The 60,948-nt window shown below is 39.1% G+C and overlaps 1 protein-coding gene and 1 non-coding gene across 2 annotated transcripts; one reads left to right on the top strand and one right to left on the bottom strand.

Moving 5' to 3' along the window:
- Positions 1-12,862: 12,862 nt before the first annotated feature.
- On the top strand, positions 12,863-23,074 carry LOC133059160 (placental prolactin-related protein 1-like). Its single transcript, XM_061146193.1, has 5 exons — positions 12,863-13,031; positions 18,994-19,166; positions 20,120-20,227; positions 22,073-22,252; positions 22,883-23,074. The coding sequence occupies exons 1-5, from the start codon at positions 12,977-12,979 to the stop codon at positions 23,072-23,074; spliced, it is 708 nt and encodes a 235-aa protein (XP_061002176.1). The 5' UTR covers positions 12,863-12,976.
- On the bottom strand, positions 16,902-17,010 carry LOC133060092 (U6 spliceosomal RNA). Its single transcript, XR_009693754.1, has one exon. It is a non-coding gene; the product is annotated as a U6 spliceosomal RNA (small nuclear RNA).
- Positions 23,075-60,948: the final 37,874 nt, after the last annotated feature.

The following is a 60,948-nucleotide window of genomic DNA, read 5'->3' as shown; positions in this document are numbered from 1 at the left end:
AGGGAACTGATCAGATCTGGTGTAGCTGGACTGGAGAGAGGAGAGGACAGGGCAGGAGTGAAGCTGAAACCCAGGCAAGGGCCAGATCTAGGAGAGACCCAGGAGAGTGGGAAGATGCCACCCAACCATCTCATCCTCGGTCGCCCCTTCTCCTGCCTTCACCTTTCCCGCAATATGGTCTTTTCAAATGAGTCAGCTCTTCACATGAGATGGTCAAAGTATTGGAGTTTCAGCTTCAACATCAGTCCTTCCAATGAACACCCAGGACTGATCTCCTTTAAGATGGACTGGTTGGATCTCCTTGCAGTCCAAGGGACTCTCAGGAGATTTCTCCAACACCACAGTTCAAAAGCATCAATTCTTCAGCACTCAGCTTTCTTTATTGTCCAACTCTCACATCCATATATGACCACTGGAAAAATCATAGCCTTGACTAGTTGGACCTTTGTTGGCAAACTAATGCTTCTGCTTTTTAATATGCTGTCTATGTTGGTCATAACTTTCCTTCCAAGGAGTAAGCGTCTTTTAATTTCATGGCTGCAATCACCATCTGCAGCAATCTTGGAGCCCAGGAAAATATAGTCAGCCACTGTTTCTAGTGTTTCCCCATCTATTTGCCATGAGGTGATGGGACCAGATGCCATGATCTTAGTTTTCTGAATGTTGAGCCTTAGGCCAACTTTTTCACTCTCCTCTTTCATGTTCATCAAGAGGCACTTTAGTTCTTCTTCACTTTTTGCCATAAGGATGGTGTCATCTCTATATCTGAGGTTATTAATTTTTCTCTCCTCATTCTTGATTCCAGCTTGTGCTTCTTCCAGCCCAACGTTTCTCATGATATACTCTGCATATAACCTAAATAAGCAAGGTGACAATATACAGCCTTGACATATTGCTTTTCCCATTTGGAACCAGTCTGTTGTTCCATGTCCAGTTCTAACTGTTGCATCCTGACCTGCATACAGGTTTCTCAAGAGGTAGCTTAGGTGGTCTAGCATTCCCATCTCTTTCAGAATTTTCTGTAGTTTATTGTGATCCATAAGTCAAAGGCTTTGGCATAGTCAATAAAGCAGAAATAGATGTTTTTCTGGAACTCTCTTGCGTTTTCAATGATCCAGCAGATGTTGGCAATTTGATCTCTGGTTCCTCTGCCTTTCCTAAAACCAGCTTTAACATCTGGAAGTTCACTTTTCACATACTGCTGAAGCCTGACTTAGAGAATTTTAAGCATTACTTTACTAGAGTGTGAGATGAGTGCAATTGTGTGGAAGTTTGAGCATTCTTTGGCATTGCCCTTCTTTGGGCCTGGAATCAAAACTGACCTTTTCTAGTCCTGTGGCCACTGCTGAGTTTCCAAATTTGCTGGCATATTGAGTGCAGCAGTTTCACAGCGTCATCTTTCAGGATTTGAAATAGCTCAACTGGAATTCCATCACCTCCACTAGCTTGGTTCATAGTGATGCTTCCTAAGGCTCACTTGGCTTCACATTCAGGCCTCCTCAGACAGCCATTTTGCTTTTTTCCGTTACTTTTTCTTGGTGATGGTCTTTATCCCTGTCTCCTGTACAATGTCACGTACCTTCATCCATAGTTCATGAGGCTCTCTGTCTATCAAATCTAGTCCCTTAAATCTATTTCTCACTTCCACTGTATTCTCATAAGGGATTTGATTTAGGTCATACCTAAATGGTCTAGTGCTTTTCCTTACTTTCTTCAATTTAAGAATGAATTTGGCCATAAGGAGTTCATGATCTGAGCCACAGTCAGCTCCATGGCTTGTTTTTACTGACTGTATAGAGCTTTTCCATCCTTGGCCTCAAAGAACATAATCAATCTGATTTCGGTCTCAACCATCTGGTGATGTCCATGTGTAGAGTCTTCTCTTGTGTTGTTGGAAGAGGGTCTTTGCTATGACCAGTGTGTTCTCTTGGCAGAACTCTATTAGCCTTTGCCCTGCTCCATTCTGTACTCCAAGGCCAAATTTGCATTTTACTCCAGGTGTCTCTTGACTTCCTACTTTTGCATTCCAGTCCCCTATAATGAAAAGGACATCTTTTGTAGGTTAGGCATCCAGCGCCCTTTACTTTTCTACTGACTACAAAAGAGTAGGCAAGAAAACAGCCCATGTCATCCTGATTTCTTACACCGGTCAGTCACTGAGCAATACAAGAAGTAGCCATTTTAGGGGTTGCCATTTCATTCTGCAAAGTGTTGGGAGTTTCCCCTTGGTCTATAAACTGAGTCCAAGGGGATTGCTGCTGCTGCTGCTAAATGACTTCATTTGTGTCCAACTCTGTGCATCCCTATAGATGGTCGCCCACAAGACTCCGCCATCCCTGGGATTCTCCAGGCAAGAACACTGGAGTGGGCTGCCATTTCCTTCTCCAGTGCATGAAAGTGAAAAGTGAAAGTGAAGTCGCTCAGTCCTTTCCGACTCTTTGCAACCCCATGGACTGCAGCCCACCAGGTTCCTCTGCCCATAGGATTTTCCAGGTAAGAGTACTGGAGTGAGTTGCCATTGCCTTCTCTGCTAAGGGGATTAACTAAAAATAAAGTCAAAAGAACCTGATCAAAATCTCTGAAGCACTTTTCGGAGTTTAAGTAGAAATGAAATGCAGGTCTGGTAACAAAGATTCAGTCACAGATGAGTCAGATCCAGAACCAGTTTAAACAAATATCTGTGTATCATATCTGCTCAATCAGAAGTCTTCCCATTTTCCAAACAAATGACTCTGTAGTATCATAAGATTCAGCATTCAGTTTTCCTCTCAGTCTACAGATGAATTTTGACATGTTAGCACTCTGTTGGGAAGAGGATGCAAACAAGTAGATGTATCAGAGGTTGAGAAGCAAAATAAGAGCTACTGTTGTGGAAGGAAAAATATCGCCTTGCCTAACTGCTGACATAATGTGTAACGGGTTAAGGCAAAGTTAAGGAACTGATCAGACCTCAAGATTCAATCTCTGAGCCTCATGTTTTGAGCTGTACATTCTGAATATAGACTTCCACAATATTATAGTTCACCATCATCATTTCAGGAAAGAATATGGGGAAAGAAAGAGTTGTCAGGAGTGTTCATTTTCATCACAATATGGTTAATATTTAGTTTCTGGCAAATCAGATAATGTATGCAAGGTACATATGTCAAGTAAGTACTGATATAATATGCTAAAATGTTTGCATGCATAGGTGCACACAGAAGACTTTTTCTAATGTTATCATAAAGCATGTTGAACATGCAAAGAAAAAAATAAAGAGCCATATGCCTAAAATGTTGTGTAATCTAAAGATACAATTACACTGTACCTAGGAGAATGGCAGACACCCATAAGATGGGTACTCAACAAATACTATAACAACAGAAACAGATCCTATGAACACAACTGATTTCTGGGGAATAAAGATATCTAACAGGCTAATCCACATTATCTCTGTTTCTCATTTTAAATTCTTCCCTAAAATGCTATTCTTTCAAAAAAGTGCAACTAATCTGCATTCAAAAAGAGTGAGGTAGATAAAAGTTTGTCGCCCTTGTAAACTAAGTGTACAAGATTATCACAGGTACAGGCAATTAATAAGCAGATTGCCCTACACCCAGAGTCCTTGGGGACCCGTCACTAGCAGTAAAGGGATAGTCGAGATTTCATCTCAGTTACAAACAGAATTAGGCAGAGAAAACTTATACACCCTGTTCTCATGTTCTCCATTTTCATTTGAAATTGAGAATACACTTGAGATACTTTGAAGTGATATTATTGACTTGCATAACATTTTCTTTTTGTTCTCCAATGTAATGTGCATTTTTCAAATAGCAAGCCTTTGATCTGAGTTGCTCCACCAGAACACTCTATAGAGACTGGAAACCATTTCTATATAAGGGTTTGCTATGCTGAGAAGAAGACTACTCTAGCTTGGAAGAGGTTGGAAATATCCCATCTTGAACCTTCTTTCAGTCCTCCTCAGCCTAAACACGTTACTGAGAGGGGTCAAAGTCACCAACTGCTCAAACAAAACCCAAATTATGCAGTGCTTCCATAAGGAAGCTAAGCTAAATGGAAACTCAGAGGTCACCAACTGGACTCCTAAATGCAGCAAGGGACAAACAGAAAAAATGCCTTTAAAAAGCAATAGATACCTTCTTCTAAGTTCTACTGATTTTTACAAGTTGTCCAATAAGTTTAAACGACTAGCCTCTTAGGTATCAATGTAGAAACTAAATTGAACTATTAAAGAAGGAGGAGGGAGTGGTAGAAGGAGTGGTGTGGTCAGTCCAAACTTTGAACTCTCAAAGCAACCAGCCTGCCAACTATGAAGCGCCAAATGGTTTCATAAACCTGAGCGTCCATAAATCTTCCCTTAAATTTTCCAAAAAAAAAAAAAGGTTGTTTTCTTTGTGGGATTGGGGAAAATTTTTGCCATTGGGTATCTGAGCCCCCCGAAATCCTAATAGATTTTTAAGTTTTCCTGCTCCGCATGCAGGAGACATGCGGGACAGAGGCCAAGAGAACAAGCTCAGAGCACAGCATCATCTGGCAACTGTCTTGCTGGGGAGAGAAGACTGAGCTTCTATTTCTCAACCTTGACTGTCTCACTGTAGTCATCACAACTTAATGAAGTTCTAAGATTTTAAGCATTCATGGACTGAGTTTAGAGATTCCTCCCTCAATTGGAAAATTAGTATATATTTCTGATTTTCAATTACAACTCCAAATCTCCAGTTTTTAAATCATATTCAGCAGTGGCCAGAAAGAGGGAATGATGGGGGAAAGACTTCCCTGATTTTGTTATTTATTCACTGGTTTGTTCCTGATTCTTTTTGCGACCCCATGGACGGTCACCAACCAGGCTCCTCTGTCCGTGGGATTTCCCTGGCATGAATACTGGAATCGCTGGCATTTCCTTGTCCAGGGGATCTTCACGACTCAGGAAACCGACCCCGGGTCTCCTGCTTTGGCAGCTGGGTTCTTTACTGCTGAGCCAGCAGTGTACCTTTAATTTGTAACGGAGTCAACTTTATCCCTACAACTTTTAATGTGTGTGTTTGAGCTACCCATTTCCCACATCCTACCGGGAAGAACATGCAGGAAGAGTAGAGAAAATTGGAGGGAAAGAGGGGCAGACCAAAGAGCGATTGGTGGCCACAATGCAAATCGGCTCATTTCACTTGTCAAGGTCTGTGTACACACCTGTGTGCGGAGCATCTGTGTGCCAACTTTGTCAGGATGGGAATCAATCAGGCAAGAGTCTGCAAAAAATATGAGGCTTTGATTTTGCTTCAAAAATTAGTGAATCAGAAAAGGGCAACTGTTCTTGGCAGATGCATCTATATTACATAGTTTGGCCAATTAAATTTGTAAGCATCCCATTATTTCATGTTCTTACATCCATTTCCTGCTCTATTCAACCCTTCATTACACATCACCTTAACTTCCTTCCTTTCTTCCCAGATTTCTTTCTTCCCTAAGTGCATGAAACCCTTATCTCTTTGTTTATCACAATGAGACTAAGACCAGCATGGATATAAAAATTGCTTTGTAAATAATGAAGTTTTGAAACAATCTCAATCATGATTATTTATTCATATGCCCCAATATACAAAAGATAGAGTGCAAAGGAAGACATGAGAAATGCTAAATGCTTAAGATGGCTTACCTTTAGAATATTATGTTCAAGATCATGTAATAATCACATCAAAGTGTATTAGGAATTGTTAGACTAGAGAGGTTTCAAATTCCATAGAAAATGGAAAACAAAACATGGAATGACTTCAAGCTTCAAGGTATATATAACAAGAAATTTCAACAATCTGAGCTGTTGAGTCCTGGGGTGGATGGATCATTAAAGGAGACTGTGGACTGACTTCCCAGGAATTGTATAAGGAGCAGAATGGTCACCATCTGATGTGGATTCCACTCTGTAACCAAAAGGGCTGAGAAAAATCAGGTCACCTCGGTCCTATTTTCTAGTTCCAAAATTTGATCAAAGCATTAAGCTCTATACTGTTATGCAAAGTTCCTATAACTTTAACACAAACCCTCAGATTTAAAAATGGAAAACTTCCTACAGAATGGAAAAGTAGTGAAAATTCCAGCTGTTATAATAACAAATAATACAAATATATTTTCAAAGGCAACAGATGGACATTTTAACAGAAGCCATTTCAGATGAGACTTCTGTTTATAAGACACCCCCAGAAGTTAAAAAATCTGAGGTGGTGATAGGAAAACAAGAGCAAGTTTCTCAGTTTTTGCGTGTAGCCCCACAAAGGCTGTATCATCTGAAGTGTCCAGAAAAAAATATATTTCAGCCACATGAAAAATGTCAAATATCAGGGACTGGTCATCATAAACACTGTTACAGACCGTTCACACCAAAGTTAATGACATCCTTGTTAGAAGATCTTTCAGCTACCCTTTATGTATATCTATATGAATATACTGATGTCTAATTATTTATATTTATTTGAATATTTTTATTTTAAGAAAATGAAGGAGGAATGTTAAATTTCTCTTCTGATTTGAAGGTTTTGTGTGGGATTTTCACTTTTTTCATTCATATATTACTCTGAAGATAAGAGAATTAGGGCAGCAAGTTAAGGCCAAATTTTTTGTCTTCAGTCACTGGAAAATGGGAACATGACTTTCTTTGCATGCCAGTCATTTATTATGTGGGGAGTGAGTGTGTGTGTGTATCTGTGTGTGATAGGCATATGTATACAAGCATAAGACAGCCATTGCTGCTCAAGCAGCTTGAAAAAATTCATATACCACCAATCTAGTCCTGACAAGAGGAGTCCAGCCTGGAAAACAAAATCTCTCCCACAGTGATACCTACCCTCAGCCTTTTGGATCTACTTTAAAAACACAATGATACAGGGGGAGGCTTGATTCTTTTTGCGATTCATTTCACACAAGAAGCATCAAGTGATAAGGGACTTTGTCACCTCTGGGGACTAAGCACCCAGTTATAACATTTGTATGGAAGCTGACTTGTTAAATTTGCCCTCAAAGATAAGGATCCTACCAAAGCACTAGAAAGAGGAGAAACAGGGTCCAGTTAAAAGTGAGGCCAGAGGCTGAGGGGCTAATCATCCACTGATAACAACTTAATTATTAATCCTTTTCCTTAAGTGATATTTAAGTATCGAAAAAGTCTCCATTTTGCCTTTCTCAGTAGATAGTACAAAGTTCTTCATTTTCCTTTGGAGACACCAACACATATAAATCAAATGCCATGATTAGTGACTAGCAAGCAGAGTATTGTTTGAGACAGAATTGGCAAATAAAACTGTAAGATACTTAAATATATTCTATAAGAATTTGACAGATGTATATATTATTTTTTAAATTGACTTTTAACTGGAGTACAATTTCTTTCCAATGTGTTGGTTTCTGCTTTACAACAATGTGAGTCAGCCATAAGTGTACATATACCCCCTCCTCCTTGAGTCCCCCACTCCCACCCTGTCCCACTTCTCCAGGTGGTCACACAGACGGGGTGAGCTTCCTGTGTCATACAGCCACTGCCCACCAGCTGTCTGTTAATATTTTACAGATGGTAATGTACTGTGTTTCATTGCTACTCTCAATTCAACTTGCCCTCTCCTTCCCGCATTGTATCCACAAACCTGTTCTCTGTCTGTTTCTCTCTTCCTACCCTGAAAATAGGTTAATCAGTGCCATTTTTCTAGATTCCATATATACTCATTAATATACAACATTTGGTTTTCTCTTTCTGACTTATTTCACTCTCCATAACAGGTTGTAGGTTCATCTACCTCAGCTCATGACCCAAATTCAGTTCTCTTTAAGGTAAATTAAAATTCTCTTGTATAGATGCACCACAACTTCTTTATCCATTCCTCTCTCAGTGCACATCTAGAGTGTTTCCATGTCCTGGCTATTGTAAACACTTTTGCAATGAATTTTGGGGTACATGTGTCTATTTAAATTATGGTTTTCTCAGGGTATATGCCCAATAGTAGAATTTCTAGGACATATGTTAGTTTTGTTAGGACTTTCCTGATGACTCAGCAGCTAAAGACTCTGCCTGCAATGAGGGAGACACAGACGATGGTTTAATCCCTGAGTTGGGAAGCTTTGCTGGAGGAGGAAATGGCAACCCACTCCAGTATACTTGCCATTTCCACCTACCCCTCTGCCATAATGCTGACCCACATTTACATATGTATTAGAAAGATTTTCCCTTTCTATTAACTTAAGTAACATACCTATCATCTGACATGTTTACTTTTTACTTTTTGAAGAGAACACAGGCAAGTTCCACTCTCTTAGACAGCATCAATTATACAACACAATTTTATCAGTTATAGTCATCATGCTATATATTAGATCCTCAGACTTTCTAATTTTAATATGTTAAAATATATAACTTTTTACAAACCCGTCCCTATTTCCCCCACCCTCCAAGCCTTGGCAATCACTTTCCTACTCTGTTTCTGAGTTCCATTTTTTTTTTTAATTCTTTACAACTGACATCATACAGTATCCGTCTTTCGCTAACTTATTTCACTTAGAATAAGACCCTCCAATTTCATCCATGCTGCCAAATATGGAAGAATTTCTTTCTTCCTTAATGGTCAAATAAAATTCACATATATATATCACATCACATTGTTTTACTCTCTCCACCTGCTGACAGATACTTAGATTGTTCCTGTAATAGTTTGTTTCTAGGCTACTGTGAATATAGATGCAATGAATATGGGAGTACGGATTTCTCTTTGGGATAATTATTTCATTTCCTTTCAATATATATTCAGAGGTGAATATATATCCAGAAGTGGAATTAATGGCCACATAACAGTTCTTTTTGAAATTTCGTGAGAAACTTCCAGAAGGTTTTCCATGAAAGTTGCACCATTATACATTCCTACCAATAATGCATTAAGACCCCTATTTTCTACACATCATCATTCACACTTATTTCTTACTTTTGGGTGAAAGCCATTTAAACAGGAATGATCTGGTATATGTTGTACTTTTGATTGGCACTTCCCTGATACTGATGTTGAGCATCTTGTCATATAATTCTTGGGCGTTATGTATGTGTTATTGGTGGCGGGGGGGGGGGGGGCGAATTGTCTACTCTGTAAAAATAGCATGCATTTTGTGTACTGTATTTGAATATATAAAACTCAGTTACCTATCCATACACAAAAACAAATTACAGAAATACAAATAATCTCATTTACAATTGCATCAAAAAATACATAGAAATAAATTTAAGCAAGGTGTTGAAAGAACTATGTATGAAAACATTCAAGAGATGCATGAAAGAAATGTTTATAAGACACAAAAGGAAACATATTTCATATTTATTGACTGGAAGAATTAATATTGTGAATACATCCATACTACCCAAATCTATATACATATTCATTGCAATCTCTTTCAAAATTCCAAGGCAATTTTCACAAAACAGAAAAAAAATTCTACAACATGTATAAAAATGTATTTGTTGCTGTTCAATTGCCAGGTCATGTCTGACTCTTTGTGACTCCAGGGACTGCAGTATGCCAGACTTCCCGGTCCCTTACATTCTCTTAGAATTTGCCCAAGTTGATGCCCATTGAATTGGTGATGCCAGCCAACCATCTCATCCTCTGTCAGCCTCTTTTTCTTCTGCCTTCAATCTTTCCCAGCATCAGGGTCTTTTCCAGTGAGTCAGCTATTCACATTAGGTGGCCAAAGTATTGGAGCTTCAGCTTCAGCATCAGTCCTTCCGAAGAGTATTCAGGGCTGATTTCCTTTAAGGTTGACTGGTTTGATCTTGCTATCCAAGGGACTCTCAAGAGTCTTCTACAGAACCACAGTGCATAAACATAAGTTCTTCAGTACTCTTCCTTCTTTATTGTCTGTCCAGCTCTTACATGCACACACGACTACTGGAAAGAGTATAGCCTTGACTGTACAGACTTCTGTCGGCAAAGTGATGTTTTTGCTTTTAACACACTGTCTAGGTTTCTCATAGCTTTCCTGCCAAGAAGGAATCGTCTTCTAATTTCATGGCTGCAGTCACAATCCACAGTGATTTTAGAGGCCAAGAAGAGGAAATCTGTCACTGCTTCCATCTTTTCCCCTTCAATTTGCCGTGGAAGTGATGGGACCAGATGCCATGATCTTCACTTTTTTGATATAGAGTTTTAAGCCGGCTTTTTCACTCTCCTCTTTCATCCCATCAAGAGGCTCTTTAGCTCCTCTTCCCTTTCTGCCATTAGAGTGGTATCATTCACATATCTGAGGCTGTTGATATTTCTCCCAGCAATCTTGATTCCAGCCTTTAGGACTCATCTAGTCCAGCATTTCGCATATGCTCTGCATATAAGCTAAATCAGCAGGGTGACAATATACAGCATTGACGAACTCCTTCACCAATTTAGAACCAATTTATTGTTCCTTGTCTGCTTCTAACTGTTACTTTTTGAACTGCATACAGGTTTCTCAGAAGACAGGTAAGTTTGGTCTGGTATTCCCATCTCCTTAAGAGTTTTCCACTTTGTTGTGATCCACACACTTTGGTGAGGTCAATGAAGCAGATGCTTTTCTGGATCCCTTGCTTTTTCTATGTTCCAGCAAATGTTGGCAATTTGATCTCTGGGTCCTCTCCCTTTGCTAAACCAAGCTTGAACATCTGGAATTTCTATGTTCATACAATGTGGAAGCCTAGCCTGGAGGAATTTAACATAACCTTACTAGGATGGGAGATGAGTAAAACTGTTCAGCGGCTTGAACATTCTTTAGTACTGCCCTTCTTGAGAACTGGGATGAGGATTGACCTCTTCCTGTCCTCTGGTCCCTACTGGCTTTTCCAAATTTTCTGACATAATGAGTGGAGCACTTTACTAGCATCGTCTTTTAGGATTTTAAATAGCTTTGCTGGCATTCTATCACCTCCACTAGCTTTATGGGCAACAGTGCTTCTTAAGAACCACTTGACTTCACATTCCAGAACGTCTGGCTCTGAGTGAGAAAATACACCACTGTGATTATCTGGGTCATTAAGATTTATTTATTTATTTATTTTGTATAGTTCTTCTGTGTACTTTTTCCATCTTTTTGTGGTCTATTCTGCTATATTAAATCACAAAATACCAAAGAGTCAAAGTGATGTTGGGAAAGAACAACAACGTTCGAGACTAGGGTTGCTGATTTCAAATTGTATTAGATTTGCTTCTGGCACGAAAGCAGACACATAGATCAACAGAGCAGAACAGAGAAGCAAGAAAGAAACACACACACATATATTGTCGGTTAGCTTATGAAAAAGCAGCCAAGATTATCAAGTGGGAGAAGGAGAAGCTTTTCAAATATTGCACTGGGAAAACTGGATAATGCTATGAAAAAAATGAAACTGTGCCCCTGTCTTTTACCATACACAAAAAATCAACTAAACAGGGATTAAAAAGATGAACATAAGACTTGAAGCGATTAAACCCCTAGAAGAAAACATTGAGGCAATCTTATTGCCTTCTGTCTTTTAAATGAGATTTTGGGTTTCACACCAAAAGCCAAGGCAACAAGGCAACCACTGCAAAAACAAACAAGTGACACCACATCAAACTTCAAACAAAGGAACGTCAACAAAATCAAATGGCAATTTACAGATTGACAGAAGGTATTGCCAAATCATATATTTCAGTTCAGTTCAATTCAGTCGCTCAGTCGTGTCCGACTCTTTGCGACCCCATGAATCGCAGCTGCCAGGCCTCCCTGTCCATCACCAGCTCTCCGAGTTTACTCAAACTCATGTCCATTGAGTCGGTGATGCCATCCAGCCATCTCATCTTTTGTCTCCCCTTCTCCTCCTGCCCCCATATATTTGATAAGAGCTTAATATCCAAAAATACATGAGACATACCACTCAAGGGCAAAAAACACCAAATAATACAAAATTTTAATGGAGCTTAAGAAAATTAAGAGTTTCAATAAACCTGAAGATTAGACTGCAGATGAGAGACACAGCAAGGTTTTCCATTTAGAACAACAAAAGCCTGTGCCTTCTTGGTATTACTTTATTCATCTCCACTCATTTGTTTGACAATTACAGTTCAAAGTGTATATTCTTGTCAATAGAAATCACCCCACACTGAGCTATAATATGTACTAAGAACTGCCACACTGTGAAAAAAACAAACTAATATTTGCATACCTACTGAGACATATAAAAAACAAGGTAATCTCCAGAGTCGACCACTCCATTGTTTTCTATATTTCATTTCAAAATTGAGCCACTAGTAAGGAAAATGAGTTAAGAGACCTCAATGATATATATAGAGAAAATCAGTTTCAAATGGGAGTATCAATGGATTATAATTTGGAGGTACTTTATTACTAGTGTTGTAACTGTAGTCCTTTTGATTCTCTACTGCATCAGGGTAATACTTCATTATAAATATTAATACCAACATAGGGACACATACCACTAAAGTGATAGTGAATAGAGAAAAACATAGAATATAGTAGGCAAGAAGTGAAAGTATGGGAAGTCAGCAATGGTAGTAAAGTAAGGGGCAGTATTGCCTTGAGGGGAAGGAAGGTTCTCAGAGTTTCTTGAAACACCAAGAATGAGCCAGATGTGAGGAATTAGCTTAATTTGAAACCCAGAAACTCTGCCAGAAGAAATTTAAGTTCATAAAAATATTTGATTCTAAGAACCACAATTTAGACAGAGAATAGGGTAGGGTAGGATATATAGACATTCAAAACTCTCCATTGCTTAGTGCATCAGGCACTCAAGGACCACCCTCACTGAAGTCTCTCTATAGCTCAACCTACAGGTACCAGCATGGAGAAAGAGATAGCTCTACTCCACAGGCAGTTGAACCCTACTTTTATTGCCTCGTGGCTTTCCTTAAGAAGCACTCGATGCAGCAGATTTCCTCCATCCCATCCCGTCCGGCTGACTCCCCACGGTCAACAGGAGTCCTCACCCTGGGATCATTCCGCAGTCCCCATGGCTCCAGCTCCCATCTTCCGTGGACACCAGTGGACTTACAACCCTGTCCGAGGTATGAAAGGCAGCAGCATGGCTTGTCTATGTGGTTCTCACTCCGTTCAGACGGTCACAGGTTTGTTAGTTCACTCCCCAACAGCTTCAAAAGAATCCGCCCATTCCAGTGGAAGGCCATGGACGCGGGGATCTCACCCCTGCGCATCAGCTCTCTCACCCCCAGGCACAGGCTTGTCCCACTTGCTATCCTGCTTCTTTCCCCTTCCTCCTCGTACCTTTTTTCCTTTGTCCTACAGAGTTCTGTATGGATCCGGATATTCCTCCTCATTGTCCCGTTGGTTGATACCATCCAGCCATCACATCCTCTATCGTCCCCTTCTCCTCCATAATAAGGAATAAGGAAAACAATCCCACTTACTATTGCATCACAAAAAGATAAAATACTTAGAAATAAACTCAAGCAAGGTGTTGAAAGATGTTATACAAAACCTTTAAGACATTGATAAGAGAAATTTAAAAAGCATTAAAAATATGTAAAGTTAGCTGGTTGTTTCAATGTGTTTCTTGAGGTAGGATTTGTATTACTTTAAACTTCCCTCTTAGAACTGCTTATGTTGAATCGTATAGGTTTTAGATCATCATGTTTTCATTGTTCTTTCTTTCTAGGGCTGTTTCAATTTCCTTTATTTCTTCAGTAACATGTTCATTATTTAGAAATGGTTTGCTTAATCTCCATGTGTTTTTGGTCTTTAAATTTTTTTTTTATTCCTGTAGTCATTATCTAGTCTCACAGTGTTCTGCTCAGAGAAAATCCTTGATAAAATTTCAATTTCCTTAAATTTACTGAGGTTTGATTTGTGACCCAAGATGAGAAAAATGTTCCACGTTCACCTGAGAAGAAAGTGTATTCTGCATTTGGATGGAATGTGCTGAAGATATCTATTAGGTCTGTTTGCTCTAATAGTTCCCTTTAGGCTTATGTTTCCTTATTTATTTTCTGTTTTGATGATCTACCCATTGGTAGAGTTGGGGTGTTAACACGCCCTACTATTATTGTGTTATTGTCAATTTCCCGTTTTATGTCAGTTAGCGTTCACTTTATATATGGAACTGCTCCTATGTTGGGTACATAAATATTTAAAATTGTTTTGTCTTTTTCTTGGACTGATCCCTTGATCATTTTGTAGTGTCCTTCTTTAACCCTTAAAATAGATTTTATTTTAAGGTCTATATTTTCTGGTATGAAAATTGCCAATCTGGTTTTCTGGGATTTCCATTTGCATGGAATATCTTATTCCATCTTCTCACTTTCATTCTGTATGAGTCTCTAGGACTGAAGTGGGCCTCTTGTAGACAGCATATATACGGGTCTTGTTTTTGTATCCATTCAGCCACTTTGTGTCTTTTGGTAAGAATGGGAGAAGATAATAGCAAATAAAACAACTGATAAAGGACTGCATTCTGGAATACAAGTAACTCAAACAAGTCAGTCATCAAAAGCAAAGGCAAGAGCTGCAAAAATAAATCGTGAGACCACATCAAACTCAAAATCTTCTGCATAGTAAAAGAAGTCATCAATAAAATATAGTGGCAACCTATAGAATAAAAAAAAAATTGCAAATCACACATTTCATAAGGGCTTCATATCCAGGTATATATAAGAGACTCATGCAACTCAGTAGTAGAAGAAATCAAACAACCCAAATTATTAAATGTGTAAGGAAGAATAAGTTTTTTGAAAAATCTGAAGATTAGACTGTAGGTGACAGACACTGTTAGTTATTCCTTCCAAAACAGAAGCCTGTGTCTTCCTGACATTGCTTTCTTTATTTCCAGTCTCCTGTTTGGTGACTGCACTTCACAATATGCATCCTTTACTCAATAGCAATCACCCTACACTGAGTTATATGTGCTAAGAATAACCCCACTAACTATAAAAAACTAATAATTACATACTTAACCTTGAGGCATCAAAAATCCAAGGTGATTTTCAGAATTTTCCACTCCATTGTTTTCTACATTCTTTCTCAAAATTGAAACAACTAGTAGGGGCAAATGAGCAGGGGACCTCAATAATACATGGATTGTGTCATTTAAAACTGGGAGCATTCCTGGATTATAATTGGGGGGAATGTATTATTACTAATACTATTATAATTTTGTTCCCTTTAATTCTCTGGTATACTAGGTTGACATTTATTTGAAATAATAATACAGTCACTATGGAGAACAGGGTGGAGATTCCTTAAAACACTGGAAATAGAACTGCCATATGACTGAACAATCCCACTGCTGGGCATACACACTGAGGAAACCAGAATAGAACGACACGTGTACCCCAATGTTCATCACAGCACTGTTTATAATAGCCAGCACATGGAAGCAACATAGATGCCCATTAGCAGATGAAAGTATGAGAAAGCTGAGGTACATATACACAGTGGAATATTACTCAGCCATGAAAAAGAATACATTTGAATCAGTTCTAATGAGGTGGATGAAATGGAACCTATTATACAGAGTGAAGTAAGCCAGAAAGGAAAACACCAATACAGTATACTAATGTATATATATGGACTTTAGAAACATGTTAAGGATAACCCTGTATGTGAGACAGAAAAAGACATGAAGATGTATGGAACAGTCTTTTGGATTCTGTGGGAGAGGGCGAGGGTGGGCTGACTTGGGAGAATGGCACTGAAACATGTATATTATCACATGTGGAAAAAACGCTAGTCCAGGTTCGATGCATGATACAGGGTGCTCGGGGCTGGTGCACTGGGATGACACAGAGGGATGAGATGGGGAGGAGGTGGGAGGGGGGTCAGGAAGGGGAACACGTCTACACCCATGGCGGATTCCTGTCAATGTATGGAAAACCACCAGAATATTGTAAAGTAATTAGCCTCCAATTAAAATTAACAAAATGAAATAGACTAGTAATACCAAGATAGAGACACTTAGTACTCGAGTTACAGTAGATTGAGAAAGACAAAGCTTATGAGGCAGTGAAATCACAGAAAATTAGCAATGGTATCAAAAGAAGGGGCAGTATTGCCTAGAAAGAAAGCAGAGTTCTCTAATTTTTTGGAGACAACACAAACAAGCCAGGTGGGAGCCAACCAGCTTAAGCTGTATACCAGAAACTTCACCAGAAGGAAAATGAAGTTCATAAAAGTATGCTGATGCTAAACACCAAAATCCAGACAGTAAGGAAATACGGTAGGGTATACGTAGATTCTGACATCTACTCAGAAATGTAGACATGGAAGCAAATACACTAACGAGCATCAGAAAAATCAAAGCACAAAAGGGTCTGAAAAGTCATTCGTAAAGAGACTTGGCAGTCTGATCAAAAGAATAAGAGAATCAAATTAGACAACCAAAATAGAAAGACTTGTGCACATGATAGAACCAGAGAATGCTCAGGAGAGAAAGTTTCAGACCTAGTGGACCAGTGAACAGAAGCCTCCAGCATCAGGAACAGAAACCCTGGGCAGGACACATGACTGTGCAGTTCTGGGAACAGCCTCAGTTTCAAAGTTTGGGCGCTATACCGCCTAAAGGCGAACGCAGACAAGGCTTATAGCTTGCTATGACACTGAGTCACAGACAATAGTGTTTGTTAGTTGACTTTTCTCATCCAACTACAAAGTTAATGAATCACTAATCAATGATAACTGACACAATCAGTTTCCAGTCAGATCCTCTTTAGGCATACAGTGTACATCTGAACCTGTTATATGATCCCCAAAAACATTTTTATACTTAAATTTATTGATGTTTAATTGAAGGGTAATTGCTTTACAATACTGTACTGCTTTCGGCCAAACATCAACATGAATCAGCCATAGTTTTACCTATGTCCCCTCACTCTTGAACCTCCTTCCCGCCTTCCTTCCCATCCAACCCGTCAAAGTTGTTACAGAAAAATATGGAAGGCTTCACAAATTCGCCTGTCATCCTTGGGCAGGGGCCATGCTAATCTTCTCAGTATTATTCCAGTTTTTTAATATATGTGCTACCAAATCAAACACACAAATAACTCTTTAACAGAAAAAAAAAATCATACACTTAGTCATCTACCAATAAATGATCAATTACCTTAGGAATTAGGATATTCTGCTATGTTTACTGTCTCTTATAAATTCGACTTTTATAAGCTCCAAAGTTCCATGAAGGACTTAAGCATATAATTATGCATAACACATATATACATGCACAGAAAAATATGCACACAAATATGTCTATATTACATAAGCTCTTATTCTCCTAGCCTGTCATAATAAGCCCTTTAGTTGATAAGAGAGATAGTCCAAAATTTCTCCAACTTATATGTCTCCTTTTTGAGAACCACTTCTTTGATTTTCATCACCTAATTTTAAATAACCATTTTATTCTTATATATTAGGTCTATTTAAACTAAGAGCAGAGAAAACCTAGTAAATGCTGATATCTTATCCTTAATTAAATTATCACTCTTGTGGTAAATTGGAAAAAGAATCATGTTCAGATCTCGTTCAGGAGGATAAAATCTATTTTATCTGTTCTCTTGTCCAAACTGAATTCTTGCTTACTTCAGTCTTAAATTCTGCTTACGTACAAAGGACAGACAGGAAAAGTAATATTAAAATCATGCTTGCAAGAGTCTATGATTTTATGCTTCTGTTGGCCAAAGGTAGGGCAAGGAATAATTTCTGAAATATTACAATACATCATGGAAGCCTGAAGGTCTAGTTCTCCTATCAAAGAGGAGATGTTTGGAGATGGTTCAAAAACTAAGCCCCATGGGTGTCAGATGTGCTCCCAACCAGACAGATGAAATTTTCTCGTTAAAACATCAAAGCCAGGAAAGGCAGACCTTGTTCGCAGAGCCAGTGACGGGGTCCTGGGTGCTGACCAGGTAATATTCTTGGATTACCATTTGGAGATTTACCTGCCATTGTCTCAAAGAAACAAATGCAATGAGAAGATTAAAGATGCATAAAGGTAGAAGAGCTGCCAAGGTGCCTAGAATCAAGGATAGCCAGGAAAACCACACCCCATACTGATAATTGTCAGAATTTAACGATGAGTGTTTTATAGATAGAGCAGAACAAGTGGATAAAACCAGTGTTCTAGGGTCACACCTGCTTTGCAGTCAAAGACAAAATATTTTTCGCTTTAGGCAGAATCATCACAGCTCCTGATGTGGTCCTGGTTACACACACACAGACCGGGAGCCCACAGGCATGTGTGATGTGACATCAGGAAGTGAACAGATGACTGCATTGGTGCCCAGTCACCTCCATCTGCTAATAATGGGACCTGGGGGAAATTATTTGCCCTCTCCAAGGCATCGCATCTTCATTAACATAACTTGATGATCATAGTGAAGATGAAGGCTATCTCACAGGGTCACTGTGAAACACAAAATTTAAGATGTTTTAAAGCTTTTGGGAAAGTATCAAAGACATGCATGGGGTTATGAAGGTGAGTTAGCAGATCCAAGGTACAGTATCCTTTTTGTCCTAGTATTCTCTTTGTACTCAATAGTAGGGATCAGTCAGTCACATATTTACTCTTATCTCAGAGTGATGGCGAACCAGACAGATCAACTGTACACTTCTTGTCATTTCAGTGTCTAAAATTCAAGGATTAGTGATGTAGAGTGAAAAACTAACAAACTCGTAGAGGGCCTCGCTGCTCAGAGTCTGCAGAGTCCCAAAATTAAACTGTTTTGAAAGAATGGCTTAAACACTGGCTCAGAATTAAGTTCCAAATGTTTGCAGAGCACAGAAGTACTTCTGGGAGCAATACAAAAATGCAGGGAGTGACCTACTTCTCCGACTATCTATCTGTGCAAATATTGTCATCCATCTATATTTACACAGAAGGCTCTCCTTCTTCACCATCTCAGCTACTAGAGCACCAACTTCTGCTCAGAGCCACAGGGAAAGAGAAGGCTTCCCTCCACAGGATGGATTTGATAACCTCGGGTGACTAGATCATCAGAATGGCTCATGTTTTTATTTTAGTAGGGTCCTGCCTGCTCCTGCTGCTGGTCATGTCAAATCTGCTCCTGTGCCAAGGCAACTTATGCCCTTCCTGCAGTCCTGACACCCCCCTGAGATCCCTTACAGACCTGTTTATGGATGCTGCCTGGCTGTCCCACTACTTCCATAACCTTTCCGCAATAATGTTCAAAGAGTTTGTAAGTACTGTGGTGGTGGTGGTTTAGTTGCTAAATCATGTCCGTCACTTGCGACCCCATGGACTGTGGCCCGCCAGGCTCTCGAAAGGAAACTTCACATCAGTGACTGGCCCACACTATCCTTTAAACAAGAAGGCTGCAATAACATACTCTCTAGGTCAAAGAAGTCATCAGTTCATAAGATGGTGAAATCAAAAAAAGGATCAGTTTTGTGAAATCTCAAAGATTCCTTAGAAGTGCAATACTTTTTTCAATTTCCTTTCATTCATTTTCTTTTTTTAAAATGTCTAAAATAAATGAATTTGTATTTGTCAGCCAGGAATGCCATAAGAGAATACAATAGACTCAATGGAATAAACACCAGAAATTTATTACCTCACAGCTCTGGGGGCTAGAAGTCCCAGATCAGGGCACCAGCAAGTTGAGGTTCTGGTAAGAACTCTTTCTTCCCAGGATGGCTTCTCCATGTCTCCTCACACAGGGTGGGGGTGGGGAAGACAGACAGAGGAAAGGACACACAGACACAGAGACAGAAGAGAAAATTCTCTGGTGTTTCCCTTCATGAAGACACTAAACCTATTGGATGAGTGTTCCATCCTAAGAGCTCATTTAACATTAATATCTCCTGCATTAGCAGGAATGTTCTTTATCACTACCGTCCCTGGGAAGCACCAAATATTGGCACATATGCACTATATTTGGTTAAATAGTAAAAAAAAAAAAAAAAAAGATAATAATAAACAGAGAAGGGAAAAGTTTAAACTTAGAAGAGTTAGATATAAAATCATTTTTATAGAGACAATGTATAGAAAAAGTAGGAAAGGAATGAATTTCAAATTTTATGATGCCCCCTGTTAAAAAAATTACACGTCTATCAAACATATAAATGTTCTTTTAATGGGTTCATCTACTGAATGCCCAACAACCTTAACTAATTGCCTGATCACTTTTAGGATGAAAAATATGCCCAGGGCAAACAGTACCATATCAATGCCACCAACAGCTGCCACACCAATCCCCTCCATGCGCCTGAAGAAAGAGAAAATGCCCAACAGTTGAACGTGAGTCTTTCACCTGGGTTTTTCACCAGATCAATGAGACAGTACGTAGGTTACCAGGCTTCAGACTATTAGAGGTCATGGTACCTGTACATGCAGAAAAAGGTGGAGGAACCGTAAGCCATTGAAGAGATATTATATTATGCAGTTGATGAAGCATGAGTGAAATCAAGGGATAACTAAAGATCTGTAGTAGCAAAAACAAGAACAGATCTATAAATTGTACATGCAGACAACTTTAGTTCATCCCATGCACTCGACACAGGATTGCAGCTATTATTCTGTATGAAAACATGTAATGGCTGAGTAATATTCCATATTAGCCTCCAACTAATAAAAATAAATGAAAAAAAAAGAAAACAGGAAATGAATGGGAACTTCCATGTGTAAAATATGATTGCAAAATTCATGAATATGTAAGAAACACACCCCAGGATTGAGTACTCCCTGTTACTAGTGACACACAGGGAGTCCCATTCTGCACCACTGAGCCAGCGCATCTGCCTTTCTAGGCTCTACTAATTCTGCTTCTTCTTCTCTGACGCTTCCTTCATTCATCATTCTCAATCATTCCTCTGTCACCTTTTATTCTTAATTTGTAAGTCTCCCCCAAATGGCCTATAAAACATTGCTTTGCTTTTCATGGCCTCAACAATTGCCTTTGTTCTGAGGACAAAACTGTTTACATATCAAGCCTCAATCATTTATGGCAGCTCTAAATGTTGACCATTATAATCTCTCCTTTCTGATTTCCTGCATTATCCCTCGTCCTCTATTTTTTAAAATATTTTCACATGCATCCTGCCTTAAAATTCTACCCTCTCTGTCTACAACCTTCTTAGTGATATCAGCATTCTTTTGATCTGTTAAGCTCATTAGTAATGAGGACGATCAAGTAAAGGAAAAATGTCAAAGAGGAAGAAGATGAGGGATTTTTCAATAGCCTTGAATTTAAAGTTTATTGAGAGTTACTACATGGCCATACATTTTACTAAGCACTTTATGTGCTTAGTACTATTCCTAGCACATTACTATATTTAATCCTACTCAGTTCTATGTTCTTTACCACTAAAACAGTTCATGGATGTAAAGAAATTAAGCATGTTAACTAGAGATATTCAGCCCCCAGGATTTTCATGCTCAATTCTACTAGTAGTAGTGAACCTGGGGGGAAAACTCTCCATTGAGAATCCCTCGGATGCTGTTACTAAAGACAACGCTGTGCCATTTTCTGCCTGGACACATGTCAACAAGACAGACTCTTCTGATAGCAGCATGGGGCCTGGTGTTGGGATCAACTGAGGAAAGAAAGCCTGCTTAGGAATGTCATGTCTTCTTCATTGTCTCTTTGTTGTAATAACATAAAACAAATTACCAATCGAAAATCAATATGAATGACTCACCTGATTCATTAATATGAAAGAATCACTGGGTGACAATGATGTGGATACAGGTAGAATGCCTTTTTCTTGGGTCAGGTATGGCAGGCACATACTGACTTGTCATAAAATACTTAGATTTCTCTCATGCAAATATGCAAACATAAAAGAACTCACTGAGTGGTGGTAGAATTTTCAGAGGAAAAAAGAAAATCCTTCATGTTATAAATTAGAATGCATGAGAAGAATTAGTTTCTAAAATAACCTAGATTTTTAATAATTCATTGACGTGTGAACTAATAGCTTACATTTATACTTTTGCATCTTTTACTTCTTTTAAAAATCTCTGCATACACATAGGTATAACTAAAAGTTTTTTTTAGGTCAGCTGCTCTGAGCAGAGATAACATGTTACCAAAACCACTGAATTGTGATTATTTTAATGAGACCAGTTCTTATGGTTGCTTAGAATGAAGACCTTAGTAAGTTGATACTCTTCTTACTGTACACCTGGAATCAACCTCTGCATCATCTTATCAACGAGCTGCAGAGTTTGAAAGAAGTCTCACAGACGATCCTAACAAGAGCCACAGAGAGTGAGGAAATATCAGACAGACTTCAAGCATTCATAGAGAGTCAATTCAGACAGGTGAGCATCCTGCAGAGGGCTTTCTTGCTTTGTTCATGAATGAAAGAGGTGATCTCTGTAATGCGTAAGGAGTTTTGAAATATCTCAGTTTGTGAGAAAAAGTTTCATGTCTTCTATATGCTAGACTGCTACTACATAAAGCAGGAGCCTAGTCATTCATAGAGATAGATTCTACTGTAAAGGAATCAGAATTTCACTGCAATTTGTGATATGTGCAGCCTTCCCTGTATTGCACCCAATTCCACCAAAAGCTTGCCTCTTCCTGGGCACAGATGGTTGAAATATTTTCAAGATTAGGAGTATTAGAGTACAGAATTTTCAAGACCAGCACTTTCTTCAAAGTATCCCAGGACAGATGCTATTGAAGTTCCACTTGTCTTCTTTCTCTGTTCTACTCAAATCAAAGGATGAGAGTGGGAAGGAAGAAAAGAGAAAGTTAAAACTAAACTAAAGTTATGATTTTACATTTTAGATTCCTAATAGTTTTCTCATAGGCTGGCTCCAAAATCCATATCTAGAGTGTTTTATATTTGTATGTGTTCCCCATATCTTCATTTGATAATTAGAAGCAAAAAAGATAAGCAAATACTAACAAAACTCATACGAAGCCATTATCTTTTGGGTATTCAGGTTATTGTTCCAGTCTTGCAGAAGATGCTCAAGACTCGAATTACCTGGTCAGGACTCTCATCCCTGACGTCCAGCGATGAAGATAGGCGTCATTCTGAATTTTATAACCTGTTCAAGTGCCTGCGCAGGGATTCACGTAAAGTTGACATTTACATCAAGATCCTGGCGTGCCGAATGCGCAAAAGGTGCTAAATCCGCATCATCCCATCCAGCTCTGAGATGGTCATAATGATCTACCCCATAGCAAGTTTCTGTGAAATTACAGCTTTTTAATGCATGCTCTGTGAAATGGGTCTTCTCTTAAAAAATAAACACAGACTCTTTAGAGATGTCAACATCTAAAATGGCAATATGTTAACAATTCTTATATTCATTTAATAGAAAATCAAAAGAAAATCCACCCCTACAGTTGAGAGAATGAAGCTCCTATTAAAATTAGTCACAAATAGCAGAAGCTGGCATTACGAAGAAGACCATTAAGAGATTACTTAAGAATCACAGCCAATTATTTTGTGTCAAGTTATGAGAATCAAAGAATTAGACAATTGTTCATGGTTCTGGTCATGCTACCAAGAAGACTGAATTCTCAGGTTACGGAATGGAAACAAACAAATGAAGAACCTTTGAAGTTCACTGACCTTATAGATTAGTAAATCACATGTCATGGATACAGTGAGGACTTAAACTGAGGTTTAAAAAAATCTCTATTTTGCAGAATCAGGCCTTCAATTTGTGGAGAAAGAGGGTGTGATATAAACACACAAATTGCTATATTACATGGTAGAATGAAGAAGAATAAGATGTGATGTCAACACAGTGCTACAGTAGATTGAAGTAAAGCTAGGAGCCATCTGAGTGTGCCATAGGAGTGACGAAAATGATAGAGTTTTGATGGAGTTTTGAAAGGTTGATGGGATATTGTACAAAAATAGGAAAACAGTATATCTGTCAATTCACTTAGGGTCATCTTATGAAGTAAGGATCTACGACATCACAGACCAAGGCAACTGAGATAGTAATACATATAGAATTATAAGGTATCAGTGAATAATTAAGTTTGACAAAAACACAAGAAATGTTCATTTGTAACCATACATGCTGTATCTCTCATGATTATGCTCGCATGATATGCTGTATATATTGTTGTAGAGTTTGAATGGAGAAATGCTTGTATGGATTTTCATGCATTAGGGAGAATCATATATGCCAAAATGGAGAGTTTGACTTTATTCTACAAAGCAACAGGAAACCAAGAACATTGAGCCCAAGAGAGCAGTATGTCCAGAATTAGAAAAGAGAAACTTTAATGTGGATTGAGAAGTTGTGGCTGTTGGGGCTGATAGAGAGAAAGAAAGAGACCAGAAAGAGCTGGGAATATTATGACACGAAAAATCAAAGAGGGCTCTGCCAGGTGATAAGACACAAAGAATGTGAGAGATACAGGAAAAGAAATAGACTATGATCACATGCAAGGAATGAGGCAGAAATGAGTCAGAAAAGGCATCCAACAATATGGGACTAGTTGAATCAATAAATGAATGAAAAGTCAGAGAGAATGGAGGAGATAAATTAAGGTTTTATCCAAAGCCTCTGATTTTTATTTTCCTGTATTTCAAATCACCAAAACATGTTAAGGTTCTTCAGCAAATGATAGAAATAAGTACTCTACAGAACCTCTGCTAGACCCTGTGGAATACCAGAACCAAATCACGGACTACCCAGCGATAACAGGCAGTAGTCACTAGTCACTTTTAACACTTAAATAAGACATACATTGTAAAGCATAGATGATGAATGGAAATAAATTGGAAACAAAACATTTCTTTACAGAGTCAGCCTAAACAAAACCTAAAACTTAACCAAAATAGAGGTAATGGTCCCCTTATTCATGTGTCCACTTTCTCCAAGAGTTCTTCATTCTTTTTACCTGAATCCTCCCTTGTTTACTAACCCTTCATTGCCTTACTCTCAGCAGGTGGTCAGCTAATCACTAATCAAATAAATAATTAAACAGTGTTCACGCTTGAGATATATTTGTATTGATGGACTCTTCAAACTGAAAAGCTTTCTAATGCCCTGAAAGTAAAATACTAATACTGGAAAGAATCCTTCCTAGACTCTTTCCAAAAAGCCTTCAGTTCAGTCGCTCAGTCCTGTCCGACTCTTTGCGACCCCATGAATCACAGCACGCCAGGCCTCCCTATCCATCACCAACTCCCGGAGTTTACTCAAACTCATTCCCATCAAGTCGGTGATGCCATCCATCCATCTCATCCTCTGTCATCCCCTTCTCCTCCTGCCCCCAATCCCTCCCAGCATCAGGGTCTTTTCCAATGAGTCAACTCTTTACATGAGATTGCCAAAGCATTGGAATTTCAGCTTTAGCTTCAGTCCTTCCAAAGCCTAGTGGGCAGCAATTGCAAGTCTAGCTACTTAGACATCTTCTGCTGTAATTATAACTTGTTTGGATAGTGAAGACAGGAGACAGATGAAGCACTGAAAGATGTCGAGAAAGAAATGCATGGACAAGTGGAAAAAATAGCGTAAGCCTTAAACACGGATCTATGCCTGCACACCATACTATGTGTGATGGGAACCAGGTTGGCCTAATGAGGGATGGATTTTTCAAGAAAGCTCCATATGAATTGGCACTGAGAAGTTTGATTCAACTCAAAAGTTTTGAGATGATTTTTTGATTCTAAGACTCAAAGCCACTTATCTCACTTGAGTGCACTTAGTCAAAAAGGGAATATACTTATTGCCTATTTGAACACTGACAGTTCAGTTCAGTTCAGTCACTCAGTCATGATGTCTGACTCTGTGACCTCATGAATTGCAGCACACCAGGCCTCCCTGTCCATCACAAACTCCCAGAGTTTGTTCAAACTTTGTCCATCGAGTCGCTGATGACATCCAGCCATCTCATCCTGTGTCATCCCCTTCTTCTCCTGCCCCCAATCCCTCGCAGCATCAGGGTCTTTTCCAATGAGTAAATTCTTTGCATGAGGTGACCAAAGTACTGGAGTTTCAGCTTCAGCATAAGTCCTTCCAATGAACTCCCAGGACTGATATCCTTTAGGATGAACTGGTTGGAACTCCTTGCAGTCCAAGGGACTCTCAAGAGTCTTCTCCAACACCACAGTTCAAAAGCATCAATTTTTTGGCACTCAGCTTTCTTCCAGATCAACTCTCACATACATACATGACCACTGGAAAAACCATAACTTTGACCAGACAGACCTTTGTTGGCAAAATAATGTCTCTGCTTTTTAATATGCTATCTATGTTGGTCATAACTTTCCATCCAAGGAGTAAGCATCTTTTAATTTCATGGCTGCAATCACCATCTGCAGTGATTTTGGAGACCAAAAAAATATATTCTGACACTGCTTGAACTGTTTCCCCATCTATTTCCCATAATGTACTCTGCATATAAGTTAAATAAGCAGGGTGATAATATACAGCCTTGACATACCCCTTTTCCTATTTGGTAACAGTCTGTTGTTCCATCTCCAGTTCTCACTTTGCTTCCTGACCTACATGTAGGTTTCTCAAGGGGCAGGTCAGGTGGTCTGGTATTCCCATCTCTTTCAGAATTCTCCTCAGTTTATTGTGATCCACACAGCCAAAGTCTTTGGCATAATCATTAAAGCAGAAATAGATGTTTTTCTGGAACTCTCTTGCTTTTTTGATGATCCAGCAGATGTTGGCAATTTGATTTCTGGTTCCTCTGCCTTTCCTAAAACCAGCTTGGTCATCTGGAAGTTCGCGGTTCATGTATTGCTGAAGCCTGGCTTGGAGAATTTTGAGCATTACTTTACCAGCGTGTGAGATGAGTGCAATAGTGCGGTAGTTTGAGCAATTTTTGGGGTTGCCTTTTTTTGGGATTGGAATGAAAACTTAACTTTTCCAGTACTATGGCCAATGCTGAGTTTTCCAAATTTGCTGGTATATTGCATGCAGCACTTTCACAGCATCATCTTTCAGGATTTGAAAGAGCTCAACTGGAATTCCATCACATTCACTAGCTTTGTTCCGAGTGATGCCTTCAAAGGCCCACTTGAATTCACATTCAGGATGTCTGGCTCTAAGGGAGTGATCACACCATTGTGATTACCTGGGCCGTGAAAATCTTCTTTGTACAGTTCTTCTGTGTATTCTTGCCACCTCTTCTTAATATCTTCTGCTTCTGTTAGGTCCATACAATTTCTGTCCTTTATCAATCCCATCTTCGCATGAAATATTCCCTTGGTATCTGCAATTTTCTTGAAGAGATCTCTATTCTTTACCATTTTGTTGTTTTCCTCAATTTCTTTGCATTGATCACTGAGGAAGGCTTTCTTATCTCTCCTTGCTATTCTTTGGAACTCTGCATCCAAATGGGAATATCTTTCCTTTTCTCCATTTCTTTTCGCTTCTCTTCTTTTCACAGCTATTTGTAAGGCCTCCTCAGACAACCATTTTGCCTTTTGGCACTTCTTTTCCGTGAGGATGTTTTTGAAGCATGTCTCCTGTACAATGTCATGAAACTCCATCCATAGTTCATCAGGCACTCTGTCTATCAGATCTAGTCCCTTAAATCTATTTCTCATTTCCACTGTATTCTCATAAGGGATTTGATTTAGGTCATACCTGAATGGTCTAGTGGTTTTTCCTACTTTTTTCAGTTTAACTCTGAATTTGGCAATAAGGAGTTCATGATATGAGTCACAGTCAGCTCCTGATCTCGATTTTGCTGACTGAGTAGAGCTTCTCCATCTTTGGCTGCAAAGAATATAATCAATCTGATTTCGGTCTCTACCATCTGGTGATGTTCATGTGTAGAGTCTGTTCTTGTGTTATTGGAAGAGGGTGTTTGCTATGACCAGTGCATTCTCTTGGCAAAACTCTATTAGCCTTTGCCCTGCTTCATTTGTACTCTAAGGCCAAATTTGCCTCTCACTCCATGTGATTTTTGACTTCCTACTTTTGCATTCCAGTCCCCTAGAATGAAAAGGACATCTTTTTGGGTATTAGTTCTAAAAGGTCTTGTAAGTCTTCATAGAACTGTTCAACTTCAGCTTCTTCAGTGTTATTGGTTCGGGCATAGGCTTGGATTACCGTGATATTGAATGGTTTGCCTTGGAAACGAACAGAGATCATTCTGTCACTTTTGTATTGCATCCAAGTTCTGAATTTCAAACTCTTTTGTTGACCATGATCGCTACTGCATTTCTTCTAACGGATTCCTGCTCACAGTAGCAGATATAATGGTCATCTGAGTTAATTTCACCCATTCCAGTCCATTTTAGTTCCCTGATTCCTAGAACGTCGACATTCATTCTTGCCATCTCCTGTTTGACCACTTCCTATTTGCCTTGATTCGTGGACCTTACATTCCAGGCTCCTATGCAATATTGCTCTTTACAGCATCAGACCTTGCTTCTATCACCAGTCACATCCACAGCTGGGTATTGGTTTTGCTTTTGCTCCATCCCTTCATTCTTTCTGGAGTTATTTCTCCACTGATCTCCAGTAGCATATTGGGCTCCTACCACCCTGGGGAATTTCTCTTTCAGTAACCTATTATTTTGCCTTTTCTTACTGTTCATGGGGTTCTCAAAGCAAGAATACTGAAGTGGTTTGCCATTCCCTTCTTCAGTGGACCACATTCTGTCAGACCTCTCCACCATGACCCGGCTGTCTTGGGTGGCACCACATGGCATGGCTTAGTTTCATGAGTTAGATAAGACTGTGGTTCTGTGATCAGATTGGCTAGATTTCTGTGATTATGGTTTCAGTATGTCTGCCCTTTGATGCCTTCTTGCAACACCTATGTCTTCCTTGGGTTTCTCTTACCTTGGACGTGGGGTATCTCTTAACGGCTGCTTCAGCAAAGTGCAGCCACTGCTCCTTACCTTGGACCAGGGGTATCTCCTCATAGCTGCCCCTCCTGACTTCGAACGTGGAGTGGCTCCTCTCGGCCCTCCTCTGCCCTGCGCAGCCGCTTCCCCTAACCTCGGACGTCGGGTAGCTCGGCTCGGCCGCCCCTGTGCCTTTGCAATCTAGCACTCACGGTCGCCACCCCTGACCTTGGCGAGGGGTAGCTCCTCACCGCCACACTTCTGCTTGGTCCATCAGAGCCACCGCGCTTCTGCAAAGAGATAGTTAAATTTCATCACATAAAATAATTGTAACTATTTCTAATGATGGATGTTCACCAGACTTATTGTGGTGATCATTTTGAAATATATATCAAATAGTTACGTTGTATACCGAAACCAAAATAACATTATATGTCAATATTATCTATGTATAATGATACCTGAAACTAAAATAGCATATTTGTCAATGTGACCTATGTATATTGATCATATAATCATTATGTTACATACATAACACATATGCATACCTTCAGTTAAGTTCAATCAGTCATATCCAACTCTTTGAGACCCATGGAATGACTAGAGCACATCAGGCTCCCCTGTCCTCCACCATCACCTGGAGCTTGCTCAAACTCATGTCCATTGATAAGGTGATACCATCCAACCATCTAATCCATCTTCACCTCCTGCCATCAATCTTTCCCAGCATCAGGGTCTTTTCCAATGAGTAAATTCTTTCCATCAGGTGGCCAAAGTATTGGAACTTCAGCTTAACTATTAATCCTTTCAATGAATATTCAGGCTGATTTCCTTTAGTATTGACCGGTTTGATCTCCTTGCAGTCCAAGGGACTCTCAGGAGTCTTCTCCAACACTGCAATTCAGAAGCATCAATTCCTCTGTGTTCAGTTTCCTTTGGTCCAGCTCTCACATCCATCCTGATTACTGGAAAAACCATAGCTTTGACTAGATGGAAATTTATTTATGTATATGTACACACACATATGTAAGTAAAAGCTTTTGAAAAGGAATATGTCTATTTTGGATAAAAAAAGCAAATAAACTAATATTTTTTTTTCAAATGTGCATTTTGGCTAGCATGTTTCATCTAAAACCTTATCTTCAAATGTAGTTTATTTTTATGCTCATAAAAGAAACAGAAACTTGTCTTAATCTTGTACCATTAACTGGAACAGCTTATTTACAATAGCAAATCAAAATCACAAAAGTTTGAAACAGATGGGCCTGCCCAGTACTCTGCTATTGGTCATTTAACCAACTGATTATTGACTTAATTCCTCCTTGACTCAGAAACTCTTACAGATGCTTAGTTTACATCAATAAACAAAGACAGACACTTATCCTCATGGAACAGGTTTTCCAGCTGGGGGAAGACAGATAATCTGCAATAAACATGAATCCAAATACTTTATATGGTATATTAACAGGTGATCTGTACTACGGGAAAAGAAATAGTAAAGCAGAGGATGGGGTTTTGGGAAAAATGGTGAAGAAAGGGAGGTGATTTAAAGAAAAACAACTTAGACCACAATGAGGGGAGCAAACACCCTTTCTTGCATTCAAGATTCAAGTTTTCCCCTGTCCAGTCAGGCCTCTTGGTCTTCTACCCAACTTCAAAACTGTTTCCGTCTCTGAGGCTCTATGCAAACTCATGCAAACATGGATGTTCTGAACATTCTGCCTCTCTTCAGTTGAACTGGTTTCATAAAAAATTTTTGGTAAATTACCCCAAATTAAGTTACATTTTATGCAGCAAATTTTGATAATTTTCTGTTTCCTGAAGAACTAACCTCCAAATTATTTTCCATTTTTCAACACACTGTCAGTGACTTAATTTTATTATGTAAAAACATTCTATATGCATTGCTATTCTAATATACTTGTGACATTTTAAAAATATACACAAAATATAAACTAAATGACAGTGAGATAAAAATAAATAGACATGGAATTGCTAACATTTTCTTCCCCAGGGGATGAGGCCACTCATTTTTATGGCCACTGGGTTAATGGATTCTAAATGTACAGACATAATGATTTAAGTTGTTTAACTATCATAATAAAGTAATTTCTTTTACATATTGCTTCAATCAACATTCTCAGAATACCACAAGGAGCCAAGAATAAAATTATACATGAATAACTCTCTTCATATGCATATGTCAAATTTTGGGAGCTCAATTAAGTAATCATCTTTAGTTCTTTTGTTATTCCATCAATTCATCTACTGGTAAATAATCCAAACTCTACAATAGATATCTTTTTTTCAGGGTTTAAATCTCATGTCATAATAAAAGTGGAGCAATGGCCTAGAAGAATGAATAAAATGTCATATGGATATCATTATATATATATGCATTTGTAAAGAGAATTAATGAAAAAATACAGAAGACTTACAGTTTGCTGAAACAGAAAGCGAACTCACTCAGAGCTGTATATATATATATCACGTAGAAAAAATACTTTCTCAGCTTCTGATGACTTCTAAAGAAACGGACTCCATGACTTTCATCTCCAGCCTACTGTGGACTCCTTTCCACTTTCTTCCTCAACTTCCCTCCGTGAAATCTCTGCCCTAGGTTATAAAACACTTCTTGGGCTTCTGGTTCAGACAAGATGGCCTTGATCTCTTTGTGCCCACTCCTTTGTTTGTTCTGGACAAAAGAAGAGACCACTAAAGGAGACCTTGTATATTTGGCAAGAAGAAGGGGAACTAGTTTAGGGCCTGAAGAAAGGAAGAGCAACAGAGCTGCACCTAAGAGAAGACAACCCAGGCCGAGCATTCCTGAACTCCAACCTAGCATCAGAAGGCAGCCTGAGAAGGGCTGTTCCTCCCAAAGAATAAATGTGAAGGAACAGCAGATAGTGGTTTAGTTATGTCTGACTCTTTGTGACCCCAAGGACTGTAACCCCCTGGGGTTCTCTGTCCATGGAATTCTCCAGGCCAGAATCCAGATTCCCATGTCTTCCCCCAGGGGATCTTCCCAACCCAAGGACTGAATCCAAGTCTTCACAAGGCAAGTGGATTCTTTACTGCCTGAGCCACCAGGAAAGCCCAAGAAACTCAATAATGGCATGGCTATTTGGAAAATAAAAGGATAAAAACATATGTTAATATTAGACAAAGTCGACTTGAGAGCAAAGAAAATTTCCATAGACAAAGGAATACAAGGACATTACATAAAGGAAAAAAGAGTGGAATCCCTGGGTCAGGAAGATCCCCTGGAGGAGGGCATCGTAACCCACCTTAACATTCTTTCCTGGAGAATCCCTATGGACGGAGGAGTCTGGCAGGCTATATAGTCCATGGGGTCACAAAGAGTTGAACATGACTGAAGTCACTTAGCACACATGTAAGAGAGGAAAAGTTAAATGTCCTCACCAAAATGATCTTGAAAAGTAAATATGTGAGGAGATATTAATAGATATGTTAATTAAATCAATGAGGAAATCCAAAATAATCTATACCTATTTAAATTGTCCTGTATACTTTAAATATCTTGCATTTTTTTTCATTTATTTTTATTAGTTGGAGGCTAATTACTTTACAATATTGTAGTGGGTTTAGTCATACATTGACATGAATCAGCCATGGATTTACATGTATTCCCCATCCCGATCCCCACTCACACCTCCCTCTCTACCCAATCCCTCTGGGTCTTCCCAGTGCACCAGGCTTGAGCACTTGTCTCATGCATCCAACCTGGGCTGGTGATCTGCTTCACCATAGATAATATACATGTTTTGATGCTGTTCTCTCGAAACATCCCACCCTCTCCTTCTCCCACAGAGTCCAAAAGTCTGTTCTGTATATCTGTGTCTCCTTTTCTGTTTTGCATGTAGGGTTATCATTACCATCTTTCTAAAGTCCATCAGCAGATGAATGGATAAAGAAGCTGTGGTACACATACACCATGGAATATTACTCAGCCATTAAAGAGAATTCATTTGAATCCATTCTAATGAGATGGATGAAACTGGAGCCCATTATAGAGAGTGAAGTAAGCCAGAAAGATAGAGAACATTACAGCATACTAACACATAAATATCTTGCATTTTATCAGGAAAATATATTTTTAAAAATACTGAAAAGAGAAAAATAGCAATAATTTCAATGCTTTTTATATAATTTTGTAGGTATTAGACATTACACTTGATATGTAAAAGGGTTTTTTTCTTTATCTTTATTCCAGATGATAACCAGTGGGATTCACTGGATATTCAGAAAAGGAAGAAACCTTGGAAATTATCTAGGCAATCCTCCCATATTAAGGATATATAAGTAAATCCAGGAATGATTAAGTCACTTATCTAAACTTATAAAATGAGTACAAAAGTAGCAATAGAAACCAGGTTTCCTAGGTTTAAGTGAATCTTTACCGAATTACCCAGCAAATGGAAATATCTCCTGTGCTCTGCAAAACTTGATCTTATCTCTTTCACAGAACTGATCATATTCCACCTTGTATTCACTGTCCAGTTAGCATAAGTTTTACCAAGTTATATCAAGTTTTACCAAATTATATTCGTTGAAGGATCAATCTTGGTATTTTTATTCTTCTCATTCATATTATCATACATGGCTAAAGCTCTTTATAAATGCATTCTCCCTGGAATACCCTCACTGTCTTACCTGATTACCTCCTCAACATCTTTCAGATCTCAGTAAAAACCACTTCCTCAAAACAGCATTTCCTAACTCTGACACAGCTCAGGTCTCCTCGTTATGTGGACATATGGAATTCCTGTGCTATTGCCTCTCAAACATGCCCCAGTTGTGGTGCAACATTTAACTTTAAATTCACCTCATTTCTGCTTTTCTATTAAAATTTAAGTCCTAATTGACAAAGTCCACATGTATGTCTTCACTATAGTCCATTCTTTGCATCCAACAGGATTTGTTAGGTGTTTGTTCAGTGAAACACTTTTATTCATGCAGAATAAAATGTCAATGAAGTTTTGATGCTCACAGCATACAGTGAACTAAAACTTTGAGGTCTTTTCTTCCAAACCAAAACCTCATACATGATTTTTGGACATAATTACAGAACTAGAACTGTGGGAGCTTCCCTTGTGTCTCAGCTGGTAAAAAATCTGCTTGCAATGTGGGAGGCCTAGGTTTGATCCCTGGGTTGGGAGGATTCCCTAGAGAAGGGAAAAGCTACCCACTCCAGTATTCTGGCCTGGGGAATTCCATGGACTGCATAGTCCATGGGGTAACAAAGAGTCAGACACGACTGAGCGACTTTCACTTTCACAGAACTGTGGATGCATTTGCTTTTAATTATTACCCTATTAGATGGAAAGCAATGGATGTTCAGCCTTTTATTTCACATACACTAGCCCTCACAGGTTCCTGTCCTAAGATAATGTGATAATCGTGTCACTGACTAAAAGGCTGAATAGGACAGAACTAGACACAGTGTTGTGAAAGTGCTGCATGCAATATGTCATCAAATTTGGAAAACTCAGCAGTGGCCACAGGACTGGAAAAGGTCAATTTTCATTCCAATCCCAAAGAAAGGCAATCGCAAAGAATGCTCAAACTACCACTCAATTGCACTCATTTCACACGCTAGTAAAGTAATGCTCAAAATTCTCCAAGCCTGGCTTCATCAATATATGAACTGTGAACATCCAGATGTTCAAGCTGGTTTTATAAAAGGCAGAGGACCAGAGATCAAATTGCCAACATCTGCTGGATCATCAAAAAAGCAAAAGAGTTCCAGAAAAACATCTATTTCTGCTTTACTGACTATGCCAAAGCCTTTGACTGTGTCGATCACTATAAACTGGGGAAAATTCTGAAAGAGACGAAATTACCAGACCACCTGACCTACCTCTTGAGAAACATATATGCAGGTAAGGAAGCAACAGTTAGAACTGAACATGGACCAACAGACTGGTTCCAAATAGGAAAAGGAGTACATCAAGGCTGTATATTGTCACCATGCTTATTTAACTTATATGCAGAGTATGTCATGAGAAACGCTGGGCTGGAAGAAGCACAAGGTGGAATCAAGATTGCCGGGAGAAATATCAATAAACTCAGATATGTAGATGACACTACCCTTATGGCAGAAAGTGAAGAGGAACTAAGAAACCATCTTGATAAAAGTGAAAGAGGAGTGTGAAAAAGTTGGTTTAAAACTCAACATTCAGAAAACTAAGATCATGGCATCTGGTCACATCACTTCATGGGAAATAAATGGGGAAACAGTGGAAACAGTGTCAGACTTTATTTTGGGGGGCTGCAGAATCACTGCAGATGGTGATTGCAGCCATGAAATTATAAGACACTTACTCCTTGGAAGGAAAGTTATCACCAACCTACATAGCATATTAAAAATCAGAGACATTACTCTGCCAAAAAAGGTCCGTCTAGTCAAGTTTATGGTTTCCAGTGGTCATGTATGATGGTGAGAGTCAGACTGTGAAGAAAGCTGAGCACCGAAAACTTGATGCTTTTGAACTGTGTTGCTGGAGAAGACTCTTGAGAGTCCCTTGGACTGCAAGGAGATCCCAGCAGTCCATCCTAAAGGAGATCAGTCCTGGGTATTCATTGGAAGGACTGATGCTGAAGCTGAAACTAATACTTTGGCCACCTCATGTGATTGGTTGACTCAATGGAAAAGACCCTGATGCTGGGAGGGATTGGGGGCAGGAGGTGAAGGGGATGACAGAGGATGAGATGGCTGGATGGCATCACCGACTAGATTGGCATGAGTTTGAGTAAACTCCGGGAGCTGGTGTTGGACAGGGAGGCCTGGCATGCTGCGGTTCATGTGGTCACAAAGAGTTGGACACAGCTGAGCGACTGAACTAACTGAGAGACAGGCCCTGAACCTGCCCTTTGGTCTACTTTTGACCATAGGATTCTTAACTTCACTAAAGGAGTTCTGTTACTTAGCTGTACTCTCTGATGAAAATACTTCAAGGAGTATCTACAAATCAAATATTCTTAAATAGTACACAAACACCTAATCTCTCTTTGAATGTACAAAAATAATTCACCTCTTTAATGAAGTGTTACCTTCTTTTCCGAGATGAAAGTACCATCTTTCTCCTTATTGCTTCCTAATTTCATTCTCACCATTTATATCTCACTGACCACACTCTGTCTTATAGTTACTTATCTGAACAACATCAATTCCCACTGCTTTAATTCAGTTTCCTTGGATCTATAAAGGCTGCACCAACTACCCTTGTGAGGCAAGCAGAAGTAACGCCATGGCAAGCAGCTTAGATTAGGAGTAGGCCTTCCTACTTCTGGGTGGTAAGATTATCAGGCCACCTGGATACAACCAATTAGCTTTCACTTAACACTGACCGCTGTTTGCCAATTAGGAAATTAGGAACGGGGTGGAAACCCCTGGGAAACTCCTGCGCGTGCGAAAGTTTTGACCAATGAAATTGCTTTGCAAACTTGTAATCAATCCGCTTAAACCAACTACCAATGGCCTGTGCTCACCCTATAAATTTGTGTAACAGCTTGGGCTCGGGGCTTTCTGACCCCGCACCACTGCGTTGGTTGTGGCAGAAGCCCTGGCTCGAGTCAGTAATAAACTTCCCTTTTTGCGAGTTGCATTGCCTTGGAAGCCTTCTCTATTCCCACTCGGGGATTTGGACATCGGGCATAACACCCTGAAGTTACCATTTACTGAATATCAACCATGGCAGAAATTGGTATTTTTCACAGACCATCTTATTTGTTCCTTTTGAGGTAAATATTACAATTAAAAGCAAAGTACTCAGCCTCTGGTATTTTGGATAAACTGACAACTGGACAAAATCTTAACTGCTATTACAGATAAAAGTTCCTTTTGTGTTATTTTTTTTTTCCTTGGAGGAAAAACTTGTATTGAGATAGCTTTCAGGTGAATAGAAACGAGACCAGCATATTAATTGGGAAAAAAAAAAAAAACACTGTTGCAGGAAACAAAAGTAGACAAATAATGCATCTTCTGTATACGTGAAGACTCATTTTATTGGGAGCTGTTGGCTCAGACGTTAAGAGTCCGCCTGCACTATAGGAAACCTGGATTCCACCCCTGGTCAGGAAGATTCCTGGAAGAGGGCATGTGAAACCACTCTAGTATTCTTGCCTAGAGAATCCCCATGGACAGAGGATCCTGGTGGGTTGCAGTCCATGGGGTCATCAGACCATGGGGACATAAAGCGTTGGACACGACTGACAAATTGCACATAGCAAAATTCCTCAAGGTGACATCCTGACATTTAGAAACAGTTTTTCTCACTAGTATGCTTAACTACAACTCCTGCTTTTCCAAAGCAAGACCGAAGATAAATGTAGCATTCCAAAACAATCAAGGAGTTATTTCTATCAAGGAATTTTTCTTAAAGCTAAGTTAGAGAAATACATTGTGAGATAAAGCACATAATGAGAAGTAGAAGAGATCCAAACACGGAAGCTGCATAACAAATAGATAATTTTCTTTTCAAGAAAAAGAATAAAACCTCAGTTTGGGTTCATGCTTTATACTGAGATTTGCATAATCTTTGGAAATGTAAAGGATTTTCTACTCTAATTTCCTTGTTTAGTTGAGAAAACCAAGGCCTAGAGAAGTAAAGACAAGTTTTCTAAGTCAAAGAGCAGTTATGTTAGGATTCTGATGAGAGCCCAGTGACAGGCCTTAGAGTCAAGTTGCTTCATCTTTAGGCTGACAGGCTGGTGATACAAGACCAGTAATGGTCTTGTCTTCAGGCTGAATTGCTTTTACTTTGGGAAACCTCTGTCTTTGCTCTTAACACCTTCAACTGACCCCATAAAATCCACAATCTATTTCTTTAAATATTAATTACATCCAAGGAAATATCTTCCCAGGTGAGCATGTCAAAGAACTACAATTTGAAAGAAATGTACAGTTCTATGGAGTATGTTACCTCGTGCCACAAGAATTGAATACCCATGCTATTTGTTCCAAATTCATGATCTTAGAAGGGGAAACATGATTGAGAATTTTCTTTTTTCCCATTAATCATGTCCACTGATTTAGTGCATGCAGGCTGCTGTTACAAAATGCCAGAGAATGGGTGGTTTATAAACCACGTTATTTATCACTGTTCTGGAGGCTAGAAGTCCAAGATCAGGGTGCCAGCATGGTTGAGTGAGTGAGGGCCTCTTCCAGGACATATCCCTAAATAGAAGGGATGAGCAAGTATTTCAGGCCTCTTTCACAAGAGCCCTAATCCCATTCATGTGGGTGCTGCACTCATGACCTAATTATTTTCAAATGGTCCCATCATCTAAAATCGTCACTTTGGGGATTAGCTTTACAACATACGAATTTTGGGAGTACACAATCATTAGGCCATGGTCCCCAACGAGGAGACTGATTTGTCTAAGGTAACCCAGTGCCTCATGCTACTGAATGCTCTGTGGTACTGATAGGAAGCCAAGGACTAAGAAATTGTAGATTTCTCCTGGTATACACCCAGGGGATTGCAGAGTTTGAAAGATACAGATAAAAACTGCCCAGGGAAAAAGGCATATAGGGAAGAGTCAAAGACAGTGTGAGCATGGAACTTTTGGTTTCCTCTTCCCAGGGTGTCATGGGCAGCTTTGTGTTCCCAGCACCGATGTGCCAACAGTGAGCACTTGCAGACACGGGAGCTCACTCCAGGCTCTGTGTCCAGTGGTTTTACTGGGGCTCCACCTCGTAGGCATGATTGACTGTCCATACAGCTGATCTCAGCTTCAAACCCCTCTAGAGGTGCAACTGATACTGCATGACCAAAACCCCCATCCTGAATCACATTGTTCAGGTGGCCCAAAATTTCTACTGTAAATCAGATAGTTTGCATCCGTATCAGGCTGTCCCAAGACCCTCACACAAACAAAATCACTTTTCTCAGTGTCAATCTTTGACACCTTTAGTCACACTTTATCAGAGAAAACAACCGTAGGGTTTAGAGAGGAGCTACCAGGAAACAAGTACAAAGTCCAGACTTCCCTTTGGATGAGGCTGAGCCCTTCACTACAGAGCTGGGTGGCTGGTTTTGCCTGAGGAGACTCCCCTGTTGTAACATCACATTAAGAAAATGTGAAGTGACAAACATTGGTCAGGCATTTATCTTCTTCTGGTCTTTCTCTGAAATGCTTTTCCTGCATTACCTTCATTAATTCTTTTGCAACTCCATGAGGCAAACACTAGTTTGAATGGAATTATGGAGAGAAGTAAAATAAGGCTTGCTTAAAGATTCAGAGCTAGTGAGTCGTGGAGTAGGAGTATGTACAAAGGCTACAGGACTCCAAGGTTCATACTTAAAGCCACTATGTTGCAAAGATACCAACATTTCTTTTTTTAGCATTTTTAATTTCTTGGTTGCCTTGTGTCTTAGTTGTAGCATAGCCGGATCTTCCACCTCTCTTGTGGAATGTGGAATCTAGATCTGTGAGCAGGGATTGAACCCCAGGCCCCCTTCATTCGAAGCACGGATTCTTAAGCACTAGACAGTCAGGAAAGTTCCAACACCATTTCCATTTGGAGTAAATGTTCACATGCAAGTGTATACCCAAAGAAGATTGTTGAATCAATATTGTCCAGTCCTGTCTTTCTGTTCCACAGTATATATGAAATAAGAAAGTTGCAATATTAACTCTTCTTGCTATCCATTTAACAGAAATAAATAAAAGACAGAAAGACATGAAGACTTACCGTAAGCTCATGATGCCATGATCAAAGAAGGCTTAGGTAACAAGAGCATTTCATATGGTCTTTTGTCTGGCATCCCAGAAATCTGTACCCCCTGGGGCATCACACAGTAATAAGATTCCAGATAGTGAAATGCATGCGTTTCTTTATAAAACCAGACCAGGGCAATTCTGAAATGGGAGGTGGGAAAGAAGACCAGTATTTAAGCCTTCACATACTAATGCTTTCTCAGAGAGAAAAATTTAGAAAAGAATTCATATGAGTGTTGAGAATCTGAAAATTTTTTCCATTAAAAATCTCCCCATGAGCACATGACATGTAAAACTTCAAGTACCCTAGATACCCTGGTTTGTTAACACAGTCTGAGTGAACCAGTATTTTAATGATTTTCTTAATTTCAGGTGAAGCTTTCATTAACTTCCCATGTGACCAGTGGTTTTGATAATTGATGGATCAATTGGAACGGGTTCCTGAAAATGGAGTGGACAGATGAGAAATGTAATCCAAAGTCTAAGTGAAGGGAGTTCGATACACAGAGGGAGAAAGGAATTTTAACTTTTCTGCGGAATACTGGTTGGTGAGATGTGGTCCTCAAGGTTCAGTGTGAAAGAGCCCACTCCCTGCCTCAACTGAGGACAGGGAAAAGGATGGAGTCTAAGCTCTGGTGGCAAGACAGAAGTGTTTCAGCCCACAGCCCTTCATTATAGACAAAGTGAGCTCTCTGTAGGCAACGATATCCAAAATAGGATACCAGCAACAGCAGTACAAATGACCAAGTGATGGAGGAGCAACACAGACCTGTTCTAATCAACCCAAGGTGTTCTTAGTGTGAAAATATTAATGGCCTCCTGGCCACTTACTGTTTAGTTCTACTTTTGTCTGAGAGAAAAGTTCCTCCAAAAAGGATAGTTCACCCTTCTTCCAGGAAGCCAATTGGGGACTCTAAGCCATGGAATTACCATTTGCCTCTAGAGTCACTTTCATAACAATACTGTGTCTCCTGCCATTCAAGTGGGTGGCCTTGGAAACAGCAGTTACAATCGTGATTTTAAAGAAATATTAAATACAGATGTTCGTGTCTTGTTCTGCCTGTAAACTTTAGAAACAGGTAATTGTGAAATTGTTTTTCAAAGATGGGACAGCTGCCTGCTTTTTAATTACCTTGATTACTGTAGAATATGCCCCAACGTTAAAATTTCTTTTGCTGAGAAAAGTGACTTTTTCCTACCACACCCAATCTGTCATCTTCTTCACTAAAATTCTCATTACAATGTAAGTTCTAATTTTTAATTTGTTAATACCCACTGTCTCCAGGAAGCGTAGCAAAGAGTTGGACATGACTAAGTGACTGAACAGAACTGAACTGAATACCCACTGTCCACAGGAAGCAGAAGCTTTATGGACAAATGAGTACCCTGTCTTAATATAAAATGTCCCCATATGGCTACTGTTCTTAAAGACCCAGATGGCCATTCTTTCCTACCACCCACAACTTTATTCAGTGCATATTGTTGCATTTATTTGAAGTGTTCTTCTTTTTCTCCAATTTCATATTTAAGCACCTAATTTTTGTTTTAATTTTGTTTGCCTATTGTGTCACTAGCCACAGGATTTCTTAGTGAACATAGTAGATTCAGTGTAAATTTGAGTCATGTTCTGTGATAAAGAATACAACTTTGAGATATAAATCAGAATCATTAAAGAAACATGGTTCAGTTCAGTTAAGTTCAGTCACTCAGTCATGTCCGACTCTTTGCCACCCCATGAATCACAGCATGCCAGGCCTCCTTGTCTGTCACCAACTCCCAGCGTTTACTCAAACTCATGTCCATCGAGTCGGTGATGCCATCAGCCATCTCATTCTGTCAACACCTTCTCCTCCTGCCCCCCAAATCCTCCAAGCATCAGGGTCTTTTCCAATGAGTCAACTCTTTGCATAAGCCGACCAATGTATTAGAGTTTCAGCTTCAACATCAGTCCTTCCAATGAACACCCAGGACTGATCTCCTTTAGGAAGGACTAGTTGGATCTCCTTGCAGTCCAAGGGAATCTCAAGAGTCTTTACCAACACCAGAGTTCAAAAGCATCAATTCTTCAGCACTCAGCTTTCTTTATTGTCCAACACTCACATCCATACATGATCACAGGAAAAAACATAGCCTTGATTAGATGGACCTTTGTTGGCAAAGTAATGTCTCTGCATTTAATATGCCATCTAGGTTGGTCATAACTTTCCTTCCAAGGAGTACGTGTCTTTGAATTTCATGGCTGCAGTCACCATCTGCAGTGATTTTGGATCTCAAGAGATAAAGTCTGACACTGTTTTCACTGTTTCCCCATCTACTTCCCATGAAGTGATGGGACCAGATGCCATGATCTTAGTTTTCTGAATGTTGAGCTTTAGGCCAACTTTTTCACTCTCCTCTTTCACTTTTACTAGGAGGCTTTTTATTTCCTCTTCACTTTCTGCCATAAGGGTGGTATCATCTGAATATCTGAGATTATTGATATTTCTCCTGGAAATCTTGATTCCAGCTTGTTCTTCTTCTAGCCCAGCGTTTCTCCTGATGTGCTCTGCATATAAGTTAAATAAGCAGGGTGACAATATACAGCCTTAACGTACTCCTTTTCCTATTTGGAACCAGTCTGTTGTTCCATGTCCAGTTCTAACTGTTGCTTCCTAACCTGCATATAGGTTTCTCAAGAGGCAGGTCAGGTGGTCTGGTATTCCCATCTCTTTTAGAATTTTCCACAGTTTATTGTGATCCACAGAGTCGAAGACTTTGTCATAGTCAATAAAGCAGAAATAGATTTTTATGTATAACTCTCTTGCTTTTTCAATGATCCAGTGGATATTGGCAATTTGATCTGTGGTTCCTCTGCCTTTTCTAAAACCAGTTTGAACATCTTTAAGTTCACGGTTCACATATTGCTGAAGCCTGGCTTGAAGAATTTTGAGCATTACTTTACTAGCGTGTGAGATGAGTGCATTTGTGCGGTAGTTTGAGCATTCCTTGGGATTGCCTTTCTTTCAGATTGGAAAAAAATTTCAATTTTTTTTTAATACCAAACCCAAAGAAAGCCAATCACAGAGAAACATGGTAATTGGTTAAAAAAGGTCAGAATGTGGTTATCTTAAGGCTATATAATTCTATAACCAAATTTATCTTGATGAAAAGTTTGAGTTAGTTATTTGATAGGCCTCACATGTTTTATTTTCTTGGGCTCCATAATCAGTGTAGGTGATGACTGAATTAAAAGATGCTTTCTCTTTGAAAGAAAAGCTATGAAAAAGATAGATAGCATACTAAAAAGCAGAGTGATCACTTTGTCAGACAATGACTATATATTCCAAGGTATGGTTTTTCCAGTTTCATGTAAGGATATGAGTTTTGTACCATAATGAAGCCTGAACACTGAAGAACTGATGTTTTCGAACAGGGATGCTGGAAGTACTCCTGAGAGCCCTTGGATTAAGGAGATGAAACCAGTCAATTCTAAAGGAAATCAACCTTGAATATTCAAAGTACTAAAGTCAAAGGTCTAATATTTTTGGCCACCCGATTTGAAGAGCTGACTCATTGTAAAAGACTCTAAGGCTGGGAAAGATTGAGGGACGGAGGAGAAGGGGTAACAGAGGATGAAATGGTTGGATGTTATCACTGACACGATGGACATGAGTTTGAGCAAACTCCAGGAGATAATGAAGGACGGGAAAGCCCGGTGTGCTGCAGTCCATGGGGTCAATGACAAGAAGAACAAGGCCTCACATATGGTTATGAAGTTTAATGTTTATGAAATATAGGCAGTCTTACATTACATATATAGAATAACTTCAGTAATGTGAGTTGTAATAAAGGCTAATCACAGCACAAATAAAAGGCCCAATGTCATACAATTCTTTGATTTGTTCTTACTACCAGTTTTTAATTGCTGTGGCTGCTTAGTTGCTAAGTATGTCTGAAACTTTTGGGACCTCCTGGACTGTAGTCCACCAGGCTCCGCTGTCCATGGGATTTTCCAGAAAAAAGTATTGGATTAGGTTGCCATTTGCTTCTGCAGGGGATCTTACCTATAGAACCCAGTGCTCTCTCTCAAGGACATGTGAGGAGGCGTGTCTCCAGGACAGACAGGAGTGGAGGGTTTGCTCCTAGGCTCATGTGTCCATGTGTCTGCCCAGAAGTCCACTCATAGGAAGGACACAACTGCAGGGAGCAAGTGAGACGTGTGAGTCACAGGCTAGGGATCTTTTGCTGTTTTTGTCTGCCCACCGCCCCGCCCCCCCCCCCCCCCCCCCCTCAAACATAGGAGAGAGTCGATAGAATTCATAATCTTTCCCCACACCTGTGGTACTCTTTGGATTTTAAATTTCTTTCTTTTTATAAGCTCTTCTCTGACCTGGAGTCCCATTCCCATCTCCTCCTGGGGAGCTCCTCCAGATCCTATTTCACTTCCTTTTTAAAAATTCTTGTAACTTTTCCAGACAAATCAGCTCTTCTCTCCTTTGGGTGACTATGTTAAGTTTTATTTACATTCACCAAAGCAATGAATAAGCCAGACTAATTATTTATTCACATATTTACCTCTTCCTCATGAAAAATTTGGGACCAGCAAGATTAAATTCAAACAATTACCCTTCATAATATTTAATAAATGTATTTTGAACTAATTCTAAAATACATTATTTATTTATAAGTTGGTTATTTATGAATTAGTATGTTCATTTCTCATGCCAAAATGCATTAGGCTATGTTTCAGGATAGTATTAAATTTTTATAAATGTAAAGGAGTAAAGTAGTAAACTCAAAATCAGTTAAATATTTTGCAAATGTGAATAATTTCAAAAACTCAACTATAAATACAGATTCTTAAGAGAAAGGGATCCTTGAAAACTATTGAGTTTCTATACTTAACATTCAAAGTATCTTTTTACTCTTGATCCCCAGTGTGGCAAAAGGCAGAGCGTTTATCAGGAAAGTCTGGGGAATCTTATTTTCTGTTATCCAGGGTCAAATGCCTATCGAGTAAGTATTACAACCTAGACTCTCTTTCTTTCCCCTCCTATGTCAGGACAATTTCAAAAGTCATCAAGTTATTCAGGGCTGTGTCCTCCTAGATTCTTCTGACAGTTAATAAAGGAGAAATAGGAATATGACGGACCATAGAAAAACACATGGTCAAAGTCTAACTCTACTTTTTCCCCAAGATGGTGGTTATTTTTTAATTGACATATAACACCATACACATTTTAGATATGCAACACAATGGTTTGATATTTGTATAGATTGCAAAATTATGACCACAGTAATTCTAGTGTTGATTTACTAGTGTGATCCATCATCACACACTGCTTCAAATTTTTCTTGTGGTGAGTACTTTGAGATCAACTCTCTTAGCAACTTCCAAGTATACAAAACACTATTATTAACTATAGTCACCACACTCTGTATTATATCCCCGTGGCTTGTTTATAATGGGAAATCTGTATCCACTTCACCCATTCAGGCTCTGCCACCCAAACCCTGCCTCTGGAAACCACCAAACTGTTCTCTGGATTTATATTTTGTTCTTTGTGGTTATTGGTTTTTGATTCCTCATTTAAGGGAGCTCATGTAGCATTTGTCTTTATCTGACTTACTTCACATAGCATAATGCCCTCAAGGTTCCTTCATGCTATCACAGAGTGCAAGATTTCTTCATGGAAAGTCCATAACTAATACATTAAGAGTGCTTTCATAATCCTGAGGATAATGTTGGTTAGCTCCACACCCTACTCACCCCTTATGGTGAACAAATGGTTGATAGTGGCATAATTCGTGTAATTTAGTCTTTAATTGTTCCCTGTCTGTTTGCTTGACACCACTTTGCTACCTGCCCCCCTGGACCTGAGTCCCAATGTCCAGTGCAATAGCAGGCATCATTTGCACCTGGCCTGAGAGGTGGGACACGGAACAGTTGCCATTCTTTGGCAAAAACAATTACGATTATACAAAAATAGAACTGAAGTAAAGCCAATATAATTTTTATTGGAGAAACTGTATAATATTTTGGATTTTAAATTAAAAAAAAAAAAAACAATGCAGTGACTAAATTTTGTGGATTTTAATGCTTCACAATTACTTACTATTTCTTTCCTTGGCCATTTCAGTTGATGTGGAAAAAATTATTTTAAGAAATGAATACATACCACTGTTTATAAAAATACAATGCAAATCTATCCAAGATGCTATCCAACATGGACCAAAAAAAAGGATGAGACACTAATAAAACATAATTAAATCATTCAATTTTGAAATGATTTCTAACTCTAACTCATTTAATGGTTCCCTTTTATGTAGTTGAAGCCGTATTAGGAAGTCTATAAATAAAGAAAATTCAGGAGTAAAACCAATATATTTAATGTATTCCTATCAATCAAAAATTCCATTTCCTTTATCCCTCGTAAATTTAAATCACCTCAGAACACTACATCTCTATTTATATTTTGCTAATATCAGAAAACACATAATAAAATAAGGCTACAAATGTATCACTTGTAAAGTAGTTGCATCTTTAAATATAGCTCATTCACTTCACATGTTTCATTTCATTTCACTAATAATGTATAATGATATTGTCCAATTTAGAATGATAGTCAAATACAACATAGATGAGATAATGGATATTTACAAACTCCATTTTTAATATCACTCACAACCAACTATATAGATATATATGTCTTCAATATCCTTCAGAAATTATTTCTTACAGTGAGACATAGGAATTTTACTTTGTATGAAAGGCAGAATTTGGAAATAATTATCTTCTTTGGTAAAAATGCAACATATTACCATATTACTACATGGATTTGTACACATCTATAAGGTAACCACATCTCATATTATACCACATATATTAAAATGCAAAAAAAAATAATAAATAATATAAGTAAGGAAACACATCACAGAATACACAAGCATATTCCTAGATTGCTTTACCCTGACTAAATAAGAGTGGAAAACTAAGCATTTCCTCCTTGCTTGGCATATTCCCTTGTGGCTCAGCCGGTAAAGTATCCGCCAGCAATGCGGGGTCCTGGGTTAGATCCCTGGGTGGGGGAGATTCCCTGGAGAAGGGAACAGCTAGCCACTTCAGTATTCTGGCCTGGAGAATACAGCCCATGGAGTCAAAAAGAGTCAAAGATGACTGAGCAGCTTTCACTTTCACTTTTCACCACTGGAACAAAGGGCAGAGGATTTATCAGTAAAATCTGGGGAGTCTTATTTTCTTCTTTCTAAAGTCAAATGCCTGTTGCATGAATATTAAAACTTAGACTCTCTTTCTTTTCTCTCTTCTTGTCAGTAAAATGTCTCAAGTCATCATGTTCCTCAGGGCTACGTGGGCATAGATTCTTAGGCCAATTAATATAGGTGAAATAAGACCATAAGAAACATAGAAATGCATATGATCAAAGTCTCTCTCTCCTGTTTTTTCATGGTGTATTTTTTAGATTGAGATATTAATATAATTGACATATAGCATCATACAAGTTTTAGATGTACAACACAATGACTTGCTATTTGTATATACTGCAAATAGGGGCTTCCCTGGTGGTTCAGATGGAAAATAATCACCATAGTAAATCTAGTTAATATCCATCATCACACATCGTTATGATTCCTTTCTAGTGGTGAGAACTTTTAAGATCTACTCTCTTTGCAACTTTCAAGTGTGCGATACACTATTATTAACTAGAGTCATCATGCTCTGTTTTATACCCCCAGGATTTATATATAACTGTACATTTGTACCTTTTAACCCACTTCACTGATGTTGGCTGCCCACCCAAACCACCAATCTGTTCTCCATATTTATGTTTTGTTCCTCGTGGTTGCTGTTTGATTCCACATTTAAGTGTGATCATACAGCATTTGACTTTCTTGGACTTATTTCATATAGCATAATGAGCTCAGGAAATGTCAATAACCTGCGATATGCAGATGACCCCACCCTTATGGGAGAAAGTGAAGAGGAACTAAAAAGCCTCTTGATAAAAGTGAAAGAAGAGAGTGAAAAAGTTGGCTTAAAGCTCAACATTCAGAAAACTAAGATCATGTTATTTGGTCCCATCACTTCACGGGAAATAGATGGGGAAACATTGGAAGCAGTGTCAGACTATATTTTGGGGGGCTCCTAAATCACTGCAGATGGTGATTGCAGCCATGAAATTAAAAGACCCTTACTCCTTGGAAGGAAAGTTATGACCAAACTAGATAGCATAGGAAAAAGCAGAAACATTACTTTGCTAACAAAAGTCTGTCTAGTCAAGGCTATGGTTTTTCCAGTGGTCATGTATGGATGTGAGAGTTGGACTGTGAAGAAAGCTAAACGCAGAAAAATTGATGCTTTTTAACTGTGGTGTTGGTGAAGACTCCTGAGAGTCCCTTGGACTGCAGTGAGATCCAACCAGTCCATCCTAAAGGAGCTCAGTCCTGGATGTTCATTGGAAGGACTGATGCTGAAGCTGAAACTCCAATACTTTGGCTCCCTCATGCGAAGTGTTGATTCATTGGAAAAGACCCTGATGCTGGGAGGGATTGGGGGCAGGAGGAGAAGGGGACGACAGAGGATGAGATGGCTGGATGGCATCACTGACTCGATGGGCATGAGTTTGAGTAAACTCCAGGAGTTCGTGATGGACAGAGAGGCCTGGCATGCTGCGATTCATGTGGTTGCAAAGAGTCGGACACGATTGAATGACTGGACTGAACTGAACTGAACTGAATGAGTTCAAGATTCATTCATATTATCACAAATAGCAAAATTTCTTTATGGTTAGTCCAACACCAATACATTAAAAGTATCTGCATAATCCTGATGTATAAACTTGGGGTAACTCCACACCCTATACACCCTTATAGTGAATAAGTATTTGGTAATGGTATGTGTCTCTTATTCACTCAGTCTTGTGTGACTCCTTGTGACTTCACGGCCTGTAGCCCATCAGGCTCCTCCATCCATGGAATTCTCCAGGCAAGAACACAGAAGTAGGTTGCCATGCCCTCCTGCAGGATATCTTCCCAACCCAGGGATCGAACTCAGGTCTCCTTCATTGCAAGTGGATTCTTTAATATCTGAGCCAACAGGGAAGCCCTTAGAAGACGATAAAATAAAAAAATAAATAAAAACAAAGCAAAAAATACTTACTTTAAATTTTAACAAAAAAATCAAGATGAAAATTAAAAGTAGTTAATGATATTTTTCACATGAATGTTCTGGATTATACAACTTTCAGAATCATGTAGAAATATCACTAAGCAGGAATCTATAATTTTCAAAATACTCTTTTAAAGTATGTGTTGTATTATCACAAAGATCTTAAAACCGCCCATTATAGAAAACTGGATCCAAAATACTGTTCCAAGGGCAGAAAACAGGAAAAAGTATAAATGAACCTTTCCAGTCACACCAGCCCTTCCCGAAGGTAGCATCAAATGGAGGGAAAGCTGGACTCTCTTGATAAACACACGTGGGTTCTAATCCAGGTGTGGCCAGAGGTATAACTTGTATGAATCAGGGCAGGAGATTCAACCTCTCCAGTTCTCTGTTTTCGTTAAAATCTTTATGTATTTGACAACGGTTTACTGAATACCTCCCCAGCCCCAGATTCTACATTACGGAAAGAAAATCATTTGATAAATGTGACAGGTGAGGTCACTGGTTTCATTAAGATTTATTCTAGTGGAAAAGACAGGTATTTGAACAAGTAATCACAAACATGAAGAGCTGTGGAAACAGGAAGGATTCACACTGTGGGAGCAGAGAGCAAGGGAACTCGGCTCCTAGTCAAAGGGTTAGGTGTCACTGTCCAAGGAGCTGGTGCAGAAGCTAAAAATCTAAAAGATACATGGGAGGAAGCTGAACAAACTAAGGAAAAAACATTCTAGGCAAAGCAAAGCAAGGAAGATACTACAGGATCATGGTATATTCAGGGAACTGATCAGATCTAGTGTAGCTGGACTGGAGAGAGGAGAGGACAGGGCAGGAGTGAAGCTGAAGCCCAGGCAAGGGCCAGATCTAGGAAGACCCAGGCCAATGAGAAGAAATGTAGGCTCTCTTCTAGGGAAAAGGGGTAGCCATGCAAATGTTTAGGTAGTGGAGACACAATTATCCTTGTATTTTTAAAGCAAAGTCCCGCTGAAGAACAGAGCCAGTATTAGAGGGAGCAGAAGGGGATTCCAGGGATATTAATTCAGGGACTGGGGACCACCCAGGAGATTGATGGAGCAGTTTGTGATAGAAGGTCTAGAAAGAAAATAAATCTTTAAAAGATTTAACTAAAAGAATGTTTAAAACTTACAACAAATTCTAATATGTAGGAGGGATAAGCAAAGCAGGAGAGAAAGAAGTTGCTAGCTATAAAATAACTAGAGAATCATCCCTGCCATGTATCTTTGTGTGAATAAAAATATGAATGTGACAATGTAGACTATATTAAGCTTCTCTTAAACTGCCTAGTGCATAGAATAAACTCAAAAAAGAAGAAAGCGGCTATCTTTAGAATGAAATAACAATTCACACCTCTTACTAGTGATGTGAGGTTAAATTTTTTTTCTGGGTCAAATCCCTCATCTTTGCACTCTACCATTGGGTACAAAGACTGCAGTTCACCAATGCAAATGGAAAGGAATGTGACAGGAGACTTTGTACGAGGAAAGAATCTACACTGAGACCTCCAGATTATGAATGTTCCACCTTTACATGTTCACAGCCAATAAAAAGTGTTATTTGAGAATATATTTCAAACAGTTTGGTGAGATTTTTCTCTTAAATTTATGTAGATGTTCAAGACCATGATTTTGATCATGGTTTGTGTTCTTTTCCAGGCTGCCTGTTTTTACTCCTATAGATTATACCTTTCTGATGAACCCTTTGGGATAGAATGAAATCTTGTGACTCTGTAGTTTGCACCTCCAGTGCCCAAGACAAAGTTCTTGGCAGGGGTGCTAGAGAACTGCGGTTGACCCATACACAAGGTATGCATAGATGGAGATGGCCACACACAGACCTCTCTGCTGAGCAGGGCACAGGAGAGCCATCCCACAACAGAAGAAGCCTGTTTTACTTCCCTAACTATAGACACTGCAGCCATGAAATTAAAAGATGCTTACTCCTTGGAAGGAAAGTTATGACCAACTTAGACAGCATGTTAAAAAGCAGAGACATTACCTTGCCCACAAAGGTCTGTCCTGTCAAGGCTATGGTTTTTCCAGTGGTCATGTATGGATGTGAGAGTTGGATGGTGAAGAATGCTGAGTGCTAAAGAATTGATGCTTTTAAAATGTGGTGTTGGAGACGACTCTTGAGTGTCCCTTGGACTGCAAGGAGATCCAACCAGTCTATCCTAAAGGAGATCAGTCCCGGGTGTTCATTGGAAGGACTGATGCTGAAGTTGAAGTTCCAATATTTGGCCACCTCATGGGACGAGTTGTCTCATTGGAAAAGACCCTGATCATGGGAAAGATTGGGGGCAGGAGGAGAAGGAAACGACAGAGGATGAGATGGCTGGATGGCATCACTGACTCGATGGACATGAGTTTGAGTAAACTCCGCAGATTGTTGATGGACAGGGAGGCCTGGCATGCAGCGATTCATGGGGTCGCAAAGGAGTGGACATGATTGAGTGACTGAACTGAACTGAGCTGAACTGAACTGAACTATAGACACAGACCGTCACTATCACCAAGGAGGAGGGTAGTGTTTCTGTATTATAGGTTAACACGAATACATTTAGAATTTGGAACTAAAAGGATGCAGTTCTAACATATAACGAGAGTTGAACAGGCTTTTTTCTAAATTTTTAAGACTTCCATATCTTTATATAGAATTATTCTCTTGGGATATTCTAAAAGACAGGGGAGTCTGTGTGCTATAGTTTGTAGACTTGCAAATAGTTGGACACGATTTAGGACTGAAGAACAGCAACTCTAAATATTCTATTGTGCCATTACAATGGAGCTGTATCTTACTTAGGAATTAAATAAGTGGGGGAAATTTGTATGGAGAAAAACTCACTCTTGAACATTCTTTAAATCACCCACAAAGAATGGTTCAGACCAGTTCAGTTACTCAGTCGTGTCCGAATCTTTGCAACCCCATGAATCGCAGCACACCAGGCCTCCCTATCCATCACCAACTCCCAGAGTCTACACAAACCCTTGTCCATCGAGTCAGTGATGCCATCCAGCCATCTCATTCTCTATCATCCCCTTCTCCTCCTGCCCCCAATCCTTCCCAGCATAAGGTTCTTTTCCAATGAGTCAACCCTTTGCATGAGGTGGCCAAAGTATTGGAGTTTCAGCTTCAGCATCAGTCCTTCCAATGAACACTCAGGACTGATCTCCTTTAGGTTGGACTGATTCAATCTCCTTGCAGTCCAAGTTACTCTCAAGAGTGTTCTCCAACAACACAGTTCAAAAGCATCAATTCTTTGGCACTCAGCTTTCTTCACCATCATGGTATATGTTGTTTTATACATCCTTTGTGGTCTTGCAAAAAGCCTAACATGGTCAGGCTTTCTCAAGCTCTTAGACAAATTCCTACCTCATTAGAGGAGAAACCAGATGAAACACTAGGCCTCCATTTAGTGGTTAGTTTTTAAAAATAAATATTAGTCTGTTTTCTGTTTTATATAAAAATATACACAATGTTAAAAGGTTGCTTTCTATTTATAATTACTACAAAATGTTGGCTACATTACCCATGTTGTACAAAACATCCTTCAGCCTAACTTATATCCAATAGTTAGTACACTAACCATCACTAAATAACCCCCCACCCACTACTAACCACTAGTTTGTTCTACACATCTGTAAGTTTACTTTTCTGATTTTTTTAAAGCACATATTAGATGAGAAAGTTAAAGCTATTCAACTCTACTGCATACAAAAGAAAGCAGTTTCCTAAATCTATATTGGAAATCAGTACTCAAAGTCCTATTCTAATTTTTAAAAGCAACTTTCAAGAATAATTTGAATGAATTTACTGTCTTATTTAACTAGTAAATTACCTAACTCTTTTCCCTGTCACTTGAAACAGTAAAACATCATTGGTCTAATAAGTCATGCTTTCAATGAACTGGGATATTAAATGTGCAGAAAAGAGGGGAAGTAAGGTGTTCACACGTGGTTAAGAAACTACAGTAAACATTTCCGAAAAACTCATGGTTGTCAGTATTATTGTGCTAAGAATCACTGTGGAAATTCAGCCAGAGACTCATTAGGATATATTTCTGGGTCAATGGCCAAAGTTCTTGGAATGGTCATGTCTTCTTTTCTGCAATCTGCATTTTACCCAGGCCCCAGGGGTGACTCTAATAATAAAAATACAGCTTCCCCACTCCCTGTGAAAACCACTGACCATGGCTTTTTCCATAATATTGCAGAAAAGCATGGATATATGCGCCTACATACCCAGAAATGCATTCTTAGTATAAAAATCTCAAACAAATGATCAAGAGGCCAAGACTGGCAGACTCTCATGAGGTTTTGAGACAAACTGTGGGTTGGCTCTGGTGAAATTTAGAGGTCAGAAAATACATGAAGATGACCCCTTGATGAAGTATGTAATAAGTTTGGGGAGAAAACAAACTTGATGTGGATTCCACTCAATTCAGAGTGAAAACTAGAACTTGATTGAGAAGATTAAGAGGAAAGATCAAACACAGCAACATGAAAGTCTGAATTTGTTTTGCCCATTCTTGATAAAGGAAAAAGTATTTAATACAAATAACCTTTGCTAGCTATATATATATATATATATATATATATATATATATACACATACAAATATTTAAGTTTATATATATATAAACTATATCTAATATAGAACAGTATATAAAATTGCATATACACAGTTTCAGACATTTTCTAATTTTCTCAGTTTTGACAACAGATGGATTGAAGATTCTCAAAATTTGCAACTGAACCTCACATCATGTGATATTTTCATATGTACTTTTCTAAATTGTGATGGCAACCATGGATCAATCCCAGTTGGTAGACATGAGGTCAGTACTCCCCACGTCAGAATTTATTTGTTGCTCATACTTAGAAAAACTGAAGTTGATATGTCTGTCAAAGGTCAAAACTATTTTTAATGCATTTCACATCAGAGGCAGGTGGAAATGCCCAATCTCTAGAGGAATCATCTGAGAAATCTAGTGACAGATGTGAAATGAGGAAAGTAAAGGAGAAGTGGGTAAGCAACAGGTGACTCTTAAATCTTGAGTCTCTAGCTCTGTATTCACTCAAATATCGCCAGCCCAGGTTGGATGCATGAGACAAGTGCTCGGAGCTGGTGCACTGGGATGACCCAGAGGGATGGGATGGGGACAGAGGAGGGAGGGGGTTTCAGGATGAGGAACACATGTAAATCCATGGCTGATTCATGTAAATGTGTGGCAAAAACCACTACAACATTGTAAAGTAATTAGCCTCAAACTAATAAAAATAATTGGAAAAAAAATATATACTTCAATTCAGTTCAGTTCAGTCACTCAGTTGTGTCCAACTCTCTGTGACCCCATGAACCACAGCACGCCAGACCTCCCTGTCCATCACCAACTCCCAGAGTCTACCCAAAATGATGTCCATTGAGTCGGAGATGCCATTCAACCATCTCATCCTCGGTCGTCCCTTCTCCTGCCTTCAACTTTCCCGCATCATGGTCTTTTCAAATGAGTCAGCTCTTCACATGAGATGGTCAAAGTATTGGAGTTTCAGCTTCAACATCAGTCCTTCCAAAGAACAACCAGAATTGATCTCCTTTAGGATGGACTGGTTAGTCTCCTTGCAGTCCAAGGGACTCTCAGGAGATTTCTCCAACACCACAGTTCAAAAGCATCAGTTCTTCAGCACTCAGCTTTCTTTATTGTCCAACTCTCACATCCACACATGACCACTGAAAAAACCACAGCCTTGACTAGATGGACCTTTGTTGGAAAACTAATGCTTCTGCTTTTTAATATGCTGTCTATGTTGGTCATAACTTTCCTTCCAAGGAGTAAGCATCTTTTAATTTCATGGCTGCAATCATCATCTGCAGCAATCTTGGAGCCCAGGAAAATATAGTCACCAACTGTTTCTAGTGTTTCCCCATCTATTTGCCATGAGGTGATGGGACTAGATGCCATGATCTTAGTTTTCTGAATGTTGAGCCTTAGGCCAACTTTTTCACTCTTCTCTTTCATTTTCATCAAGAGGCTCTTTAGTTCTTCTTCATTTTTGCCATAAGGATGGTGTCATCTCCGTATCTGAGGTTATTGATTTTTCTCTCCTCATTCTTGATTCCAGCTTGTGCTTCTTCCAGCTCAGTGATTCTCATGATATACTCTGCATATAACCTAAATAAGCAGGGTGACAATATACAGCCTTGACCTATTACTTTTCCCATTTGGAACCAGTCTGTTGTTCCATGTCCAGTTCTGACTGTTGCTTCCTGACCTGCATACAGGTTTCTCAAGAGGTAGCTCAGGTGGTCTGGTATTCCCATTTCTTCAGAATTTTCTATAGTTTATTGTGATCCACAAGTCAAAGGCTTTGGCATAGTCAATAAAGCAGAAATAGATGTTTTTCTGGAACTCTCTTGCTTTTTCAATGATCCAGCAGATGTTAGCAATTTGATCTCTGCTTCCTCTGCCTTTCCTAAAACCAGCTTGAACATCTGGAAGTTCACTTTTCATGTATTGCTGAAGCCTGACTTGGAGAATTTTAAGCATTACTTTACTAGAGTGTGAGATGAGTGCAATTGTGTGGTAGTTTGAGCATTCTTTGGCATTGCCCTTCTTTGGGCCTGGAATCAAAACTGACCTTTTCTAGTCCTGTGGCCACTGCTGACTTTTCCAAATTTGCTGGCATATTGAGAGCACCACTTTCACAGTGTCATCTTTTAGGATTTGAAATAGCTCAACTGGAATTCCATCACCTCCACCAGCATTGTTCATAGTGATGCTTCGTAAGGCTCACTTGGCTTCACATTCGGGCCTCCTCAGACAGCCATTTTGCTTTTTTCCGTTACTTTTTCTTGATGACGGTTTTTATCCCTGTCTCCTGTACAATGTCACGTACCTTCATCCATAGTTCATGAGGCTCTCTCTCTATCAAATCTAGTCCCTTAAATCTATTTCTCACTTCCACTGTATTGTCATAAGGGATTTGATTTAGGTCATACCTGAATGGTCTAGTGCTTTTCCTTACTTTCTTCAATTTAAGTCTAAATTTGTCAATAAGGAGTTCACGACCTGAGTCACAGTCAGCTCCATGGCTTGTTTTTGCTGACTGTATAGAGCTTTTCCATCCTTGGCCTCAAAGAACATAATCAATCTGATTTCGGTCTCAACCATCTGGTGATGTCCATGTGTAGAGTCTTCTCTTGTGTTGTTGGAAGAGGGTGTTTGCTATGACCAGTGTGTTCTCTTGGCAGAACTCTATTAGCCTTTGCCCTGCTCCATTCTGTACTCCAAGGCCAAATTTGCATTTTACTCCAGGTGTCTCTTGACTTCCTACTTTTGCATTCCAGTCCCCTATAATGAAAAGGACATCTTTTGTAGGTTAGGCATCCAGCGCCCTTTACTTTTCTACTGACTACAAAAGAGTAGGCAAGAAAACAACCCACGTCATCCTGATTTCTTACACTGATCAGTCACTGAGCAATACAAGAAGTAGCCATTTTAGGGGTTGCAATTTCATTCTGCAAAGTGTTGGGAGTTTCCCCTTGGTCTATAAACTGAGTCCAAGGGGATTGCTGCTGCTGCTGCTAAATCACTTCATTCGTGTCCAACTCTGTGCATCCCTATAGATGGTCACCCACAAGACTCCGCCGTCCCTGGGATTCTCCAGGCAAGAACACTGGAGTGGGCTGCCATTTCCTTCTCCAATACATGAAAGTGAAAAGTGAAAGTGAAGTCGCTCAGTCCTGTCTGACTCGTTCCGACCCCATGGACTGAAGCCCACCAGGCTCCTCTGCCCATGGGATTTTCCAGGCAAGAGTACTGGAGTGAGTTGCCATTGCCTTCTCTGCTAAGGGGATTAACTAAAAGTAAATTCAAAAGAACCTGATCAAAATCTCTGAAGCACTTTCGGAGTTTAAGTAGAAATGAAACTCAGGTCTGGTAACAAAGATTCAGTCACAGATGAGTCAGATCCAGAACCAGTTTAAACAAATATCTGTTTATCATATCTGCTCAATCAGGAGTCTCCCCGTTTTCCAAACAAATGACTCTGTCATATCATGTAAGATCCACCATTCAGTTTTCGTCTCAGTCTACATATGAATTTTGACATGTTAGCACTGTGTTGGAAAGAGGATGGAAATAAGTAGATGTATCAGAGGTTGAGAAGCAAAATAAGAGCTACTGTTGTGGAAGGAAAAATATCGCCTTGCCTAACTGCTGACATAATGTGTAACGGGTTAAGGCAAAGTTAAGGAACAGATCAGACCTCAAGATTCAATCTCTGAGTCTCATGTTTTGAGCTGTACATTCTGAACCTAGAGTTCCACAACATTATAGTTCACCATCATCATTTCAAGAAAGAATATGGGGAAAGAAAGAGTTGTCAAGAGTGTTCATTTTCATCACAATATGGTTAATATTTAGTTTCTGGCAAATCAGATAATTATGCAAGGTACATATGTCAAGTAAGTACTGATATAATATCCTAAAACGTTTGCATGCATAGGTGCACACAGAAGACTTTTTCTAATGTTATCATAAAGCATGTTGAACATGCAAAGAAAAAAATAAAGAGCCATATGCCTAAAATGTTGTGTAATTTAAAGATACAATTACACTGTACCTAGGAGAATGGCAGACACTCATAAGATGGGTACTCAACAAATACTATAACAACAACAGAAACAGATCCTATGAACACAACTGATTTCCTGGGAAGAAAGGTATCTACAGGCTAATCCACATTATCTCTGTTTCTCATTTTAAATTCTTCCCTAAAATGCTATTCTTTCAAAAAAGTGCAACTAATCTGCATTCAAAAAGAGTGAGGTAGATAAAAGTTTGTCACCCTTGTAGACTAAGTGTACAAGATTATCACAGGTACAGGCAATTAATAAGCAGATTGCCCTATACCCAGAGTCCTTGGGGACCCGTCACTAGCAGTAAAGGGATAGTCGAGATTTCATGTCAGTTACAAACAGAATTAGGCAGAGAAAACTTATACACCCTGTTCTGATGTTCTCCATTTTCATTTGAAATTGAGAATACACTTGAGATACTTTGAAGTGATATTATTGACTTGCATAACATTTTCTTTTTGTTCTCCAATGTGAATGTGCATTTTTCAAATAGCAAGCCTTTGATCTGAGTTGCTCCACCAGAACACTCTATAGAGACTGGAAACCAATTCTATATAAGGGTTTGCTATGCTGATAGGAAGACTATTCTAGCTTGGAAGAGGTTGGAAAAATCCCATCTTAAACCTTCTTTCAGTCCTCCTCAGCCTAAACTCACTACTGAGAGGGTAATGTGTTTAAATCTATTTCTCTAAAAGTCTCTTTTTCTCAAAAGTCACCAACTGCTCAAACAAAACCCAAATTATGCAGTTCTTCCATAAGGAAGCTAAGCTAAGTGGAAACGCAGAGGTCACCAACTGGACTCCTAAATGCAGCAAGGGACAAACAGAAAAAATGTCTTTAAAAAGTAACAGATACATTCTTCAAATCCTACTGATTTTTACAAGTTGTCCAATAAGTTTAAATGACTAGCCTCTTAGGTATCAATGTAGAAACTAAATTGAACTATTAAAGAAGGAGGAGGGAGTGGTAACAGTGGTAGTGTGGTCAGTCCAAACTTTGAACTCTCAAAGCAACCAGCCTGCAAACTATGAAGCGCCAAATGGTTTTTTAACCCTAAGGTCCATAAATCTTCCCTTAAATGTTCCAAAAAAAAAAAAGAAAAAGGTTGTTTTCTTTGTGGGATTGGGGAAAATTTTTGCCATTGGGTATCTGAGCCCCCCAAATCCTAATAGCTTTTTAAGTTTTCCTGCTCCACATGCAGGTGACAAGCAGGACAGAGGCCAAGAGAACAAGCTCAGAGCACAGCATCATCTGGCAACTGTCTTGCTGGGGAGAGAAGGCTGAGCTTCTATTTCTCAACCTTGACTGTCTCACTGTAGTCATCGCAAATCAATGAAGTTCTAAGATTTTAAGCATTCATGGACTGAGTTTACAGATTCCTCCCTCAATTGGAAAAGTAATATATATTTCTGATTTTCAATTACAACTCCAAATCTCCAGCTTTTAAATCTTATTCATCAATGGCCAGAAAGAGGAAATGATGGGGGAAAGACTTCCCTGATTTTGTTATTTATCACTAATTTGTGCCTGATTCTTTTTGCAACCCCATGGACAGTCACCAACCAGGCTCCTCTGTCCATGGGATTTCCCTGGCATGAATACTGGAGTGGGTTGCCATTTCCTTCTCCAGGGGATCTTCACCACTCAGGAAATCGACCCCGGGTCTCCTGCCTTGGCAGCTGGGTTCTTTACTGCTGAGCCAGCAGTGTACCTTTAATTTGTAACGGAGTCAATTTTATCCCTACAACTTTTAATGTGTGTGTTTTAGCTACCCATTTCCCACATTCTACCTGGAAGAACATGCAGGAAGAGTAGAGAAAATTGGAGGGAAAGAAGGGCAGACCAAAGTGCAATTGGTATCCACAATGCAAATCGGCTCATTTCATTTGTCAAGGTCTGTGTACACACCTGTGTGCGGAGCATCTGTGTGCCAACTTTGTCAGGATGGGATTCAATCAGGTAAGAGTGTGCAAAAATATGAGGCTTTGATTTTGCTTCAAAAATTAGTGAATCAGAAAAGGGCAACTGTTCTTGGCAGACACATCTATCTGTCATAGTTTGGCCAATGAAATACATAAGCATCCCATTATTTCATGTTCTTACATCCATTTCCTGCTCTATTCAACCCTTCATTACACATCACCTTAACTTCCTTTCCAGATTTCTTTCTTCCCTAAGTGCATGAAGCCCTTATCTCCTGGTTTATCACAATGAGACTAAGACCAGCATGGATATAAATATTGGTTTGTAAATTATGAAGCTTTGAAACAATCTCAATCATGATTATTTATTCATATGCCCCAATATACAAAAGATAGAGTGCAAAGGAAGACATGAGAAATGCTAAATGCTTAAGATGGCTTACCTTTAGAATATTATGTTCAAGATCATGTAATAATCACATCAAAGTGTATTAGGAATAGTTAGACTAGAGAGGTTTCAAATTCCATAGAGAATGGAAAACAAAACATGGAATGACTTCAAGCTTCAAGGCATATATAATAAGAAATTTCAACAATCTGGGCTGTTGAGTCCTGGGGTGGATGGATCATTAAAGGAAACTGTGGACTGACTTCCCAGGAATTGTATAAGGAGCAGAATGGTCACCATCTGATGTGGATCCCACTCTGTAACCAAAAGGACTGAGAGAAATCTGGTCACCCCGATCCTATTTTCTAGTTCCAAAATTTGATGAAAGCATTAAATTTTAAAGACTGTTATGCAAAGTTCCTATAACTTTAACACAAACCCTCAGATTTAAAAATGGAAAACTTCCTACAGAATGGAAAAGTAGTGAAAATTCCAGCTGTTATGGTAACAAATAATAAAAATATTTTTTCAAATGCAACACATCGACATTTTAACAGAAGCCAGTTCAGATGAGACTTCTGTTTATAAGATACCCCCAGAAGTTAAAAAATCTGAGGTGGTGATAGGAAAACAAGAGCAAGTTTCTCAGTTTTTGCGTGTAGCCCCACAAAGGCTGTATCATCTGAAGTGTCCAGAAAAACATATATTTCAGCCACATATAAAATGTCAAACATTTCAGCGACTGGTCCTCATAAACAGTGTCACAGAACTTTCCCACCAAAGTTAATGACATCCTTGTTAGAAGATCCTTCAGCTACTGTTTTTGTATATCTATATGAATATATTGAGGTCTATGTATTTATATTTATTTGAATACTTTTATTTTAAGAAAATGAAGGAGGAATGTTAAAAATCTTATTCTTTGAAGGTTTTGTGTGTGATTCTCACTTGTTTCATTCACATATTACTCTGAAGAGAAGAGAATTAGGACAGCAAGATAAGGCTAAATTTTTTTATCTTCAGTCACTGGAAAATGGGAACATGACTTTCTTTTGCAGGCCAGTCATTTATTATCTGGGGAGTGTCTGTGTGTGTGTGTGTGTGATAGGCATATGTATACAAGCATAAGACAGCCACTGCTGCTCAAGCAGCCTGAAAAATTTCATATACCACTGATCTAGTCCTGACAAGAGGAGTCCAGCCTGGAAAACAAAATCTCTCCCACAGTGCTTCTGTAGCTTTTAGGATCTCCTTTAAAACATAAATGATACAGGGGGAGGCTTTTATTTCACACAAGAAGCATCAAGTGATAAGGGACTTTGTCACCTCTGGGGGCTAAGCACCCA

Source organism: Dama dama, chromosome 7 (genome assembly GCF_033118175.1).
Source record: "Dama dama isolate Ldn47 chromosome 7, ASM3311817v1, whole genome shotgun sequence".
NCBI lineage: Eukaryota > Metazoa > Chordata > Mammalia > Artiodactyla > Cervidae > Dama > Dama dama.
This window is presented reverse-complemented; position numbering and strand designations above follow the sequence as displayed.

Coding starts and splice junctions, on each gene's coding strand:
- LOC133059160 (XM_061146193.1), top strand. CDS start 12,977: ATGGCTCCAGCTCCCATCTTCCGTGGACACCAGTGGACTTACAACCCT. Junction 13,032..18,993: donor GACTTACAACCCTGTCCGAG/GTATGAAAGGCA, acceptor TTATTTTAGTAG/GGTCCTGCCTGCTCCTGCTG. Junction 20,228..22,072: donor AAAATGCCCAACAGTTGAAC/GTGAGTCTTTCA, acceptor ATGGTTGCTTAG/AATGAAGACCTTAGTAAGTT.